Genomic DNA, 57,283 nt, shown 5'->3' on the forward strand with positions numbered 1-57,283 from the left:
GAACGGTGGCGCTGAGGAGGAGCTGGAAAAGCTGGAATTGTCCCACCTGTCCCTGGGGGGGGTCTGGATTGTGGGGGTAACAGAACTCCATGAAAAGTTGGGATCAGCAATCGTAGGGGAAGATGGGGATCATGACATCCTATGGAAAGATTGGGATCACCAATCCGATGGAAAGATTGGGATCACCAATCCGATGGAAAAATTGGGATCAGCAATCCAATGGAAAGACTGGGATCGCCAGTCTGATGGAAAGATTGGGATCACCAATCCGACGGAAATATTGGGATCCCCAACCCCGCTTCTCTCTTCCCACATTCCCAGCCAGCCAGGTGGGAATTTTCCCCCGAGGATTTTTTTGAATTGCTTGCATCCAGCCCAGCAGCACCAGGAAATGGAATTCTGGGATAACCCCAGGGGTGGGATGAGGAAAGATGGAAAATTATCCATGGTGGGCTGTGGATGCTGCCAGGGGGAAAACGGGAAATTTTGGGAATGGTTTCATTCCTTATCCCAGCTCAGATCCCTGACCCTGAATTTCTGTGGAATTCCGCTCATCCCAAGGGTGGTCCCTTGTCCCTGCGGTGACCACACCCGTGCTCCCAAGATTTCCGAGATTCCCAAGATTTCCGCAGCGATTCCTCCCGGCAGCGCCAGGAGAGGGAGCCCGAGGCGCTCCCGCATCCAGGAATTCTCCGCTCCACGAGGCCGCATCCAGCGGGATCCGCTCTTCCCGTTCCCGCGGCTCGGGAATTCCAGCCGGGATTCTGCTCCAGAGCTCTGGGAACGGCGTGCCTGGATCCAGCCCCGCTGGGACAATTCCCCTTGGACTTCCCTTGGGAATGCTCCTGGACTGGGGGAGACACATTCCGGAGGGAACAGGCACCAACCTGGATCTCTGCTCCTGATGGGAATTCAGAAATCCTTGGTCCTGATGGGGATTCAGGAATTTCTGGTCCTGATGGGAATTCAGGGGTGATCGTGGATAATTCAGGGATCTCTAGTCCTGCTGGGAATTTAGGGATGCTGGTGGGAATTCAGGAATGCCGATGGAAAATCCGGAATCTCCGGTGCTGATGGAGAAACTGCTGCACCTGGAAGAGACCGGGACACAGCGCCCGGATCTTGCTCGGTGCCAGCAGGAGATTGGAATCCTTGGAATTCTTTCCAGGTGCTGAGCATCTCCCTTTCCCGGGATCCGCAGCAGGATGATGGATGTTCTCCGGGAAAACAAATCCGGCTGGGAGCTGGAATGGGATCCCACCAAACATTCCAAGCCAAACCTGAGGCACAAAATCCCTGGGATGTTTCCCTGCCCTCCCCAGCATTCCCAAAGCTGGGATTTGGGATTGCAGGGCTGTCCTGGTGGAGCCTGAGCTGTTTTCCTGACCACGCCAGAGGAATTCCCTCTGGGAAGGGAACTGTCCCATCCTTGGCAGTGCTGCAAATTCCCAAATTCCCACCCCATTCCCAGCACTCCCGCTACTCCCAGCTCGGATGAGGGGCTCCCCTGGCTTTCCCAGCTTTCCCAACTCCCAGCCCCCTGCCCAACATTTCTGGGCTCATCCCAAGCTGCATTTGGGATTTGGGAGATGCTGGGATTTCCCCAAATGTGGAAAATCGGGATCCATCCATCACCAGATTCCCAGAATCCTCCCAGCTCCAGGCACCTTCCCTTCCCATCCTACCTTTCCCAGCTATCCCAGCTCGGCTCCCAGTTTGTTTCCAAGTTTTCCGAGTTTTTCCAAGCAGTCCATTGGGATAATCAATTCTCCCTGTGGGATGAGGCAGCCGAGACACGGAGCTGCTCCAAGGCTTTGGGAAAATTGGGATTCTCCTCCTCCGGCTTTTCCAGGCCTGGATATTCCCTGTCCTGAGCTCTGCTTCATTCCAAGCATCCTCTCAGACCCTTCAGATCCTGGGAAAACGGAGGATTTTTGGGAAAAGGTCACGGCTGGGTGGGTCGGGATTTAGCGGTGGCTGATGTCATTAATTCCCTGTTAATTGCATTAACCTTTCCCACACTTTGCAGCCCAGCTCACGTGGTTCATCCTTAAAAATAGTTGATTTTCAAGGAAAATTTGGGATTTTTCCTCCTCCTGTTATCAGATCCATTGGTTTTTGACAGGGATGCTTGGAATAAAACTCATCTTCCATCGGATTCTTGGTGAAGTAATCTCCTTATAAGAGATTTTGGGGCTTTTGGGGCTGTGCTTTTCTGCCAGGAGGATTGGGAATGCCTTTGGAATTGGCCTGGAGTTGTTTGAAAGAAATAAAATTAAGTGGAAGAAAAAAGAAATTAAAAATAAAATGTAAAAACCCTGAAAAATAATTCCAGGACTTGGCTGTATCCTGGTTCCATTCCCTGGAAACAAGGAGATAATCCCCCCCCCCCCCCCCCCCTATATATTTATCTCCAGTATTCATCTGTCATCCCAGAGATTTTGAAATATGGGAAAAAATTCCCAGATTTGGAGCCTGCAAGGTGACACAGCCAGGGGTGGCAGGGATGCTCCTAAATTCCTTTATTCCATTTTAGAATTCCCCAAATTCCCCCAGATTTCTTTGGAATCGATGCCACAGGGAGTGGGATTTCCTTGGTGGAGAGAGCAGGAACTGGGATAAAATTCTCCAGGCTTTTTTCCCTTTGGGGCCTGGATTTTGGGGTTATTTTGACACACTAATGTCCTAAATTATTCTGAGCGTCACTTCCAGCTGGGCCTGGAAAACGGAGCTGCCAGCCCTGCTGGTGTCACTGTCGACAATACAAACAGGGTAGAAAAATGTCCTTTTCCATGCGGATGGATCCTTCTGGATGCTGCAGCAGCCTGGAATAGTCAGGAATATCGAAATATCCACGGATTCTTTAATTTCCATGGAGCATCCATCCCCCTGGGTGGCTGGAAGCAGCCGAGGCCGGGCCTGGCATGGGATGGGCTCTCAGCTCATTCCCAGCTCAGCATTCCAGGATTTCCTGGCGCTGTCGGGATGGGAGGGAGCCCGGCCATGTCGCGATAGCGGGGAACCCTCGCCGACACCGACACCGCGCGTTTGTCGCGACCCCTCCCAGCACGGCCGCACCGGGCCGGCCGCGCATCCCGGCTCGCAAAGGGTTAAAACGGAACCGGGGCTGGACCGGGGCACGCAAAGGGTTAAATTTGAACCGGGGCAGGAGCGGGGTTCCCAAAGGGTTAAAGCGGAGGTGGCACCGGGGCTGCCGAAGGGTTAAATCGGAACCGGGTCCGGACCCGAACCGGGGCTGCCACAGGGTTAAATCGGCACCGGGGCCCCGAAGGGTTAACGCGGCCCCGGGGCCCCGAAGGGTTCAATCCGAAGCGGGGCTCGGAAGGGTTAACGCGGCTCGGGCCCCCCCGGCCGGGCCGGCCGCTCCCCCCGGGGGCGGTGCGGGGCTGACATCACGGCCCCGCCGCGCCGAGCACCGGCCGAGCTGAGCTGCGGGCAGCGCTCGGCAGCGGGCACACCCCACCCTCCTCCTCCTCCTCCTCCTCCTCCTCCTCCTCCTCCTCCTCTCCTCTCCTCGCTTCTCCTCCTCCGGCTGCTCTCGGCGTCCCCGGCGCTCCCCGCTCCGCATGCCCGTGCCGAGGTAAGCGCTGCCCGCGGTGCCCGCAAGGTGCCGGGCCCGGCCCCGCCGCCTCCCCCGCCCGGCCGAGCCTCCGCCGCCCGCCGGGCTCCGAGCGCGGCCGAGCCCCTCCCGCGGCCGCGGCCGCTCCGGCCCCGCAGCTCTGCTGCAGTTTTAACCCTTGGAGGGGGCGGCGGTGCGGGGCGGGCACCCCCGGGGGACGGGACGGCCGCGGAGCCGCTCCGAGCGGGGCTGGCACCGCGAACCGCGCAGCGTCCGAACCGGGCGTCCTCCCCGACACCGAGCATCCCCCGCAAACCGCGCATCCGCCGGGCCGAGCGTCTCCCCTAAACCGCGCATCCCCCCTTAAACCGCGCATCCCACAAATCGAGCATCCCCCAAATCGAGCATCCCCCGGACCGCGCATCTCCCGGACCGCGCATCTCCCGGACCGAGCATCATCCGAACCGAGCATTACCCCCAAACCGCGCATCCCCCCAAACCGCGTATCCCCCAAATCGCGCATCCCCCCCAAATCGCGCATCCCCCCGGCCCGCGGTCCAGCCCTCGCGGGGGTCGCGCATCCCCGGACCCCTCCCTAGGCCGCTGCTTCCCGGACCCCTACAGGTGGCTGGAAGGGCGTGGAAAACCTCGGGAATGGCTCCGGGAGCTCGGAGGAGAGGGTGGGAGGGGGGCCAAATCCATCCTGGAGCAGCTCCCGGATTCCTGTGGGGAAGATTTTGCTTCCTGGGGGTTGGTCCCGTCTCTCCCCATCCCAAATCCCTGGGAACTGACCCTGCTCTCCCATCCCTGATCCCACTCTCCCATCCCGTGGCCTTGGCTGTGGCCCTGGAACGATCCCGAGCCCCTGGATCCTGCTGAATTTGGGACTAGGGAGCAAAGGGGCCAATTTCAGAGGAGCCGTGGGATTTGGGATCAGGGACCTCCAAGCCTGGGCCAATTCCAGACTGTGGGATCCTTGGGATTTGGGGTCAGGGAGCTCCAAGTCTGTCCCAGCCCGAGGGTGTGGCACAGCCGTGACTTTGGGAGGTCACCAGACAATCCTGGGAATCAGCCCTGGGAAAGGTCATGGGGTGGGAAGGGTCTGGAATGACCTCAGTGGGCTCTGGGAATGGGATTGATGATCCCATAAAAGCCCTGGGCTGTGACCCAGCCTGGGAAAGGCTGGAATATTGGGAATGGCACTGGGCTGGTGCAGTGGGAATGGGAGGCAGCAGGACTGGAGCTGATCCCTCTCCAAATCCTGGACTGGGATGTGGGAATGTCCAAATAACCCCAGAGAGAACAGGGAGAATCCCTCCTTCCCTTTTCTTTTTCCTTAGGAAAAAACTTGTGGGATGTCACCAGCGCTGCCTTTGGGGTTGGCTATTCCCAGGTGCCATTCCCAACCCATGCCAGAATCCCTGGAAAAGTGTGTTCCCAGCAATTCCAGAGAGAGATCGATGAGCAGGCCGGAATTTGGGATATAAATCCACAACTGGGATTAAAGACCCCCAAATTCTCAGATATCCAGGGGTGCAGTTGGAAGCCAGGCTGGGAATTTGGAGCGCTCATTCCCAGGGATTTTTTTGGGATGGGAACGGATTTATCCCAGAAAAAGGCCCCAGTGACAGCACCTGCAGCAGGATGGGGAATTTTCTGTTGATTTTCAGGGAATGGATGAGCAAATGGAAAAGTTTTCTGTCTTCTGTCCCAAAAAATTCCTCTGTTCGAGCCAAGCTATCCCTATGGATTTTATCTCCTGCAATGTGGATTGATGAAATCCTAAGAAATTCCAGGAGCAGCTTCCTCACCGGGCTCAGCACCGATTCCAGGGCTTTTCCAGGCAAAACTGGGACACAGATCCGGGGAATGTCAGTCCCTGTACGTTCCCTGGATGTGCAGAGGGAAAAGGGAAGTGGGACAAGGAGCTGTGAGAGGATTTTCCAGGATGGATTTGGCTCTCTGGATTCAGCATGGATCCGGGAAAAGCTCCAGTGATCCAAAGCTGCGGGGAAGGGTGGGATGTGGGGATGGGAATTGTTCCCACAGAAAGGCAGGAAAAGGGGGAGCCCCAGGGAATGTCTGGATCTGCATCCTGCCCCAGCTGCCGGCCTTATCCGGGACAGGAATTTGGGATTCTCCTGCAGCAACTCCTCCCACGCCGGGGCCGCTTCCCAGAGGAGCTGCAAACCTTGGATAAGCTTTTCCAAAGTTTGTAAATATTCCAGAGCAATTTGGCCTGGGAGGAAAATCCAGCTGAAATTCGGGAGCAGGGCCCTAAAGCCAACACCAAGAGCTTTTCCTGGGATTTGGAGGGCTGGGAAAAGGCTTGGAGGGGGCTGGAATATTTCCTGGATCCATCCCTGTCCGAGCCACCCCCTCCCTTCCCACGGGAAGGAGCAGACGGAGCTGCAGCTCCTGGGGGAGTTTGGGACCCGGGTATTAAAAATAGGATGGAGCTGGATCCATGGGAATGCTGGGAGAGCCCACGCCTCGCTCCGGGAGCTGCCCAAATTCCCTGGAATCGTGGCATGGATACCATGGAATGGCCACTCCAGCTTTTTTTTCCCAGCTTCCAGAAGATCTGTAGGAATCCGGGATAATTCCTCTGTGCCGTGGAGTCCTGTTTGGTCTCCGTGCCTTGCCAAGGGAAAAGCATCCCAAATTTTGGGAATTGTTATCCCTCAGCCTGGATGACTCTTCAGGAAGCTGAGGGAAGCGGGATTTGTGGGAGAAGGGATGGGAGTCAGGATGGGAACAGAAAGGGCAAGAAAGAGATTCCTTTGCCATGAAAATGGGAATCCTTGGGAATAGCCAGGTGGGAATTCTGGTCAGGGAGGGGCTGGAGAATTTAACCTTGGATCAGGAGCTCCCAATTCCCACCCATTCCAGAGGCTGCATTCCAAGTCCCAAATTAATGAATTACTGGGATCTGGGGGCGTGGGTTTTTTTGGGAAGAGGGATTTGAAACTGTTGGAATTTTTCCCGAAAAACAATGTTGAAAGGAGGATGGTCCTGGGATGATCCCATGCAAAATCATGGAGCTGGGATCTAAAGGAATGGGAGCATCCAAAGGAATGGGAACATGTAAAGGAATGGGAACATCCAAAGGAATGGGAACATCCAAAGGAAATGGAGCCAAACACAAATTCCAGAGAGGAAATTCCAACTGCTCCCTGTCAGGATTAAATAAATGGTGCCCTACAGAAGTTCTCCATGGCTGGGAGGTTGGAACGCTGGGATATTCCCGGTGGGAATTCTCGGTGTCCTCTGCCGCCTTGGAAGGGCAGATGTGGTGGCTGGAACAAATGCTGATCCATGGAAAAGCTGATACCGGATCAATCTGGGGGGAGCTCGATGGAGGGGCTGGGCTGTGCTAGCAGGGAATTGGGATTTGGAGAGCACGGATTGGTTTCCTGGGAATACGGGATGAAGGCTTCTCCAGGGGGTTGCTAAAAATGGATTTGATGGAGAATCTGTCCTTGAGAATTCCAGATATTCCAAAGGGGCTCCAGGAGAGCTGGAGAGGGATTTGGGATAAGGGATGGAGGGACAGGATATAGAGAATGGATCCCACTGCCAGGGGTAGGGATGGATGGGATATTGGGAAGGAATTCCTGGCTGGAAGGGGCTGGGCTGGAAATCCCAGAAAAGCTGTGGCTGGATCCATGAAAGTGTCCAAGGCCAGGGCTTGGAGCACCCTGGGATAGCGACAGAGAATCCATGGAATGTGGAAGTGGGACATTCCCTGCCTCATTATTCAAAAATCTCCTTTCCTTTCCTTTCCTTTCCTTTCCTTTTCCTTTCCTTTTCCTTTCCTTTCCTTTCCTTTCCTTTCCTTTCCTTTCCTTTCCTTTCCTTTCCTTTCCTTTCCTTTCCTTTCCTTTCCTTTCCTTTCCTTTCCTTTCCTTTCCTTTCCTTTCCTTTCCTTTCCTTTCCTTTCCTTTCCTTTCCTTTCCTTTCCTTCTTTCCTTTCCTTTCCTTTCCTTTCCTTTCCTTTCCTTTCCTTTCCTTTCCTTTCCTTTCCTTTCCTTTCCTTTCCTTTCCTTTCCTTTCCTTTCCTTTCCTCATTCCCTAATTCTCCATAAAACCAGGGAAAAGCCCAGGTGGGGTCACCAAACTTTGGGATTGCTCTAGGTTGGGAATAGGGATAAGGAGCCGTTGAAATCTGGGAAAGGAAAATCCCTGCTCCAGGACAAATTCCCCTCATCCAAGGCAACTCCAGCCCTTGGCTTTTTAATGAGTTTTAATTGGGATTCCGTGCAATTAATTGGGATTCCGTGCAATTAATTGGGATTCAAAGGAATTAATTGGGGTTGTTAGCGGGGCCTGGCGGCATCACCGGGATCCGTAACTCACACCCGGCCGGGCAGGCTCGTTCCCAACCCCCTTCCCGCTCTTTTCCATGGAATTTTATCAAACCATGAATGGCTCCATTCATCCCGGATTCCTATCTCCCGAGTCATTCCCTAAATCCGGCAGCTGGGGGGGAAAACCATCTCCGGATGGAGGAGGCAGCTGCTCCGGTGCCCCCCAAATCCAGGGATTCCGGCGCTCCCGGAGCCGTGCCAAGGCCGCTCCCAGAAATCCCGCGCTCCTTTGTTCACGGCAGAGCCGCTGGCACGGGCTCCAGCCACGGATCTCCGGCTGGAATGGGGCTGGGAAAAGCTCCGGGAGCAGAAAGGCCATGCCGGGGAAAGGCTGGAGTGCTCAAGGTGTTGTTGGAGAGCAGAAAAATTGGGATAAAACAGGATAAATTGGGATAAATTAACTAGGATATGAGCCCAGATTGGGGTCTGGCTGTGGGAGATGCGGTTTGATGGGAAATGTGGGAATGCTTGGAATGGTGGCAGCCACATCCTTGTATCCAAAGCTTTTCCAACCTCATCTTTTCCAAGCTCATCTAAAATACAAGGATGTGTGTCCATCCTCCCTATGGATCCAGAATTCTCATGGATGAGCCCCCAGCTCAGTCCTGCTCATTCCAATGGGAAAAGGGACTTTCCCCCCTCTCTGACTTCCCTAAAACCCCCTCAAGTTAGGAAAAATCCTAGAATATTTTTTCCCCTCAAGGGACAGAATTCCACAGAGCTCAGCCCCATCCTGGTGGAATTCCAGCTGGGAATTTTCCCCTCTGGAAGTGGTGGTTTCTCCCAGCAACTCCTGCTGCGCAAATCCCAACAAAGTATGCAAAATAATGATGGAAAAATTATGGAAAACATCCTCCTGCGCCAAAAGCTTGGGAAGAGCCATGCTCCAGCAAAATTCCCTGTGGTGCATCCTGGGAAGCTGCAGGGATGTTTGGGATAGGGCGGTGCCAGGAGCAGGGATCGTTTGGATTTGGGAATGGGAATGACCTGAAAGGCTGAGCCGCATTCTGGGAATCTTTTCAAGGAAAGCTTGGATGGGGCTTGGAGCAATCTGGGATAGGGGAAGTGTCCCTGCCCATGGAATGGGATAGGGTTTGGGGTCATTCCCATCCATTCTAGAATTCCAGGATTCCATGATCTCCAGGGATGCTGCTTGGCAAAGCATGACCCATTTGTGATGCCAGATCCCTGTTGATCCCAACCCTTGGAATGCCACCAGGCACTGGAGTTAATCCCCAAATCCTCCAGATCATTATCCGGGTTCCCCAGTTTTGGCAGCCCTACGGTTGGGGATTGATCCCGGATGGAAGTTGGGATCCAAAGGGTTTCCTTCTTTTCCAGGCTCCTGGAGCAGCCCTGATTCCCTGAGCTCCGCGTCCATCCCGGGCGATCCGGAGGCGCCCGAGCAGCCCGGGGCCGAGCAGGGCAGGTGAGGATCCCGAGGGACCCGGAGAGGGATGGGAACATTCCCGGGGTTCAGCGGGAATCTCCCATCCCATCCCATCCCATCCCATCCCATCCCATCCCATCCCATCCCATCCCAATTTCTCCACTGGAAGCTGGGAATGGGCTTCTATGGTTTTTTATCCATAGGATTGTAGCATCTCCCATGGAGTTCCTTCGAGCACTTGACCCCTTATCCCAAAAAATCTCTGAGGATCAAATCCGTGGAATGTTTGGTCATTGTGGGAATGAGGACGAAGGAAATTAATCAAGGAAATGATGCAAAATGGATGGAAAATTGGCCAGGGATGAGAATTCCATGCAAGCTCATCCAGAGGGATCCTGGTGGGATCATCCCAACCTCTGGAAAAGAGAGTCTCGGGTGAAGAGCAGGGAGCCCCGGTTCCCAAAAAATCCAAGGAAAACCTGGGAAAAAGGGGGATTTGAGGCACATCCCGGGGCAGGGGAGGGACGTCGCGGCTGCTGCTCCCAGAATAACGAGGAGAACAAGGGAAACAAGGGAAAAAGGAAAACAAGGCTCCCTTGCCTTTCTCCGGAGGGTTCCGCTCATGCCGGGAGCCGGAGCACAAGGAAAGGCTTGTCCAGGATTCCCGAGGGCTGGCAAGGGGGGTCGGTGCCATCCCGTGACCTTCAGCCTCCTCCGGAGCTTCCCGGGAAACGGGAATGTGCAGCCTGGAATACTGACTGGATCCTGCTTGCTCTCCTTCCTCTTTCATTGGCGGATTCGGCCGTTCCTCGATTTCTGCTGGATTTCTGAATTCTGAAAAGTCTGGGAGGAACTTCCCAAAAAATCCTTTGGGGATTTTGGGTTTGGAGCCACCCCAGGGTGCTCATTCCTGGGAATATTTGGAATTTTTTACGTGGAAAGGGAGACCTGTCAGAGCTGCTTCCCAGAGCTTTGGAAAAATCCCAGGAAAAAGAAATTTCTCAGGATAAATAAATTTCCTTTTCCCATGCAGAGCTGGGGCTTGGAAAGGGATTTTTCCCGGGCTATCCCAATGTTTCTGCTCCCAGTGGATTTTTTCCAGCAGTTTTTTGATCCTCTCCCACCTGGCACCTCCCTAAGGACTTTTTTCCCTGTGGGGTCCCTTTTCCCTGACAATTCCATCCCTTTAATTCCCACTTTAAAGTGGCTTTCCCCGCTTTTTCCCATTAAAAAGCTGACTTTGGGAAAGGTTGGATTGATGGGATCTTCCCACTGGAGCCTTTTCTTGGGATAGATCCAAACTGCTGGATCCCGGCTGGAAATTCCTGTTGGATCCAAGGATTTATGATGGGATGTGAAATAATTCTGATGGATGAATCCCTGGCTCATGCTCATTCCAATGGGAAAAGCGACTTTTCCCCCTCTCCAACTTCCCAAAAAGTCGGGAAAAAACCCTGGGATATTTTTTCCCCTCAAGAAAATGGAATTCCAAGGAGCTGGAGGAGGGAAAATTCCCGGGGGTGGTGCCCCAGGGCAGCTCCGGGGGCTGGGAATGTTTTGTTCTCCATCCGGAGCTTCCTGAGGTGGGAAGGACTCGGAAAACAGAGTGGGAAGCAAACTGGGCTTGCTTCCGGAATTTTTGCCGGAGGAGGAATTTCAGGATTGTTCTCGGCACGTGGGGCCTGGGAAAGTTTGGTTTTCCTCCTCCGGAAGTTTTCCCAGATGGAAAGTGATCCAAACTCTGCTCCCTGAGGGTGCCAGGGGTGGGTTTTGCGCCTTTCCGAGAATTCCATGAGATCCATTGGAAACTTGGGAAGCAGCTCCAGGATCCAGGAGGGATGAGGATTCCTGGGAGTAGCTCAGCTCTGTCCAGCCTCACTTGGAGCTTTTTCCCAGCGTTTGGGAAGAGGAGAGGCCATTCCCAGGATTTCTAGGCAGTCGAAATCCTTGAAAAGTCGAACTCCATGGAAATCCCAGGCTGGAAAAACCTCAGCTGGGAGATTCCCAGCCGGAATTGTCCCACCTCCCTCATTCCATGGATTCTGTCGCTGCCCCAGGCTGCTCCAAGCCCCATCCAACCTCACCTTGAACATTCCAAGGATCCAGGGGCAGCCCTGGCTTCTCTGGGAATTCCAGCCCAGCCCCTCCCCACTTTCCTAGGGAAGAATTCCTTCCCAAATCCCATAATCCCACTTTTTTGAATCATAAATCCATGATTTTGATGGAATTCCTTTGTCCTCTAGAAGGACTTTGGCTGCCACGTGGAATTCTCCAGAAGTGGGAGGAGGAAACGGGATTGGAACCACCAAAAATTCCCTGCTGGGGGTCAGATCCCGGCCCTCCGGAGCAGCAGGAAGGGCTGGGGTGTTTTCCCTGGAATTCCCGGGAAATGAATGGAATTTTTTCCTTTCCCTCTCTGCACAGAGCTCCATGAGGGACCTGCACAAGTCTGAGGTGCTGGGGAGCAAGCGCGGCCTGGTGAGTGTCCCGAGCCGGGAATTCCCACCTGGCTGCGACAAAATCCATGGAAAACTCATCCCGAGCCAGTCCAGAGGCCCCCAGGGGCTGGCTCTGCTCTGGAGATCCCTTGGAACAAAGGGAATTCATGGCATTCCCACCCAACAGCCCGAATTTCTTTGGGGTTTCTCTCTTGGGATGGAGCATCGATCCTGTGGTGAGGTGGGATGGGGAATTCCAAACCCAGGGCCGGGCTGGATTGGGAATTCCAAACCCATGGCAAAGTCAGGTCGGGAATTTCAACCCTGCAGTGAGGTTGGATCGGGAATCCCAGCCCCATGGCCGGGCTGGATTGGGAATTCCAGCCAGCTCCTGCTCCTGAGTTTTCCCCTCCCATCCCGGATTGGGATGGGGAGGTGGCTTTGGAGGGGCTCTCCCAGCATGTTTTGAGGTATTCCAGCCTGGATTTCAATCCCAAAAAATTCTAGGATAACAACCCCAAAATATCCCCTGGCTCCAGCCGGGCGGGATCTGGGATCACCCCAAATCCATTCCCAAACAGACCAAATCCTTTGGGATTTAATCCCTGAGGCTCCCACATCCCTTGGTCCCGATGCTCCCAGGTGCAGATTCTGTGTGGAATCCACCAGAAATTTGGGATTGCGGGTCTATCCCAGGAATCCCTCCAGGAATGGGGCACAGCAGCGAGTTCAGAGGGGATTTTTCCCTAAAAAAATCCAAATTTTAACTTTTTTCCCCCATTTTCTGCACATAGAAATTGAGAGATGTCCATGGGGTAGGATTGGGCAGCTCCAGCTCCTTCCTGGTGATTCCAGATCCTTGATTTTCCTCCAGAAAAGCGGCTTCTGTTTGTGCCCAGCCTTAATGAACCATTGATGCTGGAAATGTCAAACTCCAGCATTCCTGACCTTTCCCATGGAAAAAACTTCCAGGGATGTGCCGGATCTGGAAGGAGGGAGGGAAAACAACTCCACACCCGAGCCTGGGATCAGCTTGGATTTGGGATTTCTACAAAATCCCCAAATTCCTACAAAACTCAGCCTTGATTTTATCCAGAAAATCCCAGATAGGGAATTTTTGTCACAACCTCTGTGCCAGGAGAGAGGCAGGAAAACCAGGAATAACGGGATTTGGGAAAGGCTCTGTCTCCTTCCTGAAAACCTTGGGGTTTTTTGCACTGGATTTCCTTTTCCTGATGATTTTTCCAAGCAAATCATTCCCTTTTTTCCCCCCCTGCTACTCAACCAAATCCATTGGAAGAACAAGAGAAAATCTCTTTATTCCCATTAAAAATCCTCAGGGCATGGGAAGTGCCATGGTGACAACACAAAAGGGCAGGGGCACAATTCCAAGGGGAAAAAAAAGGCTGGCAGGGAGGAATTTTTCTTCCCAAAAATTCCAGGTGAAGGCAGGGATGAATTTCTCCGTGAGCTCAGACGCTCGGGGCGGATTACTGGGAGCTATTTTTAGGATATCCAGGTTTTTTCGGGATTAGGGCCGGGGCTCTGCCTGTTGTTGTGGCCACAGCTCCTTTCCCGATTTTTCCCTCGCTCCCGCTGTTTCCAAGACTCCCGAGGGATGAAAGGATCCTTTGAAAAGCCAAACACATGGAGACAAGAGCTGCTCCTGCTGCCGCTCCGGGAAAGGCCGGAGCTGCCAGAAAAGTGGGAAAACGTCCAAGCACGGCTGGGGGGCTGTTCCTGGGTTCTTTTCCCTGTTTTCCAGGCATTGCTATTCCCAGGGAATGAGGGCAGAATCAACAGAATTTTACTCCTGAGTCCTTTTCCTGGTTTCTAGGCATTGCTATTCCCAGGGAATGAGGCAAGAGCTGCTGGGGGGTTCTTTTCCCTGTTTTCCAGGCATTGCTATTCCCATGGAATAATGAGGGTAAAGCTGACAGAATTTTACTCCTGGGATCTTTTCCCTGTTTTCCAGGCATTGCTATTCCCAAGGAATGAGGGCAGAGCTGGGGATTTACTCCTGGGTCCTTTTCCACCAGGATCAGCTTGTGGATCCTTGGGATCCCTGCTGGATCCTGGGCTGCTCCATGCAGGAAAACCTGCGGAAAACACGGAATATTCCCAAAGCTCCCTCCATCCCCCTCCCGCCCCAATTCCTGCTCTCCCGCCATCCATTTCCAACCCATCACATTCCAAGCTGGAATTCCTTTGTCACGTGCACCCAGGCATGTCCTGGATGAACATTCCCGCTCCAAAGGGGAGCAGCTGGAATTCTGTGGCTTTCTGAGCCTTTGGGAGCCTCTCCAGCAATGGTGCTGTAGGTTTCTCGGGAATGTTCGCGTTGGAATGGGTCCATCCCAATGCTTCCATGTCTGTGGTAAAAACAGGAGAGCAACCGGGAATGCTTTTATGGGAATGGGTTTTTTTGGGAATGCTGAGCTTTCTTTTTGAGTCTTTTGGGAGCCATTCCAACACCGGGAGAACGCTTTTGATTTTTTGGGAATTCTCATGTTGGCATGGGCCCATCCCAATACTTCCATGTCCATGGTAAAAGTAGGAGAGCAGCCAGGAATGGTGTTTTGGGAATGGTTGTTTTGGGAATGCTGAGCATTCTTTTTGAGCCTGTTAGGAACTATTCCTTCTCCGGGGGATGCTTTCAATTTTTTGGGAATGCTTATGTTGGAATGGGTCCATCCCGATGCTTCCACGTCCATGGCAAAACGCAAGAACAACCGGGAACATGGAATTTTTTTTGGGAATGCCGATCCCTGCGTTTCCCCGCAGGGGATGTCATGGCGGCCGCAGTACCGCAGCTCCAAGTTCCGGAATGTTTACGGGAAGGCGGCGAGCCGGGAGCACTGCTTCGACGGAATTCCCATCACCAAGAACGTCCACGACAACCATTTCTGCGCCGTCAACGCGCGATTCCTGGCCATCGTCACCGAGAGCGCCGGCGGCGGCTCCTTCCTCGTCATCCCGCTGGAGCAGGTGAGATTCCCAACGGGAATTCCCAAAAAAGTGTCCAGATCTCCTTTTCCTGGGGTTTCCTTGTGATCCCGCTTGAGCAGGTGAAATTCCCAGCAGGAATTCCCAAAAAAGTGTCCAAATCTCCTTTTCCTGGGGTTTCCTTGTCGTCCTGCTGGAGCAGGTGAGATTCCCAACGGGAGTTTCCTAAAAAGGAATCAGCTCCTTGGAATCTCATTCCACTGCTCCTTCTCTTTCTTTGGGTTTTCCAAAGAATGGCTGGAGGCACACCAGGGATTTAGGGTTGGACTTTTTGGGAAGAATTCCTCATCCAAAGGGTGGTTGGGCACTAGAACAGAGCCTTTCCGTGTGAAAAGCAGGAATTTTGCGAGGGATTTATCCCTCTCATCCCTGATCCAGGCGGGATCTTCCCCCTCCTCCTTTTTCCATCTCCATCCCAGATTCCCCTCACTTTTCCCAGGAATTCCCCTGGGATCTGCCCATCTCAAGTTGAAATTCCCATTAATCCAGCGGCTCTTCCAGCCGATCCCGTGGGATCCGCAGCTCCCAGGAAAAGAGGCAGCAGCGACTTTGAGCCTGGAATTTACCTCAGATAGGGAAAGGGGAGTGTTTTGACGGGAAGAGAATCCGTTAAAATGAGATCAAAGGAATTTTTCCAGGGACGGAGGCCCTGGCACAATTCCCAGGAAAGTTGTTGCTTCCCTATCCCTGGGATATTGGAATGGGATAAAATCCTTTCCCATGCAACCCATTCCTGGATCCTGGGATTCTTGGATTGCTCCCAAAATTTGGGCACTCACTTGGGCTATTCCTGTATTCCGAGCAGGAATCCACATCCCATCCCTGGGCACCTGCAGCTCTGGGATGCTCCCAGTCTCAGTCCCCGGAGGAATTTTGCCATGGCTGAGCTGCATTCCCAAATTTCCAGATCCCAAATTCCAGCTGGGAAGGGAAGCTGGGAAAAGGAGGAGCTGTCCCTGGTTTTCTTTCCCTCCATCCCATCATTCCTTCACCCCTTTCCCTGTGCAGCATTCCCGCCTCTCCTGAATTCCTCGTTCATTCCGGAGGCAGCTCCAGATGGAAGGAATTCTAATCAGGATTTAATTGCAGAGCACAGCTTGAGCCTCATTAATATTCCCAGAAAAAAAACCCGGGAGCTTTGTCTGAGCACCCGGAGCGCTCCAGCTCTGGCCTCATCCCGGCTCCTTCCTCACGGATCCCAACTGGAATCACCATCCACACCCCCTCGATCCCGAATGCTGAGGAACAGCCCCACATTCCCAGCAAATCCCACTTTTTTCCTGGCAAAATCCTGGTGGGATAAAAGCAGGGATGGCGTTCCAAAGGGATCCTCAGAAATCCTGGGATATCCAGCTGGTCAATCCCGCCTGGAGCGGCCCTGGATGCTGGAGGAGTTAATAAATTCCTGATTTTTTATTTTTTTTTTTTATCTGGAGCCTGATTAGCTCATTAAGGAGAAACTAATTTTCCTTGGAAATCAGCAGCTCCCTAATTAATTGTGATCCATAATTAGAAGCTAATGAAGGTAACCCGGATACCGTGGAGCCGCTCCGTGGATTTGCTGCCGTATTTTTGGATCTTTTCCCTGGATTTTGCCCTCAGCAAAGCTCCCGGAATCTGGGCCGGGCCATCTGCTCATCCCAAATCCACACCCCGGGGTTTTCATGGAGCGATCCAAGGGATGCGTGGGTTGGGAAGAGGGAGCTTTGCTCCTCCCAGATTCCGGAGCCTCGGGATTGGGAATGAGCCTGTCCCCAGCACCAGGATAAAAATATCCCAAGGGAGTGGGCGAAGGATCAGGAGGAGCAGGATTGGCTCCCTAGGAATGGGAGAATCCCAGATTGGTTTGGGTTGGAAAGGACCTTAAAGCTCATCCCATTCCATGAACAGGACAGGGCTTTATTTGGGATGGGAAAAAGGCTGGATTTGGGATGGGACAGGGACAATTCCCACTATTCCAGATTGCTCCAAGGTGGCCTTGAGGATTTGGTCCTGGAGACCTCTTGGAAAATATTCCTTTCTTCTGAGTCAGGGAACAAAATCCTTGGACGCTGCAATTCCATCAGGAAGCAGCTGGGTGCCTTCGCATCCCATCCTTCTGGAGCTCATCCCGTTCTCCTGGAGCCAGGCTGGGAATGCTGGGAATGTTCCCCGGGAGAAGGGAAGGATCCAGGGAATCTTTAGAGCCCCTTGCAGGGCCTAAAGGAGCTCCGGGAAAGCTGGAGAGGGATTTGGGATAAGGATTTTGTTGGGATCCCCACGGATCCCTTTGCAGAGAACCACTTCCATGGAAACAGAGGGATTTTTGTTCCCGCCAGGAACGAGGAGTTGTTTTCCAGAGGCAGCCAATGTTCTCTCCAGACGGGAGTGGCAGCGGGAAGGGGCAGCCTCTGTTTATCCGGAGGAAGCTGAAATCCAAACTCCTGCTCCCGTCACTGCCGGGACTGTGGGAATGGCTGCGTTTGGGATGGGGGAAAGGCTGGAATTGGGATAGGATAGAGTATGGAATTCCCAAACCTCCCCGAGTTCCCTTCCGTGTTTCCTTGGGGTTTTCCATCCAGGAATGGGATCCAGAGGTGCTGCCGGATGGATGCTGCATCCATCCCTGAGGTTTTCCACGTGGGATTGAAGGATGGAGTGGAACGAAGGGATTTTTCCACGTTTGTGGAGCTTTTCATGGAATATGAGGGTTTGGAAGTGCTCCTGGTTTGCGTTTTCCAAGGGAAAAGCAGATTTGGAGAATTTCAGATATTGAAATAATTTATCCAAGATTTCCTGCTGGATGGATTTCTGGGAAAAGTGGAATTCAGCCATTGCCAGAATGGAGCTGTGCTGCTCCAAGGATGGGAATTGAGGATTTTTCCCACCCCTTGGATTTGGTGCTGATGGATCTGAAGGAAAATTCATCCCGGATTTCTATCAGGGAGCAAAATTCCATCCCTCCCATCCCAGGGATGGCTCTGAGTCCACTGGAATCCCCGGGATTCTCTACACAGATTCCTCAATCCCATTCCCTGATTCCAGAATCCAGAGGGTTTCCATCCCTCTCCCTGCTGCTATTCCAGCCATTCCCAGCGAAAAATTCCCTCTCCACCCCGCAATCCCCAAAATTCACAATTTTTCCAAATAATTTTCCCTTTATCCAACGTAAGCCAAAGGATTTTCACTTTTCCAAGCGCTTCAGCAAAGGGAGGGGTGGGAGCTGCTGGAAGATTTCCTCTTTACAGCCTTTTCCGTGGAAAACCTCGGAGCTGCCGGAGCCAGGAGAGCTCCAGGGTGTCCCTGTGGCGCCGGAATCTGGGTCACTGAGCTTCCCTCAGCTGGGGATCAGGGATGCAGGGATTAGGATTCACCTTGGATTAACTCAGGCTGTCGGCAAGGTCCCACTGAAAAACGGGATAAGCGCAGCCGGAATCCTGGATTTTTTTAGGGATTTTTTCCCTTTTATTGCCTTTATTTTTCCTTTGCCTTTTCCAGGTGCCCTGGAATGGCACATTCCTTGTCTTTTTCTCAGTGTGTGCAAACAGTATGAATCAAAATTCTGGATTTCTTGGGAAGAAATGAACCCTAATAATGAAACTCAGTGTTGTCCTCTTAACATCCTGATAAATTTTGGGAAAATCCATCAAATCTTATGGTAAAAAGGCATTCACTCGGCTGATTCCTCAGAATAAAAAAGGTGGAATTTGAATTTGTGCTGTTAAAAATTCCATCCACCTGGAATTCCACAGTTTCTGTGGGAATTTCTGCTGTGGCCAGGGTGTGAATAAAGTCCTGTCAATGCAAATCAGACATTTGGGAAAAGCAAGATAAGCCGATCCTTTGGATAAGTGATGGGGGCTGGAATATTTCATATAACAAAGATAAAACCAGGAATTGCATCCTAGGAATTCACTGGGAGGCGGAACTAAGGAATCACTGACATTCCCCCTTTTCCTTTTCCTTCTCTGTCTCATCTTTGTGAATTTTTCCTTCCCAAATTCCTCCCTGCAGCTCGAGGGAGGAAATGAATCCCAAGAAACCTTGGGAGCGACAGCTCTGGAGCCCTTCCTGGCCCTGATCCGACTTCCTGGAGCTGCCGAGGGCAGAATTCCCAGCACGTTCCTTTGTTCCCAATAAACGGAGCCGGGAGCTCAGCACAGGAAAAGTCGGGAAGGAAAATCCATGAAATATTCAGCGGCTGTGCCGAGCTGACCCAGTTATTCCACACGCTCCGAGCGCCGCTCCGGCACGGAGCCAGAACGGATCAGGGAAGGACACCGGGGTGGCATCCGGACACAGAGCTTCCTTGGGACTGGAAAAGGTTCCCATCCCGGTGGGAATCTTCCCAGGAGGCTCCGTAAAAGCTTTGGAAATTCCGCATGGAAAGATCCCAGCCTGTGGGATTGGGGATTAGCGGGAGTTGCGTCGTCACAGAACTTGGGGTTTGTTCCCATGGAGTAGAACCTTGGAAAATGGTGGTTCCGAGGTTTGGGAAGGAAATCCAAAATTTGGGAGGGAAATTCCAAATGCTCCAACTCCAGGCTGGGTTGGATGAGCTTGGAGCAACCTGGGACCAGGAAAGGGATCCTGGGCGATGGCAGAGATTGGCAATGGATCTCCTGGAAGATCTTCCCACACAAACTGTTCTGAAATTCTGGGATTCGCGCAGGATCCAATGGCTGAGGCGATTTGGAGCCTCTGGAATCTCTTCCAGTCCTTTTGCCCATGGATTTGGATCCTGGAAGGAGAGGTTTGGATATTGGGAAGACTTCCTCATGGAAAGGGTTTTCCAGCCCTGTCCCCACTCCCAGAGGGATTGAAAATCCCTGTGGATGTGGCCCTTAGGGACATGGATCAGTGCTGGGAATGGTTGGACTCCACAACCTTGGAGTGCTTTTCCAACCCCAATATTCCATGATTTCATGAGTTCCCACTGAGCTCTCAGCTGTCCTTTCCCTGCTCCATGGAGTCTGGAGAAACCCCTTCCCATCCATTGATCAGCTGGGAATACTGGGAATATTGGATAAACCAAATCCCTGGCTTGGCCCATACCGGGCTGAGCTGGATCTCCCTTCTCCAACAATTTCCCATCCCTGGAAACACCAATTTCTCCCAAAATTTGATATTTTTCCTGATGTTTTCCTTGCTTTTCCACTCCAGACCGGCCGGATCGAGCCAAACTATCCCAAAGTTTGTGGTCACCAGGGAAATGTGCTGGACATCAAGTGGAACCCCTTCATTGAGAACATCATTGCCTCCTGCTCCGAGGACACGTCGGTGAGCCGGAATTCCGGGATGCAATTCCCAGATCCATCCATCCTCCCCATCCCATTGATTTCCTATTTTGATATTTGCATGGATTTGTTTTGGTAATGCTGAGGGATAGGAGATCAAAGCCAATCCCAAATTATGCCCAGCCTGGCTCCTGAGCCAGAATTCCCTCCCGTTTTTTATTTTCTGGACACAAATCCAGAGGATCCAGAGGGTAATTCCCATGAGGAGCAGCTGAGGGAGCCGTGAATGCTCAGCCTGGAGAAAAATGGAATTTTCCAGAGGGAATTCCAGGCTCTCCACAAGTCCCTGACAGGAGGGGGCAGCTGGGAGAGGTCCCAGGGAAGGTTCAGGTTGGAAACCCCCATGGAGACAATGGAAAAGAGGAGCTAAATCCTGGGAAAATCCCTGGTGGTTTTTAGAGCAACTAACCTGGAAAATCTGGGAGCCTTTATCCCAAAGGATCCCAAAATGTGGAGTCTGTAGGGTCAGGTTTGGGGTCTCAGGACAAGGAAGGGCTGGGAATCTGGGAATTCAGGATGAGGATTCCAATGTCCTGCCTGGATAACGCCATCTGTCCTGGCTGGATTTTCCCTAAGGGATCCCAAGGATTCCTTATTTGTCCTTGAGGGACAATCAGAAGCAGGGCTGATCCTGGAATTCCCGAAAGCTTTGTTTTTGGGAATTCCAGGATTTTGGATGTTTTTGGGAAGGAGCTTTCAAGGCCAGGAGTTGGGATGGTCCAAACCCCATTCCGGGTGTGGATCCACCCTGGCTGTATTTTTCCCAAGAGATCCCAAGGATTCCTTATTTATCCTTGAGGGACAATCAGCAGCAGGGCTGATCCTGGAATTCCTGGGCAAGGCAGGAATTCCAGGGCGGGAGTTGGGACGCTCCAAACCCCGTTCCAGGTGCGGATTTGGGAGATTCCAGAGGGAGGACTGAAGCGGAACATGACGGAGGCGGTGCTGGAGCTATATGGACACAGCCGCCGCGTGGGGCTCGTGGAGTGGCACCCCACCACCAACAACATCCTCTTCAGTGCCGGCTACGACTACAAGGTCAGCCTTCCTGGGAATGCCATTCCAAAGGGCTTTCCCGGATCCTGGCACCGCTGGGAGTCGCCTGTGGATGGCCAGAGTGGGCTCGTGGAACGCTGGAATGGTTCCAATGGGTTGGAGGGAGCTTAAAGCTCATCTCATTCCGTGGTTTCCATAGGGCAGGGAGAGCTTCCATAGGCCAGCGAGACATTCCATGGATCAGGGGGACATTCCATGGACCAGGAACACCTTCCACAGGTCAGGGAGAGCTTCCATAGGTCAGGGAGACATTCCATGGACTAGGGAGACATTCTGTAGATCAGGGAGACATTCCATGGATCAGGAACAGCTGCCATGACCAGAGAGATATTCCATGGACCAGGAACAGCTTCCAAAAGCCAGGAACAGCTTCCACAGATCAGGAACAGCTTCCATGACCAGGGAGACATTCCATGGATCAGGGAGACATTCTGTTGATCAAGGAGACATTCTATGGACCAGGAGCAGCTTCCACAGATCAGGGAGACATTCCATGGATCAGAGAGACATTCCATAGACAAGGAACAGCTTCCAAAACAACAGGAACAGCTTCCATAGACCAGGAACAGCTTCCACATACCAGGGAGAGCTTCCATAGACCAGGAACAACTTCCACAGACCAGGAACAGTTTCCATAGATCAGAAACATCTTCCATATACCAGGGAGCACTTCCATATATCAGGAACAGCTTCCATAGGCCAGGGAGACGTTCCGTGGACCAGGAGCAGCTTCAGCAGAGCAGGAAGAGTTCCCACCATCCCAGGTTGCTCCAGAGGCTGTTCCCGCAGGTGCTGATCTGGAACCTGGACATCGGCGAGCCGGTGAAGATGATCGACTGCCACACGGACGTGATCCTCTGCATGTCCTTCAACACCGACGGCAGCCTCCTGGCCACCACCTGCAAGGACAAGAAGCTGCGCGTGGTGGAGCCCCGCTCCGGGAGGGTCCTGCAGGTGGGATGGGCGCTTGGAGTGAGATTTTTAGGGAAGAGTCCTATGGAATGTCATGAAAGTACCCGTCAAGTGCCATAGGTGCTCCCCGCGGGAGGTTTTCCGTGTGGTGGAATCCAATTGCCAGCCTGGTTGTGGAGATGGTGGGAAGGGCCTGGCCTCATCCCAAGCGGAGGAGTTGGAGGCTTTGATTCCGTTATTAATTAAGGATTTGTGGAAAACGGTGGGAGTAAAAGGGAAGGTGCAGGGGAAGGTCCAGAGTTGGAGGCTTTGATTCTGTTGTTAAGGATTTGGGGAAAACAGTGGGAGTAAAGGGGAAGGTGCTGGAGGTTTGGAGGAGGATGATGGGTTCTCCCTGATACCCGGGAAAATGGGAATTTTGGCTTGCCCTGGGGTAGGTGCCGAAGGACAGAGCTGGAATTTCCCCAGGATGAGGCTGGGGGAGCAGGGAAAGGGCTTTCCTGGGATGAGAGCTGGATCCAAGGGGAATTCCAGAGCTCATTCCTGTCTTGCAGGAGGCCAGCTGCAAGAACCACCGCGTCAACCGCGTGGTTTTCCTGGGAAGCACCAAACGGCTTCTGACCACGGGAGTGTCCCGCTGGAACACCCGGCAGATCGCCCTCTGGGACCAGGTGGGTGCTGGGATCGCCCTCTGTTCCTGCTGAAATTGCTGCTCCATCCTTGCCAGGATCCTGCTCCATCCTTGCCAGGATCCTGCTCCGTTCCTACTGGAGTTCCTGCTCCAACACCACCAGGATCCCTCTCCATTCCTGCCCAGATCCCTGCTCCATCCCTGCCGGAATTCTTTCTCCATGCCCCCGCCATCAGGACACGGCTAACACCAGGATTTTCCTGTTTTCCAGGAAGATTTATCCATGCCTTTGATTGAGGAGGAGATCGATGGGCTCTCGGGGCTCCTCTTCCCATTCTACGATGCCGACACCCACATGCTGTACCTGGCTGGGAAGGTAGGGATGTATGGAGCATCCAGATGTGCCATTCCCAGAAAAATCCCCCAGCATTGCCCAAGGGACTGGGGCTGGAATTTGGATCCTGGAATGGTTTGTATGGAAAGGGAGCTTCAAACTCATCCAGTCCCATGGATGTCCCTGCCATGGGACACATTCGATCATCCCAGGCTGCTCCAAGTTCTGTTCAACCCAGGATACTCCAGGGATCCAGAGGCAGCCACAGCTTCTCTGGGAATTCCAGCCCAGCCCCATCCCACCCTCCCAGGGAATGATTCCTCCGCAATGTCCCATCCATTTCTGCCTTCTAAGTGCGCCTAATCCTGTTTTTTTCCACCTTCTCATTTCCAAATCCATTCCCATCCCTCTTCCCTGCTGCTCCAGGGTGACGGCAACATCCGGTACTACGAGATAGGCTTGGAAAAGCCCTACCTGAGTTATCTCATGGAATTCCGCTCGCCAGCTCCGCAGAAAGGACTGGGTAAGTGTGGTGGTGCTGCTGCTCTGCTTCCCAGAGCACGGAAAAGGTGGATGGGAAAGGTGCTGGATTGAATGACACAAGGAAAAGGGTTTGGATTGGGTTTGGTTTGGATTGGATTGGTTTGGAATGGGTTTGGGTTGGGTTTGGGTTGGGTTTGGGTTGGGTTTGGAATGGGTTTGGGATTGGGATTTTCCATGCTGGAATTGTGTGGATGGGTGATCCCAGTGCTTCTCCAGTTTGGGATTTTCCATGCTGGGAATTTCATGGATGCCTGATCCCGGTGCTCTCCGCAGGGGTGATGCCGAAGCACGGCCTGGACGTCTCTGCCTGCGAAGTTTTCCGTTTCTACAAACTCATCACCCTCAAGGGGCTCATCGAGCCCATCTCTATGATCGTCCCGAGGCGGGTGAGTCCTGGAATGTGGGAATGAGCGGGATCCGGAATGTCTGGGCGGCTCCACAGCCATGGACATGCCCCACTTTGGCCAATCCCATGCATGGCTCTGTTCCCACCATCCCTGCTCCTCTCCATCCATACTCATGCCATGGAATTTCAACAACAAAACAGGAATGTTTTTAAGGAATGTTTCTCCTAGGGGTTGGTCTCACTTGAGTTTTGGGAATTTTGGGGAAAATATCTCGTGGCTTGGGTTTTTCTGGGAAGCAAATCCAGCTGCTGGCCAGGCTCTCTGCTCCAGCCAGCACTTCCCAAATTTCCTCCCTGTGCCTGGAGTTTCCCAACTATCCGGGTGTTTATTCCTTCTGTGTGGGAGGGAATTTTTCCTCAATTCCCAGGGAGCAGATTCCCAGATCCATTGCTCTTTTCTTCCCATTTTCCCAGTCGGAGACGTACCAGGAGGACATTTATCCCATGACTCCAGGGACGGAGCCAGCCCTGACCCCGGACGAGTGGCTCAGTGGGGTCAACAGAGGTAAACCCACCAGGGGGGTATCCCAAAAATATCTGGGATGTGGGAAAGGACCACCACATCCTGCTGATCCACCAGCTCTCCCACAGATCCCATCCTGGTGTCGCTGAAGGAGGGATACAAGAGGAATTCCAAGATTGTCTTCAAGGCGCCGGTGAGGGAGAAGAAAAGCGTGGTGGTCAACGGGATCGACCTCCTGGAGAATGTCCCGCCCCGCACGGAGAACGAGGTGGGGCAGCCCTGGAGTGGGAATGGGAATGGGATCTGGGGATGAATCTGGAAAGGCACCGTGCTGCCAGTTTCCATCCCAACAGAGGCAGGAATGTGGGATCCCTCCAGGGATGGGAGCCCGGGATCTAGCCCATGACCCTTTCCCATGGTGGGAATGGGGGATCCGTTCCATAAGCCTTTCCCATGGTGGACACCTTTTCCAGGGACACCATCCACTATCCCAGGCTGCTCTAATTTGGCTTTGTGCACTTCCAGGCCAGCCACAGCTTCTCCGGGAATTCTTTCCCAAAATCCCATCAAAATTTCCCATCCTTCAGTTCAAATCCATCCCTTGTCCCCAAAACCAGCCAAGTTATGGCCCAGCATGGATCTGGCAAAATCCTGGGATGAGCTGATGTGATCCCATCAGCTCCATCCCTTCATCTCCGTCCTTGTTTTCCAGCTGCTCCGGATGTTCTTCCGGCAGCAGGACGAGATCCGGCGGCTGAAGGACGAGCTCTCGCAGAAGGACATTCGGATCCGGCAGCTGCAGCTGGAATTAAAGAACTTCCGGAACAGCCCCAAGAACAATTGACTCCAGGGATGTTTTCTAAAGAAATTCCTTTGTTTCTACTCCTGAATTCCTTGGATCCACTCACCCAGAACACAATTCCGGAGTCCGCGGCTTCCGAGAGCCTGGAATCACGTCCTGCGTGTCTTGTCTGGCACTAATCCCGCTCTAACCTGATTCCTGGGAAAGCCTGGAGGCTCCCAGTAAGTCGGAGCCATGTCCTGTCCGTTGGGATGAGCCAGCCCGGGGCAGATTCCCGGGAAAGCGCGACGCTTCCTTGCTATTAATTTTTTTTCCTATGCAAAAATGTGACAGTGGGAGCGGAACTGGAAAAGGGGCGGGAAGTGGGAAGGGCTTGATCGTCAAAGGGAGTTTCCATGTGGGAATCCGGGATCCTTCCCGTGCTGGGAAACTGGGATCATTCCCATGGGAGCAGGACGGGATCCTTGCTGTGGTGGGAAACTGGGATCATTTCCACAGTGGGAAATTTCCACATGGGATCCTTTTCATGATCCTTTCCCATGCTGGGTGCCCTGGACTCTTCCCACGGTGGGATCCCGGGATCTTTGCTGGGTTGGGAAACTGGGATCATTCCCATGGTGGGAGCCTAGGGTCCTTCCCATGGGAGCAGGATGGGATCCTGTAGTGGGAACTTGGGATTCTTCCTGCAGCTGGAGCCTGGGATCTGTCCCAGGATCCTTTCCCATGGTGGGGAACTGGGATCCTTCCCATGGTGAAAATTTGGGATCCTTCCTGTGGTGGGATCCTGGGATATTCCTAGGGGTGCTGCCCCACGGATGGAGCCCAAGGGACGGATCCTGAGGATGGATCCCGAGGGATGCACCTGGAGCTCGCCAGGCTCAGCACTTTGGACAATCCCAGGATTGACAGGATTTGCCTGGAGCGCAGGGAATGACACCAAATCCCGTTGGTTTTTCCTGGAGATCCCAATTCCCACTCAATCCGAGCCGCTGAAGTTCCCGGCGTTCCCAGCGCGGGTCTGTCCCGTCCGTGTCCTGCGTTCCCGGCGTTCCCTGCTGCGTTCCACGTGCTGTCGTTCCTGATTATTTATGCTCCCACGGGATAGTGATGGAATAAAATCTTTTCAGAATACCAGAACCGCGTTCCCGCCTTTCCTTCTCCATCCAGGGGCTGGGGGGCATCCCAAGGAAAATTCTTGGATGCATTTCCCCAGACCAGGGAGGGGGGAGAAGCTGAAGATGGATCTTGGAATCCAGCACGGATCCTCATTCCAGCATTCCCAGCTCATCCCAGCATTTCCAGGGAGGAAAACACAGAGTGCTGGCTCTTACCTGGGATCCAGGAGCTCCTTGTTCCCAGCAAAGCCAGGAGAGGATTTTCCAGGAGAAAGGCTCCAGTTTTCCTGGGATAACCCCCCCAGAACCCCCCATTCCCGAGGGAAAACATTCCAGGAGCTTCACTCAACACCAGCCTCTCCCTGGGCTTCATGCAAAGGATTTTCGGGAGACAAAGGTGCTAAAACATTCCCATTTTCCTAGAGCTGCAATTCCTTCTTTCAAGGGTGCTAAAAAAGATCTGGGAATCCCCACTTTTCCAGGGCTGCCATTCCTTGTTCTCCCAGAAAGAATTCCAGAGGCGGGATTTGTATAAAAAGCTTTATTGAAATTCCTCAAAGCCAAACAGACAAAAACTCCAAAGGTGGCTCTGCCGGGCCCCCAAATTCCCAAAAAAACCTGGAGCCGCTGGATTTCTACACACAGAAGCTTTCCTAGGAAATCCAAGTCACTTCCAAAGGGATTTTTCCCGCAGGATCTGTACATTCCCCAAGGATTTTCCTTGTTTCTTGCCTCCCACAAGGTAAGAAAATACAATTTTCAGGAATTTCCATGGAATTTCAGGTATTTCTCTCCTGGAATTCCTGGCTTTCTGGGTGAAAAAATTGGGATTTTCCAAGTGTTTTTTCCTGGATTGGGGCAGAAATTCCAGAAGGAGCTGATTGGGAAATGGGGGAGGAGTTGGTTTATTCCAAGGTCGGGAAATTTGGGAATTTGGGATATTTTTTGTAGGGATTCCCATTTTTTTTTCATGCCTGCCATTTCCAGGGATTTGGCTGCACTGGAGCCACGAAAATCCCCTAAATTCCCCTAAAAACCCCCAAAATAAAAAAAAAACTTCCTTAAAAAACCTAAAATTCCCTCCCAAATTAAAGGAAAACTGGGAACACACAACACACAGGGATCGCAAAATCACCAGCTCTGAACCCATCCCAAAAAATCCAGCATTCCCAAAAAAATCAATGCTTGATCACTATTTACAAAGAGGGAATTCCCACGGTTGGGAAAAGGGGCTGGAAATAGCAGCATTCCCAAAAAAACCCCCCATGGAGCAAGGCACCATTGCCACCCCAGGGAGGAGGCCTGGCTGCCATTCCCAAAAAAATGTGGATTTGGGAATGGCAGAGGTGGGAAAATCCTGGCTCATCCATGGATTTCAAGTCGGTTCTCTCCTTGCTTTGCTTCCGAGATGTCCAAGCTCCGCTCCGAGAATTCTCAACTCGGTTCCTACTCAACTCTTGCAGTTCCAGGGATTCAAGGAAAAGGATCCAAGGAAAAAATTCCCAAAGAAATCGGAGGAGGAGCGGCAGTAAAAATAGGATTTTATTCCCTTCCCACCCTCGCTGCTCCCGCTCGGTTCCCACAGCAACGTTACAATCCGGAAAAAAAAAAACCAAAAAAAAAAAAAAAAAAAAACCAGGAAAAGAAAAGGAAATCCAAAGGGTCGGGAGTGGGAAAAGGGGGAATTCCGGGATAAAAACAGTCAAATCACAAGAGGGAATTTTTTCCAGGGAAAAGCTGCTCAGTCGTCCTCATCCCCATCATCCTCAGGCTCTCGTTTCCTCTTCTGGCCCCGCTCTTCCTCTGGAAAAAAGAAAGAATTCCCATTATTCCAGGAGCCACATTCCTGCTTTTCCGGGAATTCCATTTTCCACGGAACTGAGGTGGTTTTTCCTTAGGAAAAGTGGGATTGGTTCCGTACCAGGCTCCTCCTCATCCTCCTCATCGTCCACCTCGCCGTCGTTGTAGCCTTCCTCATCCTCCTGGAATTCCGGGAAAAAACGGGATGTAAAGCTTGGGATCAGCCCAGGTGCTTCCCCAGTATCCCATCTTCCAAGGGAAAGTCCTTGGAATGACCTCAGCAAGGAGCTGAGGTATTCCCATTTTTTTATGGAACAGCAGGAAATCCCAGGGAATCAATCCCTGAGCTGGAGCTGGGAAGGTGGGAATGTGCCATTCCCAAGTTTAGGAAAATTGCAGTGGTATTTATGGGAATGGGAAAAGCTGGATTGATCCAGAGGCTCCAAGCAGAATTGAGGAGGCTCAGGAACATTCCAGAGGGGCAGGAGAGGATTCAGGGCTGGAGGAGAGGGAAAACAAATTCCTGGAATTCTGTTTTCCCCTTTCCCATCCCACTTTCTCTGATCCAATCCCATTTTCCTTCCTCCCATCCCACTTTCCCCTTGCCCATTTTTTTCCTCCCTCAATTCCATTTTCCCCCCCAAAATCCCATTTTCCTTCCTCCAACCACATTTCCCCCCCATAACCCCATTTTTCCTCCTATCCCATTTTCCCCTCCAATCCCACTTTTCTCCCCATCCCATCCTTCATCCGCCCCAGCACAAAGTGAATCCTGAAATTCCTCAAATCCCGGATTTCCTGCCCAGCCCCTCCCAGCCGGATCCCGCGGATTCCCGAGATGGAATTCCAGGGCTCACCTCCTCCTCTCCGCTCACATCCTCCTCCTCCCCTTCCTCCTCCTCCTCCTCGTCCTCTTCATCCTCCACTACCTGAGCGTCGTCGTCGTATTCCTCCTCTGGAAAAACAAAATCCACGGAAAAAGTCGAGGTTTTTGGAATAATTCCACCCAAAATCTGGGAATGCAAGCAGGGAATTCCTTAGGGGTAGCACAGAATTGTCAGGGAATGCAGGGTTGGAGTTGCTCCAGCTGCTCCACTTCCCACTATTCCCAAGGATTTGGGAGCTGGGGTATCCCAGCTTTTCCAGGAATGGATGGAGCAGAACTTTCCCATCATCCACGAGGAGCCTTCCCATGGACACAAAATTCCAGCCTTTTAGGTGATTCCCAAAATTCCCAGCAGAAAACCAGGAAGTGCCGAGCCCCTGGAGTGTTTTCCATGTGTTTGGGAGCTTTTGGGAACCTTCCCAGAGTTCCCACTCAGCATTCCCGGGAAAAGTGCACATCCAGCTTTTCTGCTGTGCTGCTGGGATGGGAGAATCCAGCAAATTCCCTGGGATCAGCCAGATCCTCATCCTGGGATGGCTCCAGGGGCAGCCAGGGAAAGGTGGTGCCTACAGCACTGGGATTCCCTGGAATCCCAGGCTGTTCCTTCCTCAGTTTCTGGCACAGATTCACTGGAGCTTCCTGGTGTTTTCCATGCACTTCCCTCATGGAGCAACTCCCTAATTCCTGCTTTTTTCCATGCCCATGGAAACCCTTTTCCATGAGGAATTCCAGAGTTCCAGGACATTCCTTCTTATCCATGCTCACCCCTGTTCCTGTAATTCCTTCAGACCCTTCCCGATCCCACCCCTCCATTCCCAGATGGAGGAATGGGATTTTCCAGGCCCTGCCACCTCCTCCCCTCATTCCCTTGGGATGCAGGAATCCCATGGAGCACATCCCACGTACCATCCTCATCCTCCTCCTCGTCGTCCAGCCCTTCCACGTATCCCTCGGCGTCGGAATCCGGCGCTTCCTTGTCGTCCCGGTCTTTCACTAGGGATAAAACTGAGGAAGTTGCTCCTTCAGGCCATGCCCAGCTCCTTCCCACCATTCCCTCAGGACACCCAGATCCTTCCCACCATTCCTTCAGGTCCTTTCCCTCATTTCCTCATTCCTTTAGGACACTGAGGTCCTTTCCCTCATCTCTTCCCTCATTTCCTCACTCCTTTCCTCAATTGCCTCACTCATTCCTTCCCCTCCTTCCTTCATTCCTTTGGGACATGCAGTTCCTTTCCCTGATTCCTCCCCCTCATTCCCTCAGGACACCCAGCTCCTTCTCCCACCATTTTTTTGGGACACCAAGGTCTTCCTCTCCTTCCCTCATTGCTTCAGGTGCTTCCCTCAAACCCTCAGGACACGGAGATCCTTCTCCCACCACTCCTTCAGGACAGTAAGGTCCTTTCCCTCATTCCCTCAATTTCATTTCCCTCACTCCTTCCCCTAATTCCCTCATCCTCCCCCTCCATTCCCTCAGAACACGGAGGTCCTTTCCCTCATTCCTTTGGGACACAAAGATCCTTCCTCTCATTCCCTCAGGACACGGAGGTACTTTCCTTCATTCCCTCATCCCTTTCCCTGATTTCTTCCCTCATCACCTCATTCCTTCCCCTCAATTCCTTCCCCTCGTTCCCTCAGGACACTGAAGTCCTTTCCCTCATTCCTCCCCTCAATTTCCTCATCCCTTCCCCTCATTCATTTCCTCATTCCCTCCTCTCAATTTCCTCAACCCCTTTCCCCTCAATTCTCTGAACTCCTTCCCCTCAACTCCCTGATTCCCTCAACTCCTTTCCCTCAATTCCCTCAGGTCCCCTCCCTGATTCCCTCAGGACAGTGAGATCTTTTCCCTCATTCCTCCCCTCAATTCCCTCATCCCCTCCCTGATTCCCTCAGGACAGTGAGATCTTTTCCCTCATTCCTCCCCTCAATTCCCTCATCCCCTCCCCTCATTCCTTCCCTTCAACTCCCTCACTCCTCGTCATTCCCTATCCCTCTCCTCATCCCTTCCCCTCATTCCCTCAACTCCTTCCTCTCAATTCCCTCATTCCCTCAGGTGCCTTCCCTGATTCCCTCAGGACACCGAGGTCTTTTCCCTCATTCCTTCCCTCAATTCCCTCCTCTCAATTTCCCTAAATCCTTCCCCTCAATTCCCTGAACTCCTTCCCCTCACTCCTTCTCCTCATTCCCTATCCCTCCCCTTATACTTTCCCTTCATTCCCTTATCCCTCCCCTCATCCCTCCCGGTGCCAGTTCCCGTTCCCGTACCATCCTCATCCTCCTCCTCGTCATCCAGCCCCTCCACGTATCCCTCGGCGTCGGAGTCGGGCGCCTCCTTGTCGTCCTGGTCGTAGCCGTCCAGGTACGTCAGCTGCGGCAGCAGCTTGAACACGTTTTCTCTGTAGTCGTTCAAGTTGGTCACCTCACAGTTGAACAGGTCTAAGCTCTTCAGGTTTTCCAACTTTTTCTGGGAAAACAAAGCAATTTGGAAGGTTTGCTGGTGTGGGAATTCTCCCCAAAGGCAAGGATGCCATGGGGAATGTTCTCAAGGGATTCCCGGCGGTGTTTTGGGCTCCCTGGAGATGGCAGGCACGGAAAAAAATTGGGGATCTTTATAAAAAAATACCCCAAACTGCCTGACCTTGCAATAAACCAACTCCTCCCCCTTTCCCAATCAGCTCCCTCTAGAATTTCCACCCCTAATCCAGGAAAAACCACTTGGAAAATCCCAATTTCATTTGGCATTTGGGATGGGAAAGTCTCTCCCTGGAGTCCTGCAGCTCCCAAATCCAAAGGAATAACTGAATGCAGGGAATTATCCCAAATGAGCCAGATCCAGGAATAGCTGAGGTCCAGGGAATTATCCCAAATGAATTCTTGCAGATGGAAGCAGGAATGCAACACTTGGACACAAGAACTTTGATAAGAGAGGTTTGAAAAATGCAATTATTTTTCCTTAGACTATGGAAAATGAAAAAACACATAGAAATGGAACAGGAATTCAATTCCTGGGGGGTTTGTGCAATTCTTTTTTGGGAAGTCTGCACTGCTCACAGAACTTGGAAATCCTAAAAATAAAACCCAAAGGAATTGAGTATTTGTATCAAGGATTATCCATGGATAAGAAATATCAACTCTAAGGGAATATCCCCTTTCCCTTTATGTGGAAAGCACTTGGGGAAAAGGCCTGGCAATGGGCAAACTGGGAGAGCTGGGAGCACTTCCAGGCTTCTCCATGAGTTTAGCACTCTGCCTTTTCCCTGTGGCGCAGGAAAGGAGCTGCAGGAAGGAGCTGCTCCTGGAAGGATTTCCATGGGAATTGTAGTGCCTGGAGATGGATGCAGAGCCTGCGGAATCCTGGGAAGCTGCGGCGGCTCCCGCCGGGAACGGGGGAGCCCGGCCCGGCAGCCACTAGAGGGAAGCAGCGGCTCACCGGGAACAGGGACTGGGGATGCGGCCTGGATCCCGGGATTCGCTGCGATTTTGGGAAGGAAACGTGGGGGAGGATCTGGCACAGATTCCCGGAGCGACATTCCCTGGAAGCGCCCAAGGCCGGGCTTGGAGCAGCCTGGGATTCATGAGGGAATTCCAAGGGTTTGGAACGGGATGAATCCCATTCCTTAGAGCAAAACCAACTCCCCAGGATTTGGGATGAAGGAATAACTGGGATTTTGGGAAGGAATGAGGGGGGAAAGGCCCTGGCACACGTTCCAGGAGTGACATTCCCTGGAAGCACCCAAGGCCGGGCCTGGGGCAACCTGGGATTCATGAAGGAATTCCAAGATGAATCCCATTCCCAGGAGCAATCCCGACTCACCAGAGGTTCTATTGTCCCGAGATCTTTAATTTTGTTGCCGCTTAGGTTTAGGTGCGTGAGGTTCGGACACTTCTCTGCCAACACTTCCAGGCCTCCTGAGATTCTGTTGTCGCTCAACTCGAGCTGCAAAGGCCCAAAAACATCCTCAAAAATCCCATCTGATCCCATTTCCAGCCACTTTTCCAAACACGAAGAAGGGGAAAAGGAGGGATTTGGCTCAGGGAGGTGGGATTTACCTTCTTAAGTTTGTTTAACTTTGGTAAGTTTTCAACTGAGGTTAAGCCGACGTTGATTGTGCTGAGGAATTCCAGCTCCTCAAACTCATCCGTGAGGCCCTCGATTTTCCCTTCGAACGACCTGCAGTTGTCCAGAACGAGCTCTTTCACCTGCAAAGGGAAGAAATCAAGGAAAAATAGAAGGAATTCCAGGAAATTGGCAAGAATCAGGAGGCTTTCAGCAGAGAAATGCAAGAGTTTTGAGACTGTGTTGAGAAGAAAGCCAAGATCGAGGTAGCGCTCCTGATCCCACACACTGAGGGTAAAAACAATCCCAAAATTCCCAAAATAAACTCTCAAACCACTAATTGGGATGAAATTTAGATAGAAAACCCCCCAAAATAAGGAAAGTAAGTTGATCTTTTCCCTCAATGGTGTTTAATTATGAGGATTCTCCAGAGGATCCATTTGGGCATAAATGACCTTTTTCCCCTCATGTGAGGGAAAAAGGTCTCAAAATTCTCAAAATAAGTTCCCAAATTACTCATTGGGTTGAAATTTGGGTAGAAAATTCATGGATTTCATCCCTCAATGGTGTTTAATTATGAGGATTCTTCAGAAGATCCATTTGGGATAAACAGTTTTTTCCCATTCTTAATACACACCCAGAGTTCCCGCCAAAAAAAAAAAGGCGGGAAAAGTGCAATGGAGGTGAATCCTCCTTATCTGTGTCCCTGCTCCGTTATCTCATCCCAGCACCCCCAGACACGGAGCCAGAAGGGCTTGGGATCCTCACCAAGAAGCCCCAGATGGGTTTTGCCTCAGAGGAATTTGGGAATTCCTCACAGGAATTTCGGGAGCTGAGGGGCACGGGAATGGAGGGAAGGGAATGAGCCCAGAGCTCACACTGAGGGACAAACAGCTCCAGCCCTGATCCAGGAGGTGGGATATCCATCCCTCCCTCCTCCCTCAGCATGGGAACCAGGGAATTGCACAGAAAACCAGGGAATTAGACAACAATTCCCTCAGGTGTAGAGTGGAGATTTAAGGAAGAGCTGGAAATAGTCTTGGATACAAAGGAAAATCCCTTAGCATGAAGGCCAATTGACCCAACAGCCTTTTTTTTTCCCTTTTAATTTGTATTTTTTTTACAATCTTGGAATGTTTTGGGTTGGAAGGGACTTAAAGACCATCCCATTCCCACCTCTCAATGGAATCATTTACAGAAGGCTGTTTCCTCCCTGCTTTTCAGGAAGTTTGGTTCACAAATGCCACATTCCCCTCTTCCTGTTTCTAGCACTGGGCAAAGGCACAAATCCAACAAATCCATGGAGAATCCAAGAGGCCATGTTTGGAAAGCTTGGATCAATTCAGAGACGGTTTGGGAAGAGCAGAGCACATTCCCAACCTTTCCCAAGAGCAACATCGTGTCAGCATTAACTCCCTGAATCCCTGGAAACAACAGCATTCCAAACAAAATTCCAGGATGGCTCCATTCCCTAAGAACCCCCAAGGAAATCCAGGAGGATTCCCCAAGGAAAGGAGGAAGAACTGGATTTGTGGGATTTTTCCCAACACTCCACAGGCATCTCTGCCTCCCATGGCACATTCCCTCTCCATAAAATCTCAGAATTTCAAGGAGAAGAAGCCTTGGGAGAGGCCATCACTTCCCACAGCATCTCTAACAGGGAACTTGTCCAAGGATTTGTCTCCCACAAAATTCCAACCGGAGGCGAGAAATTCTCTAGATTTCCCATTCCAATCCCACCTGGAATGCAACCAGACCAACAAAAGCTTGGATGAGCTTCCTACTCAATCCCAGGATTACCGGAGCTGCTCCGAAGGCTCTGATGAGCCAATCCCTGCTCCAAGATCATTCCAAAACACCCAAACTCAAGAACTCAATTAAAATAATTAATTAATTAGATTCCAGCTGCAATTCCAAGCTCTCTGTGATCCAAGCCCACGGCAGCTCAGAGCGGTCCCATTCCCGGTGGGAAACAGGGAAGGATTCCACAGAATATCCCCCAGCAGCTGCTCTGTGTCCGCTTGGCCACCGCACCGGAGCTCTTCCAGGTTTTCCAGAGCCCTTGGAATTTTGCCCAGGGCAGGGAGGGCAGCAGGTGCCATGGCCCGTGGCCACTGGGGATTCCCATTCCATGGGATTCCCATCCCAGGGGGATCCTCAGCTGCTGCTGCTGCTCAGGAGTGAGGAGGAGCTGACCTGGAGCAGGATCCCGTTCCACAGGGAAGGGAGAATTCCCAAGGTTTTCCACCCTTTTCCTGCCCCGGGATAAACAGTGGATGGAATTCGTTCCCCAAACCCCATGGGATTTGGGATATGGATACAGCCCTCTAGGGCTTTTTTTGGGAATATCCCAGATGGGATAAACTGATTCCTGAGGAAAGTCAGGATCCTTGGGATTGCTCCTTTTGCACCAGCTCATCCCAATGGGAATTCCAACCTGGAATCAGAGAATCCTTGGAAAACACCACTAAGCCATGGAATCCAGCCACCAATCCAATCCCACCACTTCTCCAGATTAAACCTTTCCTGGGAATACCAAATTCCCATTGGGAATATCTGAGATGGGATAAATTGATTTCCAACCAGTTATCCATGAGCATCTCCTGGCTGGGAATGTGCTGGGAAGAGAATCCCAAAAATCTTGGGGCAGGGAGAGACGGTGCTGGAAAACAGCCATGGAACAGAACCCAATTCCTGGGAAATCCAGCATCCCAATTCCATGGGAATCCCGGGAATCATCCAGCCTGGAGAATCCCACAGCAGAGGCACGGATGGGACAGGAGGGGATTAACACGGATACTGGGATTGGGAGCAGAATCCCATCGGCACCTCTACGGATGGAAGCAGCACCATGGCTGCTGGGGCTTCCCAGGAATTTTCTGGGATTTCTCCAAGCTCCAGTTTATGGGAATTCCCCCTAGCCAAGAAACCCTGTTCCCTTCAGCAGTTCCCAGGTGGATCTGACGAATCCAGGATTCCTGAGGAAAGCCAGGATCCTTGGGAACACGCTCCATTCCTGCCCCATTCACACCAGCTCATCCAGCTGGAATTCCAACCCGGAATCAGAGAATCCTTGGAAAAGACTTGGAAGAATCAACAGAATGCAGCCATCAATCCAACCTTTCTGGACTAAACCTTTCCTGAGAACACCAAATTCCCATCCCAGCAAGTTCCAGCTGGACTCCAAACTCATCCTGGCTTTCCCAAAATTCCCACTGGAATTCCTGCTCTGCTGCAATTTCCTTGGAAAACCCCACCTGAGCCTCCCCTGGCATTCAGAAGGAATTTTAGGAAGATTCTTTGCTAATCTTCCCTTTTTTCCAGGAAAAACCAGGAAAAAAGCTGAAGTCTCTCCTTCCCTCCAATCCATGGGGATTCCATCAGGGATCAATTAGTAAGAGAAATAAAGCCACATTTTTGCTGCGATTCATAAATTTAACAGGACAAAAAGTGGGAATATCTGGGAAAAGAACTGCCTGAACATCTAAAAATTCCCAATTTTCCAGGAGTAAAATCCACTGTTTTCCTGACTCTGAATTAATATAGTTAAAAAAGGGAAAATTAAAAAAATTAAACAATAAAAATGAGACTGAGGAAGGAATTTCTCCACAGAATCCACCTGAGCATATTTTTAGGATGTTTTATTAATCAGGATGTAACTTTCTGGGATTATCCAATGGAGAAGCCCAGAATTCCATGGAAAAATATGAGATCCAGGTGGAAAATATCCCAAAGAAGTTCAGGAAAAAGCACAAAGCCCCATCCACGTCCAAAGATTTAATTCTGATTTTCAGGATTTAAATCAAAAAGTAGTACAGAATTCAAGGAGATTCCCAAAACTCAGGGAGATTTTCCCACGATTTCTTGCTATTCCACATGAAATTGGGAAATAATAAGGACAAACACTCAAAATTAAGGTAGACAAGTCCCAAACTCATCTTGCCCACCTAAAACTTCCTAAAATCCAGGAATAAATGACTTGGGCATCAATGTTCCTGCCAAATCCCAATTCCAGGGGGTGGAATTCGCAGGATTTCCCTTTAATATTTTAAAGGAACAAAATCCATCCCACAAACTTCATTCCCTAAAACACACGTGCACAGCTAAGAACACAACAACATTCCCAACAGGAATTTCCATCTCTCTGCCTAAAAAACTGGAAAACCGGGATTTATAACACTTTGAGGGGAGCAAGGCACCAATTTATGAAATTTACAAGGAAATTTACTGAAATTTACAAGGAAAACCAAGCGGTGAAAGGTGAAATTATCCCGATTTTCCAGCTCCCTGCTGCCCATTCCCAGCCCTGAGGAGCAGGAACTTCCTCCAGCTCCGAGTTTTCCCAACTTTTTTTTTTGCGTTAGACAAAAGTGAGCGGAAAGAGCACAAAATGCAAGCATGGAAAAGAGGAGAAAATTGAGTTTATCCCTTTGGAGGCTCGTTTTAAACAGCGTTTAAAATGGGGAAGAAACCTCCAGCGATGAGGGTGGTGAGTCGAAATGGGAGGCAAAAATAGAAAACTCTTTAAAAATTAGGGGAAGACTCATGAAAAAAACAGAGAAAAATAAGAAAAAACAGGATGAAAAGGAGCAAAACACTTCCCAAGCCCAATGCCGCCTCCCCACAGGGCCCTGCCCAGGAAGGAGGCGGATTCCCCCGCTCCGCGCTCCTCACCCAGGGGAAACGCGGGGCTCCTCCCGGTGCTCCCCCGGCCCCGTTCGGACCTCCCGGTGCCCCAAATTGTCAAGAAAACCCAATTTTTTAAAAGCTGGGTTTTAAAAATTTTTTATTTTTACCCCCAACGCGGCCCTCATGAATCTCCTCCCGCCCCGCGGCCGGCGACAAAATGGCAGCGCTGCCCGTCATGTCGGGAGGGCCCCGCCGCAGCCTCCGCAGCGCCTCAGCCCCGGCGCCAGCGGGGCTCCCTCACGGCCCCGCGGGGCCGCCCGCGGCCGAGGCAGCGGCGGGAGGAGGAGGAGGAGGCGGCGGCCGTGAGGGGAAGGCGGGGGGGCAGCACAGAACATGGCGCCGCGTCCTACTTGCGCTGCGGTCGCCTCACGGAGCCCCCCGGCCATGGCGGCTGTACCGCGGGGTTTGCCGTTGAGTCGTCTCCCCCCCCCTCCCTCCTCTCTCGCCGTCCTCCTCCTCTTCCTCCTCCTGCTCGCCCAGGAGTTTTTAAACTTTAAAGCGCAGCTTCCGCCGCCCCGCGCCCGCCTTTGTCCCCCCCCTCCCCGGAGCACACCGCGCTCGGTTCGGCCGCCGCGTCCCGCCGCACTGCCCCGGGCGCTGCCCGCTGAGGTACGTTCGCCCCCCGCTCTCCCCTTCCCGCAGCCCCCGGCGGCTCAGGGGACGCGGCGGGGCCCGGGCTCGGTGAAGCCTCCCCGGGCAGCGCCGAGGGCCCGGCGGGGCGGGGGGGAATGAGGGGAAGGGGCTTCCCCGCCGCGGGTTCGCGCCCCGCCTGCCCCCGGCCACCTCCCGCCCACTCTTTTTGGGGTGGTTTTCCTATTTTTCGCTTCTTTCCTCCCCCCTCCCCCCGTTATTTTCTTGCTTGTTTTGGGGGTTTGTTGGGTTTTTGTTTTTTGGTTGGCTTTTTTTTTTTTTTTTTTTTTCGTCCTGCCAAAGTTTTTCGCCGTCCCCCGTTTATTCCGCCAGACGCGGAACAACAACCTGAAGTCCGGCCCCGGGGGAAGGAAGGGGGGGAAAAGGGGGAAGAAGGAAAAACACGCACACACATCCAGCCTTTTTGTGCGTGTGTGGGGATGGAGGGGGTGGAGAGTGCGTTCATTTCTTCCAATATTATTTTTTATTATTCTTATGATTATTAGGATTATTATTCAACGCTCGCGCTACCGGCGGCAATGCCCCATCGCCCGCAAAATAAATAAAAAAACAACAACGGGAAAAAAAAAAAAAAGCCCAAACCAAACCCAACCAACGCTAAGCGTCGGTTTCAAAATTCTTTCCTTTTATCTTCTCAGCATCTGGAGAGAGGGAGAGAGAGAGAGAGAGAAAGGGCGCGTTCATGAGGACTACAAAGTTACAAATATGGCTCCCCAGTCTCTCTTGCCTGATCACTGCAAAGAAATGAAGACGCACTTTAAACTAAACCATTCGCAACTCACTCGCAGTCCCTGCCTGCCTCTCCCTAGCCCAGCACCCTGCACAAATATTTGCCAACTAAACACGCCGAGAGAGAGAGCAGCGAGCAACTTATTTTTTATTTAATGCACGGCCAGCCCCTCTCCGAGGCATCGCAGCCCGGCACGGGCAGGAGCAGCCCCGGGGAGCCCCCGAACGTCCCCGGAGCGCCCCGCGCCCCCCAAAGCGGGGGGCACAGCCCCCCACACACACAGGTAGGCACCTCAAGGGCAGCAGCGGCCCCGCCAACACCTGGCACGCTCCACCCCGCCAAAAAAAAAAAAAAAAAAAAAAATTAACCGTGGGATGCCTTTTTATTATTCTCATCATTAGCGTTATTAGCATTAATTTTTTTTTTTTTTTTTTTTTTGGCATTGCATTGCTTACATCTGAGGGCGTCCTGTTCCGCAGCTCTAAGTGGATCCTTCTCTTCATGTCCATGTCCGTGGCTGGCGGGAGGCGCGGAGGGTGCGCGGCTCGGCTGGCGCAGTGACCCCGTGCAGAGCCCCCCGATCGCGGGGCGCGGAGGGACTCGGGCTCGCCCAGCGCCGCTCGGAAGCCCGAGCGCAGCACCGCGGCGCGCACTAACCTGATAACCGCGGGGGCGGGCGCTCCGGGGGCTCCGCCGGGATTGACGGCGCGATCGGCCAATGGGAGCGCGCCGCTGCCGCGTCTCAGCCAATCAGCAGCGCGAGGCGCGGCGGAAGCCAATGGGGGAGCGGCTGTGCCGGGCAGGGGGACAGCCCGGCGCCGAGCCCAGGCTCATTCCGCGCTGCCGCCTGATGGGGACGGAGCGGTCGCGGCTCCGCCGCGCCGGGCACGGTGCGCTCTGCGCCCTGCGCCCGCCCGAGCCTGGGGGAGGCGCCGGGGCGGGGAGCGGCGGCCAAACCGGAGCCGCCCGGCCAGGGGCGCGCAGCCAGGAGGGAGGGAAAGGTGCGGAGCGAGGCACGGCAATGGCGCGGGCAATGGCGCGGGCCCCGGCGGCGGGGGGCGGGCGGAGCGGAGCGGCGGGCGGAGCGAGCGGGCGAGGGAGGGGCGGCGGCGCTGCTGAGGGCAGGGGGAGCGGCCGGGCCGCCCTCACGGCTCCCCGCGGCCGGGGCCGCCTCGGCGGGCTGGGAGCGGCTCCGGACGGGAGCGGGGGGCGCTGCCCGTGCCCGGAGTACCGGGAGGGGCCCCCGGGAAGGGCCGGGGCGGGGCGGCGCTGAGGGGACGGGGAGCGGCCACGCCGCCCTCGGAGGGGTCCCCGCGGCCTCGGCGGGCTGGGAGCGGCTCCGGAGGGGAACGGGAGGGTTGGGGCCTCCGGGGAGGGAAGGGCGGGAGGATCCCCCCGGGAAGAGGCAGCGGGGCCCGGCTGTGCCGGGGTGGAGCAGGGCCAAGGACGAGAATCCTTCAGTTCTCAGGAAAGATGGGACGGGATTTTTTTCCTTGGAGTGCCAGGATAAGGGGGATGGATTCAGGCTAGACGAGAGCACAGTGAGGTGGGATATTGGGAAGGAATTCCTGGCTGGGATGGAGTTCCCAGAGGAGCTGGGGCTGCTCCATCCCTGGAATGTCCCAAGCCCAGGCTGGAGCAGCCTGGTACAGGGGAAGGTGTTGTAGTTGGAACTGGGTGGGTTTTCCAAGCCACATCCCAGGAATTTTGAAGGAAAATAGGATTCTCCAGGAACAGTGGAATGGGGATGTGAATGCTGGGGAAGGGAAGGATCCAGGAATCCTCAGAGCCTTTTCCACGCCCTAAAGGAGCTCCAGGAGCGCTGGAGAAGGACTGGGACAAGGGACAGGACACAGGGAATGGCTCCAGACTGGGAAAGGGGAGAGTGGGGTGGGATATTGGGAAGGAATTCCTGGCTGGGCTGGAATTCTCAGGGCTCCATCCCTGGCATGTCCAGGGTGGGCTTGGAGCAGCCTGGGATGGTGGGAATGATCCCAGCCCATGGAATGAGATGAGCTTGCAGCTCCTTCCCATCCCAAACCATTCCCCGCTCCTGGATCCTTTTCCAGGTGCTGCAGGATGAGGATCCAAGCCCAGTGCTGCTCTTTTCCAAGGATTTCGGATTTCCAAACTGTTCCCCTCAGCTGGAGCAAAACTCAGGTAAAAAGTGCTTTGATTCCTTCTAAAATCCCTGTTTGTCCCTTCCCGCTTTTCCTGGAAAACACAGGGCTGGAAAATCCCAAAGAGTTGTTGGAAAGCATCAAGGGAATGCTGAAAATCCCTGCAAAACTTGATTTTATCAATGTATTTTATAGGACAGGATGGAGACAAAGCCTCAGCTGTGAGCATGGAAGAATTCCAGGAATATGGATAAAACCAGCAGGAATTGTGTTGGCAATGGGACAGGAAAAGCTGGATCCAGCTCTAGGTAAAAATTCCAATTTCAGCAAAAGAAAACTGCAAAATGTTCCTTTTTTGGGGATGTTTGAGGGGTTTGGGATGGAAGTTTGGGGTTGGCTGAGAAATCCTTGATTTGAATTAATATTCCAAAGTTTTTGAAATGTTTGAGATTTGGGAATGAGGCAGAATTTGATTTGAGCTCTCTTTAAATTTCTCTTTTCCAGGTGTATCCAGAGGTGTTTCCTGGGATGAATCTTCAGGAACTTTTCATGGAATTTCTGCTCCTGGTGCTGCTGAAAACCTCTGGAAAAGGACTTTTCTCCTGGAAAAAAAAATTGTTGGGACAAGCTGGTATTTCAAAGGAATTTCTGGGAATCCAGAGCTGCATTTTCCTTTGTTTGTTCCAAAGAAAAATGTGGATTTTGATTGTTTGAAGGTGCAGAAAATCCCTTTCTCTTTCATTATTGAGGGAATTTATTCCCAGTTCCAAGCCAAAGTTCCACGTTTAAAGCTGCTCCTGTCATTCTTTGTATTCCAAGAGCTTGGGAATTAAAGAAAGATTGGGAATTGTAATATTGGGAATAAACCTGAAGGGTTATTTTTCCATGGTACAACTTTCCTTCTGTGCTTTTTCATTCCTGAGTTTTTATCCTGCTTTGTTTTTATAGGAATTGTGAATTTATGAGGTTGGTTTTTAATGGGAATTGTTGGGATTTTTTCCTTGTTTGTTTTTATCAGGAATTTGGAATTTATGGGATTGGTTTTTAGCAGGAATTTGAGGTTTTTTTCCTTGCCTTTAACAGGAATTTGTGGGATTTTTCCTGTTTATTTTTAAGAGAAATTTTGAATTTGTGGGATTTGTTTTTACCAGGAATTTTTAATGGAATTCCTGGGATTTTTCCTTGTTTATTTTACCACGCATTTTGAAATTATTTGGATGTGGTTTTAAGGGGAATTTTCAATGGAATTCGTCCTGTTCATTTTTACCAGGAATTCTGAATTTATGGAATTTTTCATAGTTAATTTTTAACAGGAATTTGTGGAGTTTTTCCCTTGTTAATTTTTACCAGGAATTTTCAATTTGTGGGATTTTTCCTTGTTTGTTTTTTAAGAGGAATTTTGAATTTGTGGAATTGGGGTTTTTTTGCAGGAATTTGAGTTTTTTTCCTTGGCTGTTTTAACAGGAATTTTGAATTGATGGGATTTATTTTTACCAGGAATTTCTAGGATTTTTCCTTCTTTATTTTTCTGGGAATTTTGAATTTTTGGGATTGGTTTTTAGCAGGAATTTTTAATGGAATTTTTGGGGTTTTTCCCCGCAGGAAATTGCAGTTTTTCCCTTTCTTTTCCCAGGATTCCCTCCCAAATTCCATAGGAATCCTCCCATTCCTGCTCCACATTGCTGGGGTGAATTCCCATGGAAAATCCCTGGGAATTGTTTGTTCATCCCTTGAATGTCCCTTTGTTTTCCCACACAAAGAATTCCTTCTTTTCCTTAGGAACAACTTCCAGCTCTGCACAGATGAAAAATTCCCAGAATTCCCCAAATTTCCACCCTCCACATTCCCAGCTGGGGAACTTTGGGATGAAAAAAAATCCCTGGGATCCAGGAATTCCATGGAAAACACCCTTGGGATTCCACAAGAATTTCCAATTTGTGGTTTAACCCCTTAAAATCGGAATTTTCACAGCATTCCAGGGAAAAAAGTGGGAAAATCTGATGAAAATAGGAGGAAAAGCTGATTTGAAGGTAAAAAATGAGGAAAAAACTCTGGGATGGCTCAAAAATTCCCTAAAAATAGTTGGAAAACATTATTCCCATTTTTAAAATATTATTGTTAAATTTTCTTCTTCATGGAAAAATTTGTGGGATAATTGCCATGTTCCTGATTTTTCTGATGGAATATTCCAAGATTTTTCTGCTTTATTGGCCTGGATTAGTGGGAGAATTTGGTAAAATGCCCCAAAAATTCAGGGTGAGTTAAAAGTCCAAGGAATTCTGGGATAATACCTCAGAATTTAGGGAGAATGGGTGGAAAACATGGAAAACTGAATGAATTTGAAGTAGAATCCAAGGAAAAGTTGGGAATTGGGGGAGGTTTCCTGTGGAAAACAGGGATTGAATTCCTCAGGATGAGCAAATCCTTTGGAAAACTTGGGAACGGAGGGTGGTTCCTGTAAAAAAACAGGAATGAAAGGGATTAAATTCCTCAGGGAAAATGTGGGGAAAACAGGGATTGAATACTTCAGAATGAGCAAATCCCATGGAATCCAAGGGAAAATTGGGAATGGAGCTCCCATTGCTGCCGGCCCCCATTCCCAACGTTCCCACCTGGAATTCCCATTCCTTGGAGCTGGGAAAAGCCCCTTTGGAGCCCCACATCCCACGTGGAGCAGGAGAATTCCCGGGTTTCTCCCTATGGATGCACCTGGATATGGCACAAAGAGCTGGAAAAGCAGTGGGGAAAGGAGGGAACGGCTCCATCCCAGGAAAAACCTTTGGGGATCCCAGAAATACCGGGATAAAGGCACAGAGATCCTGGGAAAAAAGGCTGGATTTGGGATAGGACGGGGCTGGATTTGGTGATGGGAAAAAAGGCTGGATTTGGGATAGGGCAGGGCTGGATTTGGGATGGGAAAAAAGGCTGGATTTGGGATAGGACGGCTGGATTTGGGATAGGACAGGGCTGGATTTGGGATGGGGGAGAAAGGCTGGATTTGGGATGGGGGAGAAAGGCTGGATTTGGGATGGGGGAGAAAGGCTGGATTTGGGATGGGGGAGAAAGGCTGGATTTGGGATGGGGAAAAAAGGCTGGATTTGGGATGGGGAAAAAAGGCTGGATTTGGGATAGGACAGGGCTGGATTTAATCCAGTTTATCCCAAGATCCTGGGGGTGTTTGGAATTTTTTGGGATCAGTCCTGCGCTCCAGCAGCTCCTGGCGGTTTTTCCAAGCGGGACCCGGGGGCTCGGATGCCTCTGGAATGCGGGAATTGTACCTGGATCTGCTCCTGACATTCCCATGGCAACCTGGTCCCAGGGGGATTCATTGTGGAGGGAATCAAAGGATGGAGGCTGGAGAAGACATCCCCGGTGCGTTCCTGACGGGCCGGAATTCCGGAGTGCATCCCGTGAAAGGCGGCTCCAGATGGGTTTGGCAGGAACACAATTCCCGAGGGATGGATGGGACAGGGAATGTCCAGTGCAGGGGTTGGCAGAGGGATAAACAACAGCTGGGAAAAGCGGGATTGGGATGGGCCACGGAGCTGGGCGGGATTTGGGAAGGGAGGGATAATGGGGATGAGGCGGGAGCAGGGATTTGGGATTTATCCCAGCCAGACCCGTCCCTCTCCTCCGGAACACTGCGGGCTTTTCCAGGATTTCCCTTTGGAGTCTCCCTGTTGGAGGTGAACAGGAGAGGCTGGAGATGGGAATAGGCTCCTGGAACATGGATTTTCCTTTGGATCCTGGGGAAATCTGGGGATGCTGGGAAGTGCTGATGGATTTCATGGAGCGTGGGGGATTGGAGGAATTTTGGAGGGCTGGGAGAGGAGGGAATGGGAATGGGGAAGGAGGGAATGGGAATGGGAGATGATCCCTGCTTGGGTTTCCTGGGTAAAAGGAATCCCCAGTGATGCTCCCATGGACCCCGTGATTATCCCAGGAACTGGGCTCAGCAGCTCCATGGAAATTTGGGATTCCATGGAATGCAGCTGATCCCTGCAGGATCCAACTTTGGGATGCTCCATGGAACGAGGCTGGGAGATCCCAAAAAGGGATCGTTGGGATTTAGGAATCGCTCCGGAACCATGGGAACGGCGGCGGACGCGGAGTGGCTGCGCTGGGTGAGCAAGAAATTTGGGAATGCCGCCGGGAAGGAGAAGGAAATCAGCCTGGAAGAGTTCAAATCTGCCCTGCAGCTCAAGGAGGTCAGGGATCCATGGGAAGAGGGGAGGGATCCATGAGAAAGAGGGGAGAGATCAGTGGGAATTTTCTGATCCATGGAGAATATTCCTCAATTCCCTGATCCATGGAGAACATTCCCTGCTCCATGGGAGCATTCCCAGTTCCCTGCTCCATGGGAACATTCCCAGTTCCACGGGAACATTCCCGCTTTTCCCGCAGTCCTTCTTTGCCGAGAGGTTTTTTGCGCTCTTCGATTCCGACGGGAGCGGCTCCCTGAGCCGGGAGGAACTGCTGGGATCCCTGCGCCGGCTGCTCTGCGGGAATTCCACCGAAAAGCTCAGGTTCCTCTTCCAGGTGTACGACGTGGATGGTGAGAGGAGAAAAATGGGATTCACTGGGTTTTTGGGGATAGATTTGGGATTTGGTCTGCTCTGAGCATCCGGCTTTGGCTGGGATGAGGCTGCTGCCCTCGTTCCATGTGGGAATGGGAAAATTCCTGCGGGAAGCCAAGGATTCCATCAACTGAGGATTTCCCGGGATTTCCCATCAGCCAGGGAGAGCAGGATCTGCTCTGCTCCAATCCCAACTCCCCATCCTGCTTTCCTGAAATTCTGGGATCGTTTGGGTTGGAAAAGCCCTGGGAGATTGAATCCAACTGTTCCCACCCCCAAGTCCCCTTCCAATGCCACCCTTTCCATGAAGGAATATTCCCAAATATCCAACCTGAACCTCCCCTGGATGCCATTCCCGTTTTCCCATCACTTGTTACTGGGAGCACATCCTGACGCATCCAGGATTTTCCACTGGAAAATCTGTAGGACCGTGGAAAATCAGAATGGAGGTGACTCTGTAGGAATGTGGAATATTGGGATCAATCTAATTCTCCAGGGAGCAGATCCTGACCCAACCAGGAATTTTCCTCCCTGCGAGGAAAATTCCTGGATTAGGACTGGAAAATTGGGATGGAAGTGACTCCATGGGGCTGTGGGATATTGGGATGGAGGTGGCTGTAGGACTGGAATATCAGGATGTAAGTCACTCCACGGGGCTGTGGGATATCGGGATGGAGGTGACTCCATGGGGCTGTGGGATATCGGGATGGAGGTGGCTGTAGGACTGGAATATCAGGATGTAAGTCACTCCACGGGGCTGTGGGATATCGGGATGGAGGTGACTCCGTGGGGCTGTGGGATATTGGGATGGAGGTGGCTGTAGGACTGGAAAATTGGGATGTAAGTCACTCCACGGGGCTGTGGGATATCGGGATGGAGGTGACTCCATGGGGCTGTGGGATATTGGGACTCTCCCGGTTTCCAGGGAGCGGCTCCATCGATGCCGAGGAGCTGCGGGTGGTGCTCCGGGGGTGTCTCCGGGAGAGCTCCCTGGCCCTTCCCGAGGAGCGGCTCGGGGCGCTGAGCCAGGCCCTGCTCCAGGCCCTGGACCGGGACCACAGCGGCTCCATCACCTTCCCGGAGCTCCGGGAGCAGCTGGAAGCGTTCCCGGAACTCCTGGAGAACCTCAGCATCAGGTGGGGAGGGGACTCCTAGGAAAGGATTCCACGGGGAGCCCACAGTGGGGCTGGGAGCAGCTGGAGAGGTTTGGGATTGGATCACGGATGGTTTGGGGTGGGGCAGGGTTTGGATTTTGGGATGGATGCTGCCACTCTGGCTGTAGGGCTGGGTACCACCCCGAGCTGGGTACTGCTCCAGCTCCCCATTCCCCATCCAAACACCCCCAAATTCCCATCCAAACCCCAAATCCCATTTTCCCAGTGCTGCCAGCTGGCTGAAGCCCCCCAGTCCCAGCCCTGCTGAGCCCTGGCTGTGCTGCCGTTCCCGGGAGTCCCGCGGGGATCGGTGGCCCGGGATGTCCTGCCGTTCCCGGGAATCCCGCGGGGATCGGCGGCCCGGGATGTGCCGCTTTTCCCGGGAATTCCGCGGGGATCAGCGGGCCCGGCTGTGCTGCCTGGGGACCTGGGTCGCCGCCACGGCGCTCCTGCTCGCCCTGGGGGCTCTGTGGCACCGGGAGCGCGGCCCGGCCCTGGCGCTGGCCCGGGGCTGCGGGCAGAGCCTCAACCTCAACTGCGCCCTGCTGGCCGTGAGTGCCCCGCGGCACCGGGGACGCCGAGGGGACACGGCGGGGAGGGAGCAGAAAAGGCCGGGAGGGTCCCGGGATAGCCAGGAGGGGATGCTGGCCCAAAGTTTCCTGTTGTCCCCGGCGTTTTCCATGGTCCCCCAACATTTCCCGTTCCCTCTGGAATTTCCCATTATCCCCCAACATTTCCCATTGTCTCCCCGCATTTCCCATTGCCCCAGTGCGTCCCGTTTCCATTTGCTCCCTGGTATCTCCGGGTGCCCTGGCCCCTCTCCTCGCCCGCTGCTCGTCCGTGTCCCCAGCGCTGTCCCCGTCCCCTCCCTCACTCCCGTCCCTGTTCCCCTCCCCTCTTGTTGTCCCCTCCCTCGCCCCCTGTCCCCGTCCCTCTCTCCCGACCCTGCCCTCACCTCCGTCCCTGTCCCCTGCCCCGTCCCCGCTGTCCCTGCCCTGTCCCCTGTCGCTGTCGCCAGGCGCTGATGCTGCGGCGCTCTCTGACCTGGCTGCGCTCCACGCCGCTGGCGGAGCTGTTCCCGCTGGAGCTGCACGTGCGGGGCCACGAGCGCGTGGGACACCTGGTGCTGGCCCTGGGGACCGCGCACGCGGGGGCACACCTGGCACAGGCCGGTCAGTGACACGGGGACACACCTGGCACAGGCCGGTCAGTGACAGAGGGACACACCTGGCACAGGCCGGTCAGTGACACGGGGGCACACCTGGCACAGGAGGGTCAGTGACAGAGGGACACACCTGACACAGGAGGGTCAGTGACACGGGGACACACCTGGCACAGGCCGGTCAGTGACAGAGGGACACACCTGACACAGGCCGGTCAGTGACAGAGGGACACACCTGGCACAGTCCGGTCAGTGACAGAGGGACACACCTGGCACAGGCCGGTCAGTGACACGGGGACACACCTGGCACAGGAGGGTCAGTGACAGAGGGACACACCTGGCACAGTCCGGTCAGTGACACGGGGACACACCTGGCACAGGAGGGTCAGTGACACGGGGACACACCTGGCACAGGAGGGTCAGTGACAGAGGGACACACCTGGCACAGGCCGGTCAGTGACACGGGGACACACCTGGCACAGGCCGGTCAGTGACAGAGGGACACACCTGGCACAGGAGGGTCAGTGACACGGGGACACACCTGGCACAGGCCGGTTAGTGACAGAGGGACACACCTGGCACAGTCCGGTCAGTGACACGGGGACACACCTGGCACAGGAGGGTCAGTGACAGAGGGACACACCTGGCACAGGAGGGTCAGTGACACGGGGACACACCTGGCACAGGCCGGTCAGTGACAGAGGGACACACCTGGCACAGGAGGGTCATTGACAGAGGGACACACCTGACACAGGCCGGTCAGTGACAGAGGGACACACCTGACACAGGCCGGTCAGTGACACGGGGACACACCTGACACAGGCCGGTCAGTGACACGGGGACACGGGGACAGGAAGCCCATGGAAGGGGTGTCCGTGTCCCAGGGATCCCATGGAAAGGGTGCCCAAGGACGGGAGGGGGAAGTCCTGCAGAAGGGGTGCCCGTGCCGGGGGCACTGCGAGGGCACGGGTGGGGACAGGGACATGGGCCGGGCACGGGCAGGGCACGGGCAGCAGCCGCGGGCTGTGATCCCCCTCTAGCGGCTCCCGCCGGACAGCCGAGGTCCCGAGCGGGATCCCAGTCCCGCATCCCCGAATCCCGGCACCCCGCATCCCCAAATCCCGCACCCCACATTCCCAAATCCCGGCACCCCGCATCCCCAAATCCCGGCACCCCACATCCCCAAATCCCGCACCCCACATCCCCAAATCCCGCACCCCGCATCCCCAAATCCCGCACCCTGCATCCCCAAATGCCGGCACCCCGCATTCCCCAAATCCCGCACCCCACGTTCCCAAATCCCGCACCCCACATTCCCAAATCCCGCACCCCGCATCCCCAAATCCCGCACCCCACATCCCCAAATCCCGCACCCCGCATCCCCAAATCCCGCACCCCACATTCCCAAATCCCGGCATGCCGCATCCCCAAATCCCGGCATGCCGCATCCCCAAATCCCGCACCCCACACCCTGGTACCCCCAGTCCCCATCCCAGAGCGGTGCCAGGGCTCTCCCCGCTCCGCTCCCGCGTCCCTCCCGTGCCAGCACCCCCGGGACAGGCCCGGGGCATTCCCGGCGGGGGTGGCACGGCCGCGCTGAGCCGTGCCCGTGTCCCCAGGGCTGGCACGGCGGGACTGGCTCGTGGCCCTGGGCGAGTACGTGCGGTGGGCGCGGCCGGGCGCCGGTGGCGTTGGTGGCACTGCCCCGCAGAGCGGGCTGGCGCTGCTGGCGCTGCTCCTGGCCATGCTCGCCTGCTCCAGCCCCTGCGTGCGCCGCGGCGGCCACTTCGAGGTGATCCCACGGGAATTCCCGGCTGGAATGCCGGGGTGCCCCGGTGGGAAGGGGGTGCCCGTCCTGGTGCTGCCCCGTGGGAGCCCTGGGCACGCCACGCTCGCAGTTCGGGGTTCCTGGGATTTGCTTCCCCGCGGGACCCAGGGAATGGTTTCCCAGCGCCACGGGGATGTTGGGATGGGATTCCCAGAGAAGCTATGGGTGCCCCTGGATCCCTGGGAGTGGCCATGGAGCAATGTGGGATAGAGGGAGGCGTTGGGATTGGAACCGGATGGGTTTAAGGTCCTTTCCAAGCCAAATCCCAGAGATTCCAGGATTCCCTTGGGCTGCCTTTTCCCACTGGGATACCCAGACAGCCCCAACAGGAAGCACCATTTGGGTCCAGCACTTCCCATTCCTGTTCCCATTCCCATCCACACTCCCATTCCCAGGTGTTTTACTGGAGCCACCTCTCCTACATCCCCGTGTGGCTCCTGCTGCTCCTGCATGGTCCCCACTTCTGGAAGTGGTTCCTGATTCCCGGCTCCCTCTTTGTGCTGGAGAAGGTTCTGGGCTGGGCGTGGCGCCGGGCAGGGGATCTGCACATCCTGGAGGCCAAACTGCTGCCCTCCAAGGTGGGAGTAAATCCCAAATATCCCAAACATCCCAAATATCCCAAATATCCCAAATCCAATCTATCCAAAATCCCAAACATCATTCCACATCCCAAACATCCTTCATCCTAAACATCCCACATCCCAAATCCCATCCATTCCACATCCCATTATCCCAAATCCCACCCACTTGCTGCCCTTTGGAGGGGCATCCATCCATCCCATCCCATCCCATCCCATCCCATCCCATCCCATCCCATCCCATCCCATCCCATCCCATCCCAAATCCCACTATGCCACCTCCTCCTGGCACTCTGGGAACGAAGGAACAAACAAACATGGAAAAGCTGGAGGTGGCAGAGGGAGGCCAAAGCAATTCCTTTATTTCCAAGCCTTTTTCCCCAATTTTTTAAAATGAAAACTCATGGAAAAGCCAAAGCAGAACAAAAACTCCTGGAACTCGGAATTTTTTCCCCAAATCCCATAATTTGAGCCCAGTCTGAACTGGGATCTAGTGCAACCCAAACTGGGCAGGGAATGGGGAACAAACCCAACAGGAGGGGCAGAACCCGGAATTTCCGCTGCACAGAATCCAGCAGGGGATATCCTTTGGGCATTCCCAGTTCTCCTGCTCCCGTTCTCCTGCAGGTGACCCACCTGGTGATCCAGAGGCCGAAATCCTTCCGCTTCCAGCCGGGGGATTACGTGTACCTGAACGTGCCGGCCATCGCCGCCTACGAGTGGCACCCCTTCTCCATCAGCAGCGCCCCGGAGCAGCCAGGTTCCTCCTGCGCCCTGCAAATCCCCCTGGAATTTTCCCTTAACGTTTCTGGGATCTGTTTCCCACCCCTGGGATCTGTTTGTCATCCCCAGGATCTGTGAGCCACCCCTGGGATCTGTTTTCCATCCTCAGGATCCGTTTTCCCACCCAGGATCCATTTCCCACCCTTGGGACCTATTTCCCATCCCCAGGATCTGTTTCCCACCCTTGGGATCTGTTTCCCGTCCCTGGAATATCTCCCACCCCCAGGATCCATTTTCCATCCCCAGGATCTCTTTTCCCACCCCTGGGATCTGTCTTCCATCCCGGGATCTGTTTTTCATCCCCAGGATCTTTTTTTCATCCCTGCGATCTGTTTCCCGCCCTTGGGATCTGTTTCCCATCCCTGGAATGTTTCCCACCCTCAGGATCCATTTCCCACCCCCAGGATCTGTTTTCCATGCCCATGGTGAAGTTTTTCCAGCTTGGATGGGGCTTGGAGCGAGCCGGGCTATGGAAGGCGTTTCCATGGGATGAGTTGGGTTTGAAGTTCTTCCCAATCCAGAGAATTCCAGGATTTTGGGATTGATCCCCACAGAAACCCTCTGGCTGCACATCCGAGCGCGGGGCCAATGGACCACCAAGCTCTACGAGTACTTCCAGCAGCTGGAATTGCACGGCCTGGAGCCAAATCCACCCGGGAAGAGCTGCAGGGAGCAGAGGAGCCGGCACTGGGAACAGGTGGGATTGTGGGGTTGGGATCGGAGCAAAGGGATGGATCCCATGGGATCATCCCAGCTGGGGAATCCCTCGGGATGAACATTCCCTGCTTGTCCAGCCTTGAAGGATTTGTGTCCCATGGAACGGGAATTTGTGCCCTGTGGAATAGGAATTTGTGATCCGTGGAATGGGATGGATGGATGGATGGATGGATGGATGGATGGATGGATGGATGGATGGGATGGTGGGATTTGGGACTGATGGGATTTTGTGCCCCATGAAATGGGATTTGGGATGGATGGATGGATGGATGGATGGATGGATGGGATGGTGGGATTTGGGACTGATGGGATTTTGTGCCCCATGAAATGGGATTTGGGATGGATGGATGGATGGATGGATGGATGGATGGATGGATGGATGGATGGAGGGATGGAAGGAATGGTGGGATTTGGGATTAATGGGATTTTGTGCCCCATGGAATGGGAGTTCCTGTGACTCTGCTGGAGGCCCAGCAGATCCCTGGAGCAGTGATCCCAGTGCTGATTCCAGCCTTTGTTCCCAGGAAGGCTCTGTGGCCTCTGGCAGGGATGGAGCCGTGGAGCTGACGGCGTTCCGAGCCTCCGGAGCTGCTTTCCCGGGAAAGGACCCGGAGCAGGGGGTGAGCACTGCCCCCATCCCAGGGACAGGGACTGGATCCCAAATGGGACAAAACTCCTTAAAATCTCCTCTTTGGGAAGAAATTCCTTGGATATTATTGCAGCATTGACAGCTGGAATTGTGTGTGTGCAGCCCAGTGGGAAAACGCCCAAATCCAGGGAATTTTGGGAGTGCTTGGGAAGGGGGGATGATCACTGCTCCCCTCTCCTGCAGGACGCCGGGCCTGGGGAGAGCCAGCGGAGCTGCAGCGTCAAGGTGAGGATGTTCCCAACTTTCCTGGTGCTGCCTTCTGGTGCAAGGCAAGGCGACCTGGTTCTGAGGATCAGCACGGCGACCCAAAACTCCCCAGGGTCGCTCGGGCCGATGAAACACGCGGACACCAATGTGGTGGACGGTCAAAGGCGTTTATTACTTCTTCTCGTGGGGTTTTATAGTCTAAGGGGTTCTCTACGTCAAAAGGGGGTCTGTCCTTATTATTTATGGTTAGTAAGGAATGGAAAATTACTGGGTAAGGAATGGAAAGTTACTAGCAGTACTGTTAGTGGGGCCACACTCCTAGGGTAATCTCTTATCTTAGGGGAACAGGGGGTCCTGCCTTTCCGTGACATCGCGTAATCTTCCGGAGCGCCTGTCCCTATCTACCACATCCTGGATCCAGGGAAATGGGCTGGGATCAGCATTCCCACCATCCCATCCATGTTCCCACCATCCCATCCCCATTCCTCGTTGCTCCATCCCTGTATCCCTGTGCATGGATGATCCCACCTGAGGCTGATCCAAACCCTGCCCTGCCAGAAAACTCCAGTCCTTCCCACCCATTCCTTGCTCCCACAAAACCCCAGGAAGATCCCAAATTCCTGGACCCCCTTTGTGCCCTTTTCCTCCACCCGGGAGCTGCTCCAGCCCTTGGAAGTGCTGGATCTGCCCCTGGAACTGCTGGATCTGTCCCAGTGCTTCCTGGACGGTCCCTACGGAACGCCGAGCCGGCGGATCTTCACCTCGGAGCACGCCGTTCTCATCGGGGCCGGCATCGGGATCACCCCCTTCGCCTCCATCCTGCAGAGCATCATGATCCGGTGGGTCCCCTGGGATCTGGGAACTCCCCAGGGATTTGGGATGCAGGCCCTGGTGGAGCTGTCATCCAACCCTTGATCCTTGGGATTCTGTCCTTGGGATTCATTCCCACGGGCACAGGTGGGGCCTCTCCTGGTGCCAGGGTTTTCCTTGGGGATTTCGGCTGCGGGAAAGGCGCTGGAGGGAGATTGGCCATGGGCAGGCAGGGAGGGAAGGGGCAGGAATAGGAAGGAATGAGCAGGAAGGAGCAGGAATAGGAAGGAAGGAGCAGGAATAGGAAGGAAGGAGCAGGAATAGGAAGGAAGGAGCAGGAAAAGGCAGGAAAGAGCAGAAATGGGAAGGAAGGAAGGAAGGAAGGAAGGAAGGAAGGAAGGAAGGAAGGAAGGAAGGAAGGAAGGAAGGAAGGAAGGAAGGAAGGAAGGAAGGAAGGAAGGAAGGAAGGAAGGAAGGAAGGAAGGAAGGAAGGAGCGAGCAGGAAAAGGTAGAAAGGGACAGGAATGAGCAGGAATAGGAAGGAATGAGCAGGAAATGCTGCTCCCTGCACAGGTACCGGCGGCGGAAGCAGAGCTGCCCCAGCTGCCGTTTCTCCTGGAGTGAGGAACGGTGGGATGAGGAGATGACACTCCGGAAGGTGGGAATGGGAGCAAGAGGGGATGTGGGATCCAGGCTTGGCCTGGCATGGGGCTGCAGGGTCTGGGGTGGAGAGCCTGGGAGCATCCCTGAAATCTGGGAGCTTTGGGAACGGGGGTTGGATCTGGTGATGGGATCCAGCGCAGGGATTTGGTGATGGGATCTGGTATCAGGATCTGGTATTGGGACCTGGCAGGACCCAGTGAGGTCCCAAGGCGAGGCTTTCCCGCCCTACCAGGTGGATTTCATCTGGATCACGCGGGACCAGCAGCACCTGCAGTGGTTCCTGGGCCTCCTGGCCAAGCTGGAGGCGGAGCAGGCGGAGCTGGAGCCGGGAGGTGAGCGGGAGAACCCGGCATCACTCCCGGGAACACCCCCGGCCCAATCCAAGCCCTGGAGCGGGGCAGATCCTGGTGGGAACGGCTGGGATTGGCAGGGAGGTTCCTGGAGCTGCACCTGTACATGACGTCGGCGCTGGGCAGGGGCGATGTGAAGGCGCTGGGGCTGCAGCTGGCCCTGGACCTGCTGGCGGCGCGGGAGCAGCGCGATTCCATCTCCGGGCTGCGCTGCCGCACCCAGCCCGGCCGCCCCGACTGGGACCAGGTCAGGGAACGGGATACACGGGATACACGGGATACAGGGAATGGTGGGCAGGGGGAGAGGGTGAGTGGGGCCGAGGGAGGGAGCAGGGAATCGGGGAATGGGATCGTGGATCGGGGAATGGGAGCAGGGAATTAGGGAATGGGATCGGGCAATGGGAGCAGGGAATTAGGGAATGGGATCGTGGATCGGGGAATGGGAGCAGGGAATCGGGGAATGGGATCTGGATGGGGGAAAGGGATCAGAGAACTGGGGCATAGGATCATGGAATGGGATCATGGAATTAGGGAATGGGATCGGGGAATGGGAGCAGGGAATTAGGGAATGGGATCGTGGATCGGGGAATGGGAGCAGGGAATCAGGGAATGGGATCGTGGATGGGGGAATGGGATCAGAGAACTGGGGCATAGGATCATGGAATGGGATCATGGAATTAGGGAATGGGATCATGGAATAGGAGGGGAGAACTGGGGACTGGGATCATGGAATGGGATCATGGAATCAAGGAATGGGATCATGGAATAGGATCACGGAATCAGCAAATGGGATCATGGAATCAAGGAATGGGATCATGGAATGGGATCAGAGAACTGGGGAATGGGATCTCAGAATGGGATCAGGGAATCAGGGAATGGGATCAGAAAACTGGGGAATGGCATCATGGAATACGATCAGACAACTGAGGAATGAGATCAGAGAATCAGGGAATGGGATCATGGTATGAGATCATGGAACTGGGGAATGGGATCATAGAATCAAGGAACGAGATCATGGAATAGCATCGGAGAACTGGGGAATGGGATCATGGAATCCTGGAATGGGATCAGAGAACTTGGGGAATGGGATCATGGAATCGGGGAATGGGATCATGGAATAAGATCCAAGAATTGAGAATGGGATCAGGGAATGGGATCAGAGAATCATGGAATGGGTTGGGAGGGAATGGGAAGATGATCTCATTCCAAGCCTCTTATCTGGGTCAGATTGTGGAATTGCGGAATGGGATCATGGGATTCTGCAATGGGATCAGAGGATCGGGGAACGGGATCAGAAAATCACGGAATGGGTTGGGTTGGAAGAGACCCCAACGGTGACCTCATTCCAACAGCCCCGTCTGGGCCAGGGATGATGGGATGGGCTCGGGGGATGCGGGAAGGGAAGGGAAGGGAAGGAAGGGCGGATGGCGGCGCGCTCCGTTGCAGGTGTTTGCGCGGGTGGCGGCCGAGCGGCGCGGGGCGGTCGCGGTGTTCCTGTGCGGCTCCGCGGGGCTGGCCCGGGCCATCCGCGGGCACTGCCGCCGCTTCGGCTTCCGCTTCCACCGGGAGAACTTCTGAGAGAGCCCGAATTCCAACCGGGATCCGCGGCCGGCAGCTGGGGTGGGGGGGGATGTGGGAATGCTCCCTTCGGAAAAGCACGGGAATAAATCGGGAAAATATGGGAACGCTTCCCTTGGATCTCAGGAATAATTGAGGGAAAGATGGGAATGTTGGGGTTCATGGAAGCAATTCCAGCCCCTTGGCAAAACCAAGGAAAAACTGGGATGGGAATCAGTGTGTGAGAGATGCTACTCCCTCCGACCTGGAATCTGTGCTGGATTTGGATTGTGTTTCCTGGTGAATCAAGGGACTCCAGGAATCAGGAGCTGGTGAAGCCATGGATAACAATTCCACACTTGTAATTCCCGATTTTCCAGCCTTTTCCAGGCCTGGGATCCGCTCCAAAGCAGCAGCTCCTGGTGGGCAAGGCACAGAATTCCTGGGTTCGGGCTGGATTGGGATTGAACCGCATTCATCCGGGCTCTGTTTGGTCTATCCCGAGCCAGGTGGTTTTTAGGGATGGAGGATCAGGCATTTGTATGGAATCATGGAATTGTTTCTGTTGGAAAAGCCCTTGGAGATCCCGGGCTCCAACCACACCGCTGCCCCCAGGTGCCACATCCAAAGGGTTCCGATCCCCCCGGGATGTGACTCCAGCCCTGCCGGGCAGCTCCTCCGTGCCTGGAGCTTTTCCAGGTGGGAATTTTCCAGGTGGGAATTTTCCCAACATTCCCAAACCTCCCCTGGCGCAGCCGCTCCCCAACCCCCGCCGCTCTCCCTGAGCCTCCCTGCCCAGCCCGCCGCTCTCCCGGTCCCTTTCATCAGTTACTCATTAATTATTCATTAATTATTCATTAATCCCCGTTAATTATCGCGATCAAAGCCGCCGCCTCACGCGGCCCCGCCACGTGACCACGCTGTGGGCGGGGCACCGCTCAGCCAATCCGCGGCGCGCTCCGCCCGGAAGCCCCGCCCCTCAAACGGGCGCTTCTG

At 53.5% G+C, this 57,283-nt stretch overlaps 3 protein-coding genes and 1 long non-coding RNA gene across 7 annotated transcripts; 3 read left to right on the forward strand and 1 right to left on the reverse strand.

The window, feature by feature from the left end:
* The first annotated feature begins 3,537 nt into the window (after positions 1 to 3,537).
* CORO2B (coronin 2B) lies at positions 3,538 to 26,281 on the forward strand. 2 transcript variants are annotated; one of them, XM_058811260.1, is made up of 14 exons: positions 3,538 to 3,601; positions 9,292 to 9,379; positions 11,765 to 11,818; positions 14,563 to 14,766; positions 19,927 to 20,043; positions 20,949 to 21,098; positions 21,906 to 22,070; positions 22,583 to 22,699; positions 22,931 to 23,035; positions 23,420 to 23,516; positions 23,810 to 23,922; positions 24,357 to 24,447; positions 24,534 to 24,673; positions 25,118 to 26,281. In XM_058811260.1, the coding sequence occupies exons 3-14, from the start codon at positions 11,771 to 11,773 to the stop codon at positions 25,247 to 25,249; spliced, it is 1,479 nt and encodes a 492-aa protein (XP_058667243.1). In that variant the 5' UTR covers positions 3,538 to 3,601; positions 9,292 to 9,379; positions 11,765 to 11,770; the 3' UTR covers positions 25,250 to 26,281. The 2 variants fall into 2 exon arrangements, with proteins under 2 accessions (XP_058667243.1, XP_058667244.1); XM_058811261.1 differs by lacking the exon at positions 11,765 to 11,818 and having other exon boundaries at positions 3,561 to 3,601.
* Positions 26,282 to 26,848: 567 nt separating this feature from the next.
* On the reverse strand, positions 26,849 to 39,773 carry ANP32A (acidic nuclear phosphoprotein 32 family member A). 2 transcript variants are annotated; one of them, XM_058811265.1, is made up of 8 exons: positions 39,588 to 39,773; positions 33,056 to 33,205; positions 32,820 to 32,942; positions 31,271 to 31,469; positions 29,915 to 30,001; positions 28,980 to 29,077; positions 28,244 to 28,304; positions 26,849 to 28,125 (listed from the first exon to the last, which is right to left on the reverse strand). In XM_058811265.1, exons 1-8 carry the CDS (start codon positions 39,639 to 39,641, stop codon positions 28,064 to 28,066), a joined length of 834 nt encoding a protein of 277 aa, XP_058667248.1. In that variant the 5' UTR covers positions 39,642 to 39,773; the 3' UTR covers positions 26,849 to 28,063. The 2 variants fall into 2 exon arrangements, with proteins under 2 accessions (XP_058667248.1, XP_058667247.1); XM_058811264.1 differs by having other exon boundaries at positions 29,915 to 30,013.
* Positions 38,128 to 42,122, forward strand: LOC131561824 (uncharacterized). 2 transcript variants are annotated; one of them, XR_009275108.1, is made up of 5 exons: positions 38,128 to 38,360; positions 39,041 to 39,415; positions 41,202 to 41,292; positions 41,448 to 41,560; positions 41,757 to 42,122. It is a non-coding gene; the product is annotated as an uncharacterized LOC131561824 (long non-coding RNA). The 2 variants fall into 2 exon arrangements; XR_009275107.1 differs by lacking the exons at positions 38,128 to 38,360; positions 39,041 to 39,415 and adding an exon at positions 39,931 to 40,133.
* A 3,218-nt stretch (positions 42,123 to 45,340) lies between these two features.
* Positions 45,341 to 56,308, forward strand: NOX5 (NADPH oxidase 5). The gene is made up of 17 exons (XM_058811102.1): positions 45,341 to 45,460; positions 45,657 to 45,807; positions 46,755 to 46,965; positions 47,210 to 47,241; positions 47,326 to 47,534; positions 48,002 to 48,155; positions 49,765 to 49,937; positions 50,369 to 50,551; positions 51,179 to 51,311; positions 51,889 to 52,031; positions 52,576 to 52,671; positions 52,884 to 52,925; positions 53,622 to 53,746; positions 54,291 to 54,375; positions 54,613 to 54,712; positions 54,811 to 54,977; positions 56,177 to 56,308. The coding sequence occupies exons 1-17, from the start codon at positions 45,341 to 45,343 to the stop codon at positions 56,306 to 56,308; spliced, it is 2,256 nt and encodes a 751-aa protein (XP_058667085.1).
* The last annotated feature ends 975 nt before the right edge of the window (positions 56,309 to 57,283 follow it).

Source organism: Ammospiza caudacuta, chromosome 10 (genome assembly GCF_027887145.1).
Source record: "Ammospiza caudacuta isolate bAmmCau1 chromosome 10, bAmmCau1.pri, whole genome shotgun sequence".
Taxonomy (NCBI): Eukaryota; Metazoa; Chordata; class Aves; order Passeriformes; family Passerellidae; genus Ammospiza; species Ammospiza caudacuta.

Bases quoted from the DNA above. Each gene is read 5' to 3' on its own strand.
- CORO2B (XM_058811260.1), top strand. From the start codon at position 11,771: ATGAGGGACCTGCACAAGTCTGAGGTGCTGGGGAGCAAGCGCGGCCTG. The intron at 20,044-20,948 runs GTGAGCCGGAAT...ACCCCGTTCCAG, and splicing joins CCTGCTCCGAGGACACGTCG to GTGCGGATTTGGGAGATTCC. The intron at 23,923-24,356 runs GTGAGTCCTGGA...CCATTTTCCCAG, and splicing joins CTATGATCGTCCCGAGGCGG to TCGGAGACGTACCAGGAGGA.
- NOX5 (XM_058811102.1), top strand. From the start codon at position 45,341: ATGGGAACGGCGGCGGACGCGGAGTGGCTGCGCTGGGTGAGCAAGAAA. The intron at 47,242-47,325 runs GCCCTGCTGAGC...GTTCCCGGGAAT, and splicing joins GCTGAAGCCCCCCAGTCCCA to CCCGCGGGGATCGGCGGCCC. The intron at 52,032-52,575 runs GTGGGATTGTGG...CTTTGTTCCCAG, and splicing joins GGAGCCGGCACTGGGAACAG to GAAGGCTCTGTGGCCTCTGG.
- ANP32A (XM_058811264.1), bottom strand. From the start codon at position 39,641: ATGGACATGAAGAGAAGGATCCACTTAGAGCTGCGGAACAGGACGCCC. The intron at 30,014-31,270 runs GTACGGGAACGG...CAACTTCCTCAG, and splicing joins CGAGGAGGAGGATGAGGATG to TTTTATCCCTAGTGAAAGAC. The intron at 29,078-29,914 runs GTACGTGGGATG...TTGTTTTTCCAG, and splicing joins CGAGGAGGAGGATGAGGATG to AGGAGGAATACGACGACGAC.